Genomic DNA, 72,089 nt, shown 5'->3' with positions numbered 1-72,089 from the left:
TACGAGTTTCATATAAAGTTTCAGATACTTATGACACTTTTAAAGGTAGCATAATGATCAGTTAGGGATTAAAACTAGCATGACTTTTAAACATTTTTTTCATGAACATTGCGTTTGAATGCAGAATACTTTTTTGTTGTCTACAAAAATTATTCAAAAATAAGAATATTAAGAAGAAATATCTCAAAATTTAAAAACATCAATTTTTTTCTTATTTTTTCTATGTTTGGCAATAAATGAAATGATTGTAATTCAAAATCACTGAACAAAGAACTGACTTAGTTACAAGTTTTGGTGACTCAATCCATTTTTTTAAAAACAAAGGAAAAATTTCTGCAGCAAGCTCAGGTTTAATTTTAAAGTTTTTTTTTTTTTCATAAGTGAGATCATGAAAGTTATGTTTAGAGAAAAGATTTCTTAAATGATAATTCAGACAATGTTTGGAATGTTTGCAGCAAACAAATATATCCTAATCTTTTTTTTTTCAGAAAAGCAACATTTTGCCATTCTTAGAAAATCAAGGTGACAAGACAACCATTTCACATTTTAAGGTATAAGCATGCAGACAATTTATAAGGTTTACGTGAATTGTAAATTGAATGAAATAAATTATATTACCGAATTTTCAAGCTGTCAGCATTCATTTTTCTTTTTAAAGTATCGGATAAAATTGGTGTATTTCCTGCCCACGTATGAACGTGAATTTCATTTTCAATATGTTTAAGAGATTTGAAAACTTTTTTGAAATCATAAAAGCAATTAACAAAATTAGTTACAAGTGTGGCTCAACAATTAGCGCACAAAGAATTAACTCCGAAATAAACGAGTGTCACTGTCAATGAACAAAATGACAGCAAATTTATGATCATTAAAACCCACACTACATGCTTTTAAAAGGATTATACTATCATCATTGTGATCAGAAAGGGAAACTAAATTCCAGAAAAGGGTTTATTGAGACTGTCTTAGCTCACGATTTTATTTCATGAATGAATTTGATTTTTGGGCATGCATGGGCGAAATGCCCGGCCCCAGCCAAAGCAGTAACAGAAAGATCAATAACTTTTCCCCCAATTTTAATAAAACGAGACACGCCTTAAAATTATGTACGAAAATAACCGTAAGAGAAAAAACTTTTTTAATATAAGACACTGAAGAGGGCACACAATATAATAATAACACTCAAACATTCACGTGAAAAACGCTTTGCATCTCGATATTTTTTTCACGAATCATTTAACAGTCAGCAATTATAATGAACATCAAGACGTAAAATGTTACCTACCTTATAAAATAAGCATCAGATGGGTTAATTCATATTGCTGTCTAACAAAACTGTCCACTCTACACATCGTCGACTAGTATATAGCGTACATTTAAAACGACTCACTAATCAAATGTATACTAGACAATGCGTTAGATGAAAGAATATCATTTTTAAATTACGAGGAATCTTCATTTTACATTGAAACAGCTTCAAATTTCTTTCTTAACATTATTAATAACGTAAATATCAGTCATGCACCAATAAATGTTCTTCAATTACCAACTCCTAACACTCAGTGATCCACCATTTTGAGTACTCTCAGTACACCTACACATTTCGGCAAGTGTGCTTGGGAATATCGAAAGATTGTACAGAAAATCTTTCCGAAGATTTTTGTCGCAAGAGTACAATTCACTTTTTATTATCTCTGAGAAGTATATTTAAAAAACTAAATATGTTTTCATTGCCTAGAGTTTTATTTTAAAACGAACCAAACAGAGAAAAATTATTATTTTTTTTTCAGTGTATCAGAATCGAAACAAGTCGTGTTGGGGCTTGGCCCGATATTAACTATCACTTTTATCTTAGAGAATAATGTGTAGGAAAAAAGAAATATTTTTGAGAAAATTGATTTTGATGACAAATTAAGTAGAAATACGAGGATATTTGAGTTTTATTTTTGTTATCTCAACATTGCGCATGGAGCGAATGAATCGTGGTCACATGGTTTCCAAATGTGAGAAAGAAAAAGAGTTCGTGTTTTATAGATTCTTCATAAATTTTAGCATTCAATAGAAAATGCATTGGTATATAACTTTTTACTTTAAATTAAATTTATTTTTGCGTATTCCTTTTATCATGTGGTGCTGAAAACTATTTTCCCTTTCTTCTAATAAATCAATTTAACTTTACTGTATTGTGCTACCTGCTAGACTTCGCGCGCCTTGCCTTCCTTTAAATAACCAAAGCAAGAAAGATTTTTTACTTCATAAAGGGAAGGAATACATCCGGAGAGAGAGAGAGCGCCGATAGTGCCTCCGTATTGCACGAAAACAGCTGTCGGAGCAGATGCTGTTGACCTCTGTATTTATTAGCTTATGGATAGCACAATATGATGGTCTCCGTGGATCTGACGTTTTCACATGGGACTCTAGTCTAGGGTGCGGACTGGGTCCTCCGACACGGCGTCAAACTCCCCAAAGGGCAAAAAAAAAAGATGTTCAGGTTTGAAGGTGCAAAAAAAAAAAAAAAAAAAAATTGAGGGCAAAAAAAAAGAAAGAAAAACGAAAGCGCACACGTTAGGGCGCAAATAAGGTAAAATAAAATAAAACAATAATAGACGAAAGCGCATAGGCTCGAGGGCACAAAAAGAAAAGAAGAAGAAGAAGCTCCGGTTCAAAGGCGCAAAAAAAGTACACAGGTTCGATGGCAAACCAAAAAAAAAAGAAAAAGAAACAAAGTGCAAAGTTGTGAGGGCGCAAAAAACGAAGGCGCACAGGTTCAAAGAAGGAAATAAAATAAAAAGAAAAAAAAAAGTTCGAGAGGGGAGGGAGTAAAAAAAGGGGGGAGAGAAAAACAGAAGGCGTACAGGTTCGATGGCAAAAAAAAAAGTGCACAGGTTTGAGGGCGCAATGAAACGAAGGCGCATAGGTTCGAAGCCGAAAAAAAAAGAAGAGAAAAGAAAGCACGCACGTTCGAGGGTGCAAATAAAATGAAAAAAAAAAAAAAAAAGAAACTTCGAGAGGGGAGGTAGCAAAAAAAAGGGGGGGCGGGAGAAGAATAACTGAAGGTGTAAGTTTCGATGGGCAAAAAAAAAGTGCACAAGTTTGAGAGCGCAAAGAAACGAAGTCGCACATGTTCGAAGCCGCAAAAAAAAAAAAAAAAAAAAAAAGAAAATGAAAAGAAAGCACGTATTTTCGAGGGCGCAAATAAAATGAAAAAAAAAATTCGAGATGGGAGAGAGCAAAAAAAAGGAGGGAGAAGAAAAACAGAACGCGCAGAGGTTCGAGGGGACAAAAAAAAAAGACAAAAGTGCCAACGTTTGAGGGCTCAAGGGGAAAAAAAGACGCACAGGTTTGAAGGCGCAAAAAGTATACAAAGAAAAAGAAAAAAAAACCCGACAGTGCACAGGTTCAAGGGCACGAAAAAAAAAACCGAGGGCACACAGTTTTGGGTGTGAAAAAAAAAGACACACGGGTTCGAGGGCGTAAAAAAGGGCATGCAGGCTTAAGGTCGCAAAAAATAAAAATAAATTTAAAAAAAGGAAAAAAAAACGAAAACGCACAGGTTTGAGGATGCAAAAAAGAAAAAGACAAAGGTGCACAGGTTTGAGGGTGCAAAAAAAAGCAAAGGAAGCACGCACATTCGAGGGTACAAATAAAATATAAGAAAAAGTTCGATACGGGAGAAGGGAGCAAAAAAAGGGGGGGTGAGGAGAAAAACAGAAGGCGCAGAGGTTCGAGGGCTCAGAGAAAAAGACGAAAGTGCCAATGTTTGAGGGCGCAACGAAAAAAAATCACACAGGCTTGAAGGCGAAAAAAGAAAAAAAAAGAAGTTGCACAGGTTCAAGGGCACAAAAAAAACGAAGTTGCACAGAGGGCGTTCGAGGGTGCATCGCCCCCTGCTCTATTTTGTGGTAGAAGCTTTGCTTCACATGCCGCAGGTCGTTGGTTCAATTCCCACAGGTGTCCTGAGTATTATTTCCTTCCCTTTGTGTTGTAATTCTTTACTGGACGCTAGACCAGAGGAAAAGACGCTTTGTCCGCTATCCGTATACAAAGCTAGTTTTCTCCTGGAAAAAATAGTAATGAATAACAGCACATCATGTATCCGTACACTCCTATACTCTGGCCATTTAAATATATCTTGCCAGGCCCGCGTCAAGCCTGATCGGCGCCATCGTGCAAATGTCTTTTGAGCGCCTTTATCCAGTGGCGTTCAGGAGAAATACAGTTAACACATTTAGTGAGGTTCTATAGACAAATATAATGTGGGAACAATTGCGTTCGGCATCAAATTTATTAAAAAAACAATGTGTAAATATTTAAATTTGGAATATAATGTACTTTTTTTCTTCATGTCTCGAAGTTATTTCGAGTTCAATTCATCTTCTGATTTGCTAATGTGTTTTGGAAACGAAAACTGAGGAGTTTACTTACTAAACGGATTATATTCACTTATGGAAAAATTTCGTTCTTCTCGAAGAAATTCATATCTACTGCTAAAAAATGCGTAAATATTGGTTTTTCCTCTTAAACGGTGTATATCCATCCCCTTATTTCTCGCCAGATCTTTTACAGCAAAGTGAAACCTATCCCTTATTTGCCGTATCCACTCATTCACCTTCATGTCAAAAAGGCACATATCCAAATTTGAATTTGCCACTTCTATAATTCAAAATTAGTTCACAAATAAAATAGAGGAGCGAGGCACTGACTGAGCATTTCCAATCAAGCATGATACCCGTCCGTATTAAGAGATCGCAGCACCTTGCGCCTTGTAAAAGTCTGTTATCAGTTAGACTAGCACGACTCAAATTGTGATTACTAAATTAATATTAAATAATTGATATTGCTATAAAATTGTGATTAATTAATGATTAAATTGTGATTAATTGAAAAATCGTGATTGTTGAATATTTTGTCTCAATTTTAATGTTCATTTCTTAAGAAAATGCGTATTTTTTTTCAAAAGTGATAATATCCACTCTTTTACATCAAAAAGGAATATAACCAAAATAAAATGGGCAATTTAGGTCTGATAAAATTGTGGAAAAATTCCTAGACTTATGGCAATAGTCACTTGTTGTTCTACCAAAACATGGTAAAAAATTGAAATTCTAACAGTTAGTGTTTGTGCGTAAAACGTTTTTTTGTTTTGCCAAAAAAATATAAAACTGGATATAAACCGTTTTAAAAGAAAACTAGAAAATGCGTGCTTTTTTTTTTTCCCCCTTGAAAAATGGATGATATCTACTGTTTTACACCAAAAAGGAATATATCCAAAATAAAATTGGCAATTTAGGTCTGATAAAATTTCTAGACTTATGGCAATAGTCACTTGTTATTCTACCAAAACATGATGAAAATTTCGAAATTCTAATAGTTAGTGTTTGTGCGTAAAACGTTTTTTTTTTTTTTTTTCGTTTTCCCAAAAAAAATGTAAAACTGAATATAATCCGTTTTGAAAGTAAACTCCTCAAATACTTTTAATATCAAAGTTAAATGACTCACAAAAATATTTCTCTTATGTGTAGCTGAAGGATAATAATAAATCAAACTTTTATGTCCATTAAATCTGTACATCAGAGCGAGACTGACGTAAGTCTAAAAATTGTGGTTTTCATTTAATAAGTGCATTGTATGCAGAAGCCAATTCCGCGACAAGCCACGGAAACGTAATTCCTTTAAAATAATCCTCTTTATTTATTTTTTTTTTACTACGGTAAAAAGAGCGCGCGTCCCATCCTTAGCTTGCGCCGCGGAGAAAAGTTTTTCCTCTCATGTATAATCATCACAAAGTGATTTACGTCCTTCTGACTCTGAGGGTCTGAGGTACAGAAAGTATGACAAAAGAGTACAGATTTTATTTCTACACTGAAGTACAATTATGTAGAGGATATTCCACCATAAAATCTGAAACTAATAACTACAAAATACAGAATCGTTAAAATAGGTCTTTTTTTTTTTTTAATTTCATACACAAATAGAAGCAATTATTGTCATGTCAAATGCCGGATCAGCGTTGATTTACACCAAACTTCGAAATTATTAAAAGATGAAAGATGAAAAGATGGGATTATTTTTTTTATTTTCTCCGATTATGTTCGAAAGAGTTTGGGGGTGCTCCCCCGGAATTTTTTTCGAATTTGAAGTTTTAGAAATGCTATTTTAGGCCATCTAAGGCGATTTTACGGGAAGTAATGGGATTTGGAACTCGATCGGAAATTTTTCGAAACTGAAGTCTTACAATCGCATTTGTAGGTCATCTTTGATGATGTTAAAGGAAAGGATGAGTTCAGGGATTCTCCTCCTTCCCGCGAAATTAAAGTCTTTGAAATGAACTATTTGACGATAGTTAAAAGTGCTGGGGAGGGCGTAAGTCTGGAGCGAATTTTTCAAAATTTGAAGTCCTAAAGCGCAACTTTAAAGCATCATACTTCGCGGAGGGGGGGGGGGGATCGATGACTCTAACGAGGAAAATTTTCGGAATTGAAGATTAAAATACTGTTTCCCTCTCTTGTATTACGCTAGGGAAAATTGATGGATTTTAATAATTCTCCCTCAGAAAATTTTCCAAACTGAACATTCAAATATGCAATTGGAAACTATCTTTCATGACATTGAGAAAAGAGATGGGATTCGGTAACCTTCTTCCGTAAATGTTTCCAAGTTGAAGTCCGAAAAACAAAATTTTGGATGATTTTAATAATGTTTTAGGGCGCTCTCCGGCGAAAATTTCGAAATTGAGTTCCTAGAAACGAAATCTTAGACGATTTTTAATGAGATGCTGGCAGGATTGAAGTGAGGGTCTCCCCGTGAAAGTTTTGAACGCACAGTAGTAAATAATATAGAAATGTGCTTACGGGATTTTTTTATGTATGACATCATGAAGCAGTCGAATTACCGCGAACAATCGTTTAAAATCACAAAAACATATTGCACAAATTCTCTAATACAACATATTCTCCGTAAGCGGGGACCGAAAATGGGAACAGCAAATTCAAGAAATTCGCCTCGTATACTCAACCTTAGGTACTACAGGTACATCGAAATAACATTCTAAACTTCACATTAGGAAGAGAAATGCTAATGCATGCATTAATTAGCATCACGTATTTTCAGTGTAATATATTTTTGTACTTTTGAATACGTTTAGACTCAAAAGGCAATATTTTTTCCTTTTGGATAGACCGCGAGACGGATTGCTTGTTTCAATGAGCAGTATCACCATCGTTAGATAAAATGAAAAGTTCAATTTTATATTTTTGTTTGGAGATTTTTTCTTCCATTTGGAGCATTTTCGATTGGTAGACCTCAGCGCTTTTTTCACTCTGGCGCCGTCGTGCGTCGCACGACCTTGCACATAGGGACGGCGCGGCCCTGTACCTTGCTAAACTCTCTTTTACATTTTTTTTTTTTTGAATGTGGAATTGTAGTAACTTTACTTCTTTCATTTTTATTTTCGAATTAAAAATTTGTCTAATGAGAGAGACAGGAGCGCCTCGAACTAAAATGTTTGGGTGGGTAAAATTTCTCCATTTTTGGAATGGAATTAAAATTTTCCCGAATGATAAAATTGAGTACGCACTCTGAAGTACATCTAACGAAAAGAGATATTTTGGCATTAAAAACTGCAATGTTGCAGTTTTGTCCCGAATTTTGCCAAATAAATCAGACTACAGTACCGAATAAGAAAATTTTTGGGAAGTCACAGTGACCTTCCATCGGGCGACCGGAGGGAAAGAAAGATGGCCCGTTGTTCGGTGTGTTCAACTTTCAAGCGAAGAAAAACAATGTCATCCGACTATTTTAACTTATTGAACGAAAATGAAAAGCTCTCAACTGTTATACTCGCAAAAACTGTAGTTCAACCGCTATTCTTCCTGATAAATATTTAAAAAGTGTTACAAGAAAACTTGGCTTAACAGATTAGGAGAGTACGGTGGCCGCACGGAAGCATCTGTACCCCTTGTAGAGCATGTTGAGAGTTAGAGCAGTGTGTGGTTGGGCGCCATCCGGCTATCCTGCTGAAGAATTGCATTGGGAACCCCCTGAAGGTAATAGGGCCTTGAATACGAACTAGAGGTGACGTGGTATCATACGCAATAGTGCCCCAAACCATGATGCCACGCTGTCGTGCAGTAGGGCGCTCCACAGTTGCTGCCGGATTAGAACTATCTCTACGTCGAAGCCACTATGAGGCGACTATCACGGAAAAAACAGAAGCGGCACTCATCTGAGAACACGACGTTCCGCCATTCCGTCATTTAAGTCGCTCTAGCACGGCACCATTCCAAGCGTTAACGTCTATGCTGTGGGGTCAATGGCAGTCTTCTTAACGGACGTCGTCAGTGAGTGCAGGCCACTTGTAAACAATCGACGGGAAATGGTTCTGGCCGATATGGGCACATCCAGAGTGCCTTGCACATTAGGGTGTGTCTTATAATGCACTTTTTAAAAAAGTTTTGAATTTCTTATGGGGCACCCCTTTAATTGCTTCCTTTTGATGAAAAAATACACACATAAAAGTTTCATAGAATTTGAACATAATTTAGTGGGTGCTACCAGTGATTAATATTACATTCATTGTGAAAAATATGATGTAAAAATCAACACTTGACATATTTTTAATCAACATGAAATTAGGTTGGTTGGGTTTAACATAACACAAATACCTATCTCTTATATATACTAGAAAATAATAAGCATTTCATGGTTGTCATTTTATGTAATAATGTCAGAAGAGCATTTGAAAGTTCGGTAATGCCATTCATATCACAGGTTTACACTTTCGGTCTTTTACATTCAGCAATATTGTAATTTTTCTCTTTGTTACTTCGATGTGACAATACAAACTTTTCACTGATTGCTACTTATTATCCAGATTCCAGACTAAATAAATAAATTTAAAAAAAATAAAAAAAGAGAGAGTTGACAAATTTTGCAGCAGTGGTAGCACCTTCTAAATATTATTCAATTTTTATTTTTCATATATGAGAATTTTTTTTTTCATCCAAAGGAACAAAATGAGAGGGTGCCTCATGAAAAAATAACACCTTTAAAAATAAGACGCACCCTATTGCACATGCATCAAATCCGTGAGGTCTAATTAGCTTTCTTAATTTAACGGCCTCAAAAATGATCATTTCAGTACAAAAGCGCGCTTTTTTACGAGTTTACATGCGTGCTACACAAAATCTAATGAGCTGAAACTCACAAAAATACTAGAACGTGTCAACAGCCAAATGTACTTTATAAGCTCCGGAAATTTCATGCTTCCAGTGTGATAAAATTTTCTGCAACTTTAACCAAAACATGACATTTCGTCTCAGAAAGCTGATCCGCCATTTTGGAGCATTATTTTTTGGATATCCTAGATTCTCAGTATTCGGATCTCGGAAGCTGAAAATTTGCATAGGTTAGTTTCAAAGGTTAGTTTTCTACACCTCTGTAAAATTTCACCTAATTTGGAGATGATTGAGAGGAGACAATTTGAAAAATCAGATCAGTTGACGTGGAATGACTCTAGTCTAACATTATGCAGAATTAACCAGCATCTTTTATTATTTTTGACTTGATAATGGTCGTAAATTATTACTAAATTTTAGAAAGAGGATTACAAGTGAGTAAGAGGTTGAGAAAATAATTACAGCAGAATTTCGCAAATACACTTCTGAGTATTAAAATTTTAAAAATAAAGAAAATGAATTAAGGCTTAAAAATAAATATAACGTCACAAAAAAAAAAAAAAAAAAAAAAGAAAGAAGGAAAGAAAGAAAACATACGCATATTTGTCAGACAATATAAGATATTCTCTCTAAGTACGCAACACACTTATTGTATTAAAACTTAAGTGTAACCTTTATTATTTTTTTTATATATAAAAGGATAGATAACCGGTAAATACGTTTTAAATTTCAAAACGTTTCACCTCAAATAAATTTCATGACGAAACAACTTAAAATAAAATATAAAAATTGCTTTTTAATTCTAAAGACTATTATTATAAGCTAGGTTCGAACTAAAAAGTAAGAAATGAAATAAGTACAAAATTTCTTGAATACAACACTCAAAAATTACATTTAATCTCAGTTTCTCAGTATCGTTACATTTAGGATTGTTCTAAAGCAGCCAATAAAATTTAAATTAAATAATGGAGAGAAGAAGAAATATATATATATGTGGTATAGTAAAAGCTTATCCGTACAAAGTTGTATACCGCCTATTTTTTCTATCAAATTTTTAGTTTAAGCTTTATTGGCTGCGTTAGAATCAACCTAAATATGAAGGAATTGAGATTAACTGCAATTTTTGAGTGTTGTAATGAAGAAATCATACTCTTTTTATTTCATACTTTTTAGTGCGAACCAAGCTTATAGAAATAGTTTTTAGAATTTAAAAAATATTAATAAAAGTTTTTATATTTTATTTGATTTTTGATTTGCGTAGCAGACTACTGAAACTTATGGTTGTTAAACACCATAAAAAAAAAACATATTGCAAGAAACGAAATAAGGAATAGCAATTTTGTTGTGCCCCATATGCTTTAAGCCAGTGGTTCTCAACCTTTTTGAGTCCCTCTAGACTCTAGAGATTGACACACAACTATCCCTCCCCCCCCCCCTCCTTCTTTCTTGAAAAATCCAAAAAGGGGAACATCGATTTTATTGAAAATATAAATGTCTAATCTTAAACTGAAATGAAATGTGTATACTCTAAAGCAATTTTATCTAGTCACTCTTAAATTGAAAATAATAATGATAATAATAATAAATAACAGTACTTTTTTTTGAGTGTTTTTTTTTTTCTTTCTTTCTTTTCCTAAACAAACTGATTGGTATTTGAAGGAAAATACTTACTAAACTCATTGATGCCTTTTTGTGATCATTTTGAATGAAATGATTTTTTTAACGGAATCTATGGTAATAAAAAACACAGAAATTTAAAATTAAAAAAGGAAAAAAAAAGGAAGAGTTTAAAAAACCATAAACTTGTTGATTAATGATGAATTAATTCCTTAAGGTTAAACAGTGGTGTGAGGAGGAAGCTCCTGAACTTTAATTTGTTCTTTATTAAATTTGTGATTCTGTGTCTGAACTCTTGCAATCGGTTTCGAAACTGTTTTCACTTTCGATTATGACTGGCTTTTTATCATTAAGTCTGTTAAATTCTCATCGCCCCCACCTATCGCCCCTCTCGAATTTATCTCCCCCGGGTAAGGAACCACTGCTTTAAGCAAGCTTATGTACTATAGACGTATGCTAAAATAGCATTTCCGCCTCCACTTTTAGAAGAAAAATGTTCATGTATGCATTAGCATCACGTGCTTATAGTGAACAAAACTCCCCTTGGGTAACATATTTTGCCACTCATAAGGCAAGAAGTTTTCTTTTCATATAGGCTGTGTGATGGATGGCTTATAGTCACCATTACATATACTCAAAAGTTCAACATTGCTTATTTACTTTTTTTTTATTAATCGTATTTTATTATTATTATTTTTTCAATGTAGAGGTTATCTTTAATCGGTAGAGCGCGGCGCCTTTTTAACTGTGGCGCCGTCGTGCGCCGCACGACCTTGCACATATGGATGGTGCGGCCGTGCTAATACGTATTTCAGGAATTGAATAATGTGGTTTTAAAAGGTTTTTCATTTCTGCAACTACGGTAAAATTCAACTGTGACATCCATACTCAAATATATGAATTCCAATTTTATTTTGCTCATCAACGATTTCAATATTCTTCGCCATCATTATAACACGTTACAACACCAAAATTTTACATTTTTTACGTAACAAATACATGAATAACTACATGTTTTTTTTCTTGAAATTACATTAATTACTTGCTAATATATTCATTAGATTACATCCAGGAGAGCACCATATTTTTTTATACATACATTTTGTATTAAGGATGCATCGATATGCTGATTGACCAATAATCAATTAATTAGTAAAAGATAATTGACTGATTTATCGACTCAGTCAATAATGATAAAAAATGTTGATGTTACAATTTTTTTATCGCTTGTTTATTTATTTATTTTTCTCTTTTTTTCCCTTTCTCTCTCTCTTTTTTTTTTAAAGTTGCAATGCGATTTTTTAGAATGCGTTAATACGTTTATTTCTGTCAGTAAAGATATACTTTCTCTATTTTGAAACATAGTTTCAGATTTTTAATAACTTTCTTTTTCTTAAAACCTTTTTAAAACTTTATTCTAATTCTGTAAGTCAATTTTCTCATAATTGTAAACAATATTTCATTCTATTAACAAGTAATGAAAATTGAAATATTTTTATTAGTCGCCGTTCAATTTTCGACTTGAAAATTGTAAGAACTTTAAAGCACTGTGCTAAAGGTAGGGTGTAGAAAAAAGTATTGAGGCATGAAGTGTGTGCAACATTGCATGCATGTGAAGATGAATATAGAAGTTAAATTTAAAAATTAATATAGCTTCTGCTGTCAGTTTTTTTTTTAATGTAAAGCGTGCTCATCAAAATTCTAAAATTCAAAATGTTTAATAATTTTGAAATTTTACTGAACGAACAAGTCATTTTGAAAAGATAATTGTAAAATAGGGTAAAATCAATCTTAAAATGATTTTTCTCTTTTTAATGATCATCGTCATTCATTAAAACAGGAATAGAAAATTTGTCTGAAAGCATTACTTCAACTAATAACACTGCGCAGAAAAGTATACCTTCAAAATGCTTCTGATATAGCTCTTGCTGATTCTCATGTAAAATGATCCCCTGAATCCAAATATGACCACCGTTTTCCCTCTATGCGCCCCTCTTTTTGGAAATGCCGCCTCTCATTTTTTTTTTTTTTTCAGTTTTCGACAGTTTCATTGCCAATCTTTTTATTTGAAGTTGAAGGGTGTGTTATATTTGTCATTCACACTCTTCTGAGGGGCTAGAGGGGTGCAAAGTGTAAAAGCATGAACATTTGGAGCAAGTTGGGTGACTCATGGGTGTATCCCCCTTTAAATATTAAAAAAATGACCAATCCTATCTTTTTCCTAGGGTTTTTTTTACAATGTTTTCAGTCAATGAGCCCCATGTAAAACAAATTTTTATGTTGTGAAATAAAAATAAGAATAAATGTTGGAAACATGGCATTTTGCATAGTCAGAGTCGCATCGCAGATCTCCCGTTAAGAACCTTCCGGAAAAGTGTTATTCAACTTACATTGACAGACATAATTATTACTATAAACGAACTTAAATGTGCTTAAAGTAGCATTAATATATACATTTTTATTTCTATGCACCGACTCCATTATTTATCTCTTGATATAGTGAAACATAGTGGGAGCAGTGCATCCTCAGAAATATATAATCTTAATTATGTATGGGAATTAAATTGAATAATACGGGAAGGCGTAATAAATATTGAAAAATATTGGAAAAATCGCATTTTTCATAGTCAGATATCGTTGATCTTCAGTAAAGAAAAGACTTAGTAAACATGTGTTTTAGAAAAACGACATTATTTTCCCTCTCTCCTAATGGAACGAAACCAACAAACTTCGAATCTGTATTTAAATAAAAAAATAAACGTTTCTCAATAAAAAGTATTTGCGAGAAAAGAAAATACATGGACGCAACTTAAAACAGTTAAAAGTCCGACTCGCGGTACCCTTTAAAGAACTAGAATTTTTTCACGGCACCCTAGTCTATCTCTATTATAGTACATATACATATCGAAATTCCCTCCGGGGTTTGGAAGCCTTATTGAAGCAAATATATTATACCGATACAGCAACAACGTTGACTTTCCTGGAGAATGAAACTGGACAAGTTTTGCTTCGATACAAGGCCGCCTATATAGGGGCGCAAGTGGGGGCTCAAGCCCTCCCCCCTTTAGAAATTATAACATCGTTGCTTTTAGTGCTTTTTTCTTTGTAGAAATGTATAAGAATTTCTTTTCCAGCCTTTAATGAATAAGTTATTAAAAATGTCAAATTTTAATGTCTCTAATCTGTACTGAAATCGGTTTCTATGGGGGAAATATTCTGCTAAACACGGAGAAAATTTTTGAGCCCCCATCCCTTAAAATTTTGCATATGGACGCCCTTGTTCGATATAAGTACCTTTCGTATTGCGGCAGGCGGCGGGTATCAAATCTACAGTCTAATTGTTATTTTACTCGCCCTAACATGTCACGATGAATCTTAGAAAATGTGGTTGTGATCTTTTGGCGTAAACCTTGAAAATCACGTTCCCCATGGGGCACGAACTAACAATCTCTGATGTAACACCATAAAAAAAGCGTTTGGAGTTAGATCCGAAGAGTACGGTGGCCACTGAAGAGGATGAATGTCGTCATCAGAGCTTAGTCAAATACTACAATGACAAGGAAGCTCGTTATCATATGGGGGGACTGGGGCTCAACCCTTCTAGAATTTAGAACTTCCTTGCTTTTAGTAGTTTTTTTCTTTGCAAAACTGTAAAAACATTTCTTCTTCAGCCGTTAATAAATAAGTTACACTACTCGACATTGAAAATGCAACACCAAGAAGGAGTGTTCAGAAATTTATGCAAATTTTAGAGTAGACGTATATCACTGAGTTATGTAAATGATGTGAAATGCGCAGCTCTCCAACGCACGTGAAGTAAGATATAAGGGAAGGAACTTGCAGAATAGGCAATATTCCTGTAGGTTTTTCTGACTGGAGAATTATCAAAGAAATTTTGTTTTTGTCTTGGAGGATACGTGTAACACGAGAGAATGCCAGGCCGCCGTCGATTCTGCAGTAGGTGCAAGATATCCTGAATGTTCTCGTGTCAACCAGAACCATTTCCCGTCGTTTGGTCGCACGTGATCTGCAATCACGGCGTCCGCTAAGAAGACTACCATTGACCCCACAACATAGACAGCAATGTTTAGTATGGTGCCGGACTAGAGCGGCGTGGATGACAGAATGGCGAAATGTCGTGTTCTCAGATGAATCCCGCTTCTGTTTATCCAGTGATAGTCGCCGAACGTGTTTGGCGTCGACGTGGAGACAGATCTAATCCGACGGTAACTGTGGAACGTCCCACCGCACGACAACGTGGCATAATGGTTTGGGGCACAATTGCGTACAATTCCATATCACCTCTAGTTCGTATTCAGTGCACTATGACGGCCCAACGATACTTGGATAATGTGATGCGGTCGGTGGCAATCCCTTACCTTCAAGGGCTACCTAATGCAATTTTTAAGCAGGATAACGTCCGACCACACAGTGCTCGCATCTACCAACATGCTCTCCAAGGCACACAGATGCTTACCTGGCCACCATACTCTCCCGACCTGTCACCAATCGAACATGTGTGGGATGTCATTAGACACGTTTGCAGATTCTGTGCCTGCCTCGTTCAGAAGACGAACTGTGGCAAATGGTTGAAAGGGAATGGAAAGCTATCCCTCTTCACACCATCCGCACCCTTATTGACTCTATGCCTAGACGTGTTTCTTCGTGTATCGCAGTCCGCGGTGGTCCTACATCCTACTGAGCCGACGCCGTTCTTGTTCTGTATTCTGCCTATCATTTTGAAATTAAGATTATTTATTATTCCTAGCTGTCTCTGTTTTTTTTTTCCAAATTTCATCACTTTCTGATAACTCCTTCTTGGTGTTGCATTTTCAATGTCGAGCAGTGTATATAAAATGTCAAATTTTAAAAACTCTAATCTGCATTGAAAGTTTCCACGGAGAAAATATCTCCCCCCCCCCCCTTCCCAATTTTGCATATGGGCGCCCTTGCACGTTATTGAAGAATTGGGGAATTGGGGAATGTCTGTCAGATAATGCGAGGTGTCACTTCTTGTTGGAAAATGAACGTTCATTGATTGTGGCATGTTACATCGAGTGACAGAAGAATTCTGTTTAAGTCTTGAATAAGATTCTCATATCGAACATTTGGGAAACAAAACGTGTACAGTTTATTTCTTTAAAAAGTAAAGTCGACGTTGTTGCAGTATTGGTAGTATGTTTCTTTAATAAGACTTCCAAGTCCCAAAACCCGGACCCCCACTTCGCGGCACCCTCCACCAATTATTGCGGCACCCAGTTTGAGAACCCCTGTTGTACGCTGTTTATACCCCCAAAAAGTGTCATGAATGATAAAAGTGGCCACCAACCACAGAATAATTAAAATTTTGTCTCAAATAATCACAAGTCATAATTTTTCATAGTATAATTGTAAAATAAGAATAGACTCATTTGAAACTTTAAATATATAAGAGTGCCACTAACTAACTTTTAAAATCATGCGGAAAAAAAGGGGTAAAATGCCACCACATGAGATAGATAAGATAAATAAGATACATAAATGATAGATATTTTTTGGGGAAGAAGGGAAGAGTTGAAGTAGTCACATAAGGCAATTTTTCCCGCGATGGAAGCTGCTTCTTTGATGTAATTGAGAAACTAGTCGCAAACAAATGAAGGCGGATTGCATTTCAATGAAAAATAAAAATTCGACTTGGGGGAAAAAAACCCCCCTAGAGTTAGAAGATTAATTAAAAATACTCTACCTAACGAGGGGCAGTTACCCCTATGGCTACGCCCATGTGTAAACAACTGCTCTTCGAATAATTGCTTTCGGGACAAGAATAGTTGAAACGAAATTTTAATGACACACTGTTAAAACTACAGGTTGCATTCGGCACCTTTCAGGGGTGAAACGCTTGTTCACCAGCGGCACCCAATACGGACCCAAAATGGCACCTCTGTAAAGGGTGAAAAACAGGCACCTTTTAAAAAATAGGCAGCCGGGGTGAAAAGAATGAACCTTCGGAGAGAGAAATGGCACCCTTACTGTAGATCCTCCTCCCCCCTCCCCCGCATTGTGTGCGTTTTTCAATACAGTTGTGTAATTCTTTTTTTTTAATAGTTTTGTTTTGATTTATTATATTCTACGTTTTGGACATTTTTCACATTGAATGAATTCAGTACTGGAAATGATTAAAACTTGTAATTACAGCATTTGATCATATTTCAGAGTTTTCAACATAGTTAAGAAGTCCTCATTGCTTGAATTCATCTGATCGTGCTCTAATTCAGTGTTTCTCAACCTATTTTGACCCACTGATCGGTAAAAGCAAATGAAAAACATTGCGAACCTGTGAAATTTTTATCCTTTTCTTAAAAATAAATAAAATAAATAATAATAATTATAATAACTCTCGGGCCGTTAAAAACTTGTGAACAAATTTTACGTACTGATGAGTTTTTTTTTTTTTTTTTACAAAGTAATATTAAAAATGAATAAAACAATAAATATCTGCCCACTTTACTTGGTATCAAAGAGTTGTCACAAATATATTTAAAGTTAAAGACGAGTAATTGTTTCAATAATCATAGTTAAGTTAATGATTATTTGTGAGAAATAAACTCACCGAAAGTAAAGTGTAGAGGTACTTATGAATTATTTACATGAAGAGCCAAAAATATTCCGGGATATTACAGTTACGGAAAAACAAAATCGTTTCTCGAACGTTCAAAATTTCAATCAAAAGAGTAACAATAAAATAAAATGCACATATGAAATTTTTCGACAGTTTTAAAAACCTAAAATTCCTAACACGCTATCGAAATATTAACCGCTAACAGGAAATGATTCAAACACTTGAATGAAAAAGAAAAAAAAAGAGCTAGACTGAGAGATTTTTTAGACAGTTAACTATAAACAATAAGTAGTACTCAGTTGACTTTGTTGAAACACAACTCTGAGAACACTAAAAGCCTGTTGGAAAGCCTTAAATGTTATACCATGATTAAATGCCTGTACTTACGCAAGGTTTTGAAGGTTTGTACCAGAAATGTTGAGTTTTAATCCAATTTCGTTGTCTATTCAATGTGAAAATTTATTAATGTACCAACAACTACGTTGCAGAATCGTCGTCCGCCATTAAATTGGCTGAATTGAACTTATGCCGGAGTGCACAGTGCATGTGCGAGCGAGGCACCTTTGCAGAGGAAAAGACTCGCTATTGGCTACTGCGTGGGCTGATGGCCCTTCATTACCTTCTTTCATCCACTGAGGTGCTAAAGGATATCGGAACAGTATTTCCTAGCATCCATGGTACCCTGTGGCTCCGTCTTTGCACCCTACGGCAGAACATTGCACCCAGCTGGCACCTCTGGTTATAACAGTGTAGTTTTGTTTAAAAGTTCATTAAAAAGACGAAATAACGCATGTTATCACCAAGCAAAATTGAACCTTGAATTAGTTTTATACCTCTTACAGCTGTGCAACCCTTAAACTATGGGCAACTGTCTAGTTGCTGAGATATAAGCAAAAACAGGCCTCAAAATTGCTGTGGCAAACATACCAAGTATATTAAAAGTGCTTAAAAATAAACACTGTGATCATTGAACCGAAATTCATTATTTGACACTTCTTGACGATGCGGACAAGGATGAAAGAAACCGTAAAACCCCACCCTTTATGAAATCCTGGACATGGGCCTGACAAAACCTCACCTCTTCTTAACATCACAAAAAAAATCTAAAACTATGGTTTTGGAACTTATTTCCGGAGGAGTGTTTTGAACGTCATTTCTTGCGTTTTTAAGATTTCAATTGCAAAAAAAAACTCCGGGGGAGAGCTCTCGAGCCCAGAGCCAAGTTAAGCTCCACGTCGCCCCTAGACAGATTTAAAATTTTCCACCCCCCCCCTCCTAAAGGAAAAAGCAAAATTTCCTTGATTCAAAAAACGCAAAAATAGTACTTTCAAAATTTAAACTATCAAACTTATGGAGAAATGATGACGTTTTATATTCAGGGGCATCCCAATGGGAGGTCACTGTGATCTCCTAAACTTCTAATTAGGCAGATTTTGTTGACGATTTGGCAAATTTGGTGTTAATAGGGCATCGTTCAGATTAAAAAAAAAAAAAAAAATCTTTTTCATAAGCTCCTATTTTTGCACTCGTCACTCCTTCTCATTTGCCCCCGAGACTTAACATTAAGAGAAAACAATTGTTAAATGTATTAAAAATGTAAAATAGAAAATAAAAGTCAATCACTCAAGAGCAAACTTTAGTATGGCACTGAAAATCTTAGTCAAACTCCAATTTTGCGTGACTTGTGTGGGCAAACGCATTGACACCTCCTTTTCTTCAATCGACCCTCGCTTTTTATCCTTACAGTTATAGTTTTACGTTAATCTATTACCATGCTTGAGAATACATTTATTTTCATAGGATGTGTAGCAGGAAACATTATTAAATTACAAGAGAAAGATGTCGCTATAATAAATGAAAGAATACTAACATTTCACTTTCAAGAATAATAATTAAAAAAAAATAATAATAAAGGTTAAAGCAAAATTTGCCGCCCCTGAAACTTTGCCACCCTAGGCAGCTGCCTACTCTGCCTATGCCTGCTCTACTGTGCCCTGCCCGAGCCCTTCACCTAACATCAATGAAGATTTTCAAACATTGTGTTTTTGAAGGTTCAACATCGAAAATTTGAGGGACAGCTCCAGACTTCATCCCTTCCCTTAACGCTACCAAAGATGGCCAACAATTGCATTTTCAAGGCTCCTATTTCGAGAGGAAAAAGGCAGGACCGCATCTATAAATTTTGGGCCCTTCCCATCCCCTGCAACAAATTCTGTAGGGTCCCTCCACAGAGGCCAGCAGTGTATATTTGCCACGTTGTAAGTCTTGCTGCTAGTTTTTTCAATCAATTTCTTGGGCCGTTGGACCCCATAAGGACGTACCCCGCCTCCCACACACACACACTGCGGGTACGCAGATCCGGGCCTGTATTTCAGGACTTCAAATCCGATAAATTTCCGGAGAGGAGCTGCCACATCCTTTTTTCCTCATCTTTCAAAGATCTTTAAAAACTGCGTTTTCGGAATTTTTGTATCGAAAAGTTCTGAACCTCCATTTCTTCTGCTGCGTCATCAAAGGTGGCCTACAATTGCGCTTTCAGGACTTCAATTTCGAAAGTTTTCCCCACTGATCTAAAACTAAGGGTTGTTAACGGTACAACTTAATTATTTTATATGCTTCAAATTAAAACTTTTATGTACAACAAGAAAAAACTTTATCAACTTTCTTTGCCAACAAAACGCATTCTATCAGAAAACAAATCTGTGCTTTTGCAATAAAGTTTGTCTGAGCAACAACAACAAAACGAAATATTAAATTCAATAAATAGATTTATTCTATTACATATTTTGTTTCGACTACATTTTTTTGGTTATCGTTTGCCAAATTTAGCTTATGTTCATTGTTCAATCTTAATGCTATTTTTATTTTCTTTCAATGCATTGAAAGCAAAAAGTTTTTATCTTTTTGTTTTCAGAACACTGATGAGAAAAATGAAGTATTTTTCGGGAAAACCAAATTTTACGAGCCGAAGATAGACAGTTTTTTGTAAAAGTTCCATAAAAATAAAGTAAACGTTTATTAGAGTTATTATCATACATTTTTAACAGTGCGATAACCAAAAATTAAATTCCTTTTTTTAAAATTCGAGTCATATCAATACTGTGTAGTGTAAAATTCAAGTTTTGTACCGTGTAATATCGAAACCTTGTGGTAGAAGTATCGTGTTATACGAGGGACGCCTGTATACATAAAACTCAAGAAAATATTCAAAAAGACAAAAAGACAAAAAAAAAAAAAAAAAAAAAAAAAACATGTAGGAAGGTTAAAAAACTGTACCTCAACAAATAACAAGTGAGTTTTAGAGAGCTGTTAACCAATCTATAATTTTTTTGTATTAGTACATGAAAGTTATTTCCTTATTTGACCTTATATATAGCAGTGGGGTACCTAGCATAGGTGACACCCGGGGCTGTAATTTGTGGCGTCCCACTCCACAAACGCAAAAAAAAAAAAAAAAAAAACTTTCGTATTCTATGTAAACATGAAATTCATACAATTTTCAGAAACAACTACATGTGTGTTGCAACGAAATTTTAAGAGGGCAAATGCACAAGAGACAAATAAAAACTTTGAACGCTTTTATATAACTTTCCCTAGACGCATATGTACAGGCCGTAGAGAGGTCATAAAAGTAAGGGGGTGCATAAAATTGATGGCCCCTTAATTATTTCAAAAGTATCTCAAACACAAAGAAAGAAAATGGTTTTCAGTTTTTTGGTATAGGAGGAAGTCACTACTAGGTCTAAGTATTGACAGTGAACTTAATCCTGAGTACAGCATTCACTCCATGATGTGGAGTGGAAAAGAGGGGAGGGCCCTGGGTTTTCTCCCCGGAAAATTTTCAAATTTGTGGTCTTAAAAATGCATTTCAGCATTACATTTTTCAAATTCCACTTTGGGTGTCAGCCCCCAGACGGGTAACACCCGGGGCAGAGCGCCCCCCTCGGCCGTAGCGACGCCAATGTATATAGTCATATGTTTATGTATTATACTGAAGAACGTGATTAATAAATCTGAAGATCCAAAACCAGCAACATTAAAACTTTTATTTTCAACTGTTTCATATTTAATTATAAAACAAGGAAATAATAAGGATATTACAACGAAAAAAAATTGATTTTGGGAAATGATGTCATAAGAAAAAGAATTTTAAAATACATGTGAAAAAAAGTATGAAAAAAAATAAATAAAAATAAATATAATAATCCAAATAAATAAGTAAAATTATAATTAAAAAAAACTTAAATAATAAAAATAAATAAATAAATTTAAATAAAAGGTTCACATTTTTTTTTTTTTTTGGAAGTAGATAAGAGTATTTAACAATTTAAATGATTGTCATTATTGCCAAAATTTTAATTAGGGAAAGAGAGGCCTGAATTTAAGAAACTTACAATGTCTGCATATTCATTGCCAGAGCATTAGAATTCCCTGAGTTGTTCCTTCTATCGCCATCTTAAATATCTCCCTAGTCAAAATTACAGATCAATTTTACTTTCTAAACTCTTAAGAAGCCCTAGATAAAGACTAGTAAATAAATATAATTTTTACAGATGCCACTGGATGCAACTGGATTGACATTTTCGAGTGGGTGAGGCGGGAAAAAAAAAAAAACTTACAAGTATTCTCCTACTGAAAATAAAATATAAGGATGGTTGAAAATAATGGGCAATACAAAACTATTGATGTCAGAGTGGTTGAGTCACATACTAAATTAAAATGATCGAGTCTTGCAAAAGCGGATACAATCGAATTTTAAACTGTAAAAAAGTCGGGACTAGCACAAAAAACCGTAAAAAACAGTTGCAAATGCATTAACTGTATGCTAATCTACAGAAACCGGCCAAATATGCTAAAGGAACAACAATATGAAATGCAAAACCGCACTTTTGGGCGCAAGTTCGTTCTATTTAGCACAGAAAAGTACATTTAGCGGTCTTTTGTAGCAGAATCGGCGATTTGCGCAGTTTGGTGGAGCTGGCACATCCCTGGTATTTCCTGATTTTACATGCAGTAAAAGAATATATTTTACAACTGGCATATTGCTTTTTCTTTATTTATTTGTACAGGTTTTAAATTATTTTTACAATTTTTGATGATTGAGTCCATATTAAATATTTAACTTCCTCTTTCTATTTTACAGTAGGGGAAAGTGGGGTAAAACCGGGAAGTCGGGAGCAAACCGGGCACCCTCTTCTAGTCCCTGTAAGCGCTGCAATCACATGGACAAGAGAGGAATTACCTTCCACCTTGTTGAAAAAGCAGTGGCCATTAAATTAAAACACACTAGACTTGCTTCTTTCGTTCTGATGAAGAAAATTCTGTTTGAGTGGTTTTTGCTTAAAATTTTTGAACAAAACTAGACCGATTATACTACAATCCTGTTTCTGCACCAGTAATGGAATATAGCTCTCTTTGTACAACATTTAATTACCTTCATTATCATTCTAAGTAATTGTTTGTAGCATTCTGTGTAGTCATATGACGGCATTTTTTATGAAAGCTGTATGTGCAAGGCAAAACCAGGTACTACTCCCATACACTGAGAGCAAGATGCAGCCGAAAGAGGACAAGAGAAAAGGAAAAACTCATTTTGACGGGCTCCCCATACAAGCCTCATCTTCAGGCAACATTAGAAGAAAAGAAAAAGAAAAATGATGGAAAGAAGACCAAAGATGGACGAAAGAAAAAAAAAACCTGAAAGAAAGATAAACGAATCAAAGAAAAGGCAACATTATAAAGATGCCAAAAAGGAACAGACAGAAAATAAAGCGTCCAAGAAAAGAAAAACCGAAGGAGCAAATGAGGGATGAGTCCAGTGAAGAGAAGGACAATACTGCCTGCATTTACTGCAATGAGCTTTATTCCAACTGCAAGGGTGGTGAGGGATGGATCCAATATGGTCGTTGGGCCCCAGGAAAGCTGCTCTGGGGCCGAAGAGGAAGATAACTATTTTATTTGCGACTGGTGTAATTGGCCTTTTAATACAGCAAAAAATTAAAGGTAAAAAGACAATTAAATTTACTGTCAACTCAACAATGTGCATCTTTTATACTTATTCTGGTATGTTATGACAATAGTTAACATATGTCACTAAATGAAACTAGAATTTTGTGAAAACTTTTAAAAAAGTTTATTTTCCTATAGCTATTACATGTCTACCTGGTTTTACCCCACTAGCGGGGCAAAACCGGGTAAAATGACTTATGGTTTTAAAACTGTGGTTGCATAAAAAGATAAGTAAAGCTTACTTTTACAAAATTTTTCCTTTATGCTAAAAACTGATTTCCAGAAGCCTGCAAACCTTAGGGTCCCGGTTTTACCCCACTTTCCCCTATACAGCGTGTTTCGTTTTAACCTGTAAAACCTCTATTTTCACAACCATTAGTCCTAGATGCATACTTCCAATTGCAGTAATGTTCAAAATCAGATGCAGAATTAAGGTATTGAAAGTTTGAAGTAAAAATAAAAATGAGTCAAAAAATACAAAATTTTACTTTTTATATGGGCCCCAGGTCTCCTAACTCATATTTAGGGAAACAATCTCCATTGAAAAATAATTCTAACACAAAAAGTTTGAAATTAATACCACCAACATTCACTGAGATATGAAATGCAGCGTTTTGTGACTTACACCACTATTCACTCACCGTCAATAACAATTTTTGGGTGAAAATGTAGCGGTTAACAAGTGTTTAAAATTATATGTGTGCGTAGGGTGTCATTTTTCAATTTTTTCGAAGTTTCGTAGTGTGTTTTAGCGTATCACAGCATAACATTTGCATTTATTTTTGAATAGCAATGGAAAATATAAATGCCTTTTTTTTTACTTTGACAACCTGTCATTCTTCTGAAAGGGCGATAAGTTCCAATCTCATCTTTTGTATGGCCCCTTAAAACTTTGAACTGGAATATCTCCTTTAGTTTTGGTGGCACAAATGTCAAATTTTTTTGTGTCAGTAATAGTTTTCAGTGGAGATCATTTCTCTGGATACTCATAATTTACTCATTTTTATTTTTGCTTAAAGGTTGTGAAAATAGAGTTCATGCAGGTTAAAACGGAACACCCAGTATATGTAATATAGCAACAAGTCTCACATGTGATACATTTCTCTATATCATACCATTTACTTTAACGCTTTAAGATTGCCTTATCATTTACATTGAAAAGTATAGTCATTGATAAAGTGGCTACTACTAATAATTTACAGGTGAACTGGGCACTATCTAAAAATTTGAGTTTTCAAGTCTACTGCTTGGATTTAGATGTGCTAGTTTCCAAGATGTAAGTAATATAAGTGAACAAGACAAGTAGAAAAAGTTTGAATCGATTTCAGTGGGAATTTCTCTTATTCTGCACAAATGTGAGGTGAATTAATGAAAATATTAGGACATTTAAGACAAAATATAAGTAATTTAGGACAGTTTTTAAAACATTAAGAATTTTAGGAAACTTAGGACAACTTCGACCCCTGCGAGAGGGTGATCAACATTACAGCATGTAATATACTAAAAATCTATTTTATGCAAAGCAATGACTTTTGGTGTTTTAAGTGCATCATTCACAAAATATCAAACAGAGAAATGCTGTTGGTCATCATATTTTTAAAACTATTATGGGTGGTTTTACTTATGTAAAGTAAAACTTTTGTGCATATGTGCCTCTGAGCATTGTCAGAATGATTACTTTGTTTTTCAGGCCAATTTTAATATCTCCCAGGAATAGGATATTGTTCCTTAAAGATCTAAACAAAATGCATGAGTGCAGATATTTTGTACACATTTACTATCTTCTATCTTCTACATTTTGGCTAGCATATTTTTGCAGTTGATCAATATTTGGAATGAATCATTCATTTCACATGATGATTTATTAAATTACCCAATAAAAACCTGAATATATATTTTAAATATAAGCAAGGAATGGACATTAAAGAAAATAGTTGCTGTATGTGATAAATGAATGAATCAAATGAGACAATATATGAAAAATTTGCTTATTTATTTTATTTGTTTTAAAAGATTTTGAACATGATTTTAACACAATAAATATTGATTTGGAGCAAATAAAAGAATTCAGATTTAGAATTACTCTCAATACATGTAATGAATGGAACATTTAAAAAGAAAAAGAAAACAGTAATGGAATAACAAATGTTAACATGATTTTTTGTTTCTGCTTCCAGAATTACTCAAAATAATTTAAATTGATTACAACATAAAAAATCTCTTTACAGGTAAGACAAAATAATAAAAATGTTACAAAAGATCAATTAATTTTTAATAGTTATCATAAGTAACAATCCGGAACACTATAGATGAGCTGATGAAACATTTGGCAATTCATTCTTAAAATTGATAAAACTCATAATTTAAAATTAGCAAATGATGTTAAGTTAAACTGGATGTAAAATTACGCATATGAATTTAAGTACTTAAAAATTACTGATAAACATCACAAACAGATACTTTATATCAATAGAGATATAATTTGTGCTTAAAGGACATAAATCAAACACACATTTGAACTAATAACAATTACTTTAAGTCGAATTTAAGGCAGTTATAAGATTAACTTGAGATCTATGATTTAAAAAAGCCTCACATAATTCAAAAAATCTACTCTTCATATTCAACACACCCTAAAAATGTGTCTTACGCTCTAATTTGTTTCTGAACAAAACTCATCTATTGACTAGAATTATAATAATTCCAGACACATTGAACTACAGCATCTTGAGGAATTTGGCTTCCAATGACTTTGAAGTTTTTTGGCAATGAATAAAACAAAAATATAAAGTGAAGAATAAAGTCTGAAAAAATATAGACAAAATATTTAAAGATAAGGAAAATAAATTAACACATACACAGGACTAAAAAAAGAGGAACCTTGCTTAAGTGTAATTTTTGGGAAAAATGATGTATAAATGGTATTCAGTAATTTTCAACGAAAGACGTCAAATACAACTTTGTCTAAAACTCTACTCAAATAACAAAAGGGATTTTTATATATCATTAAAAATAGTCACAAAGTTCTGCATTTCTAAGGCAGCACCTCCCATATTGCACAATCGAAAATATTGTCCATTATTTAAACCTTATTGGTTAATTGGTAAGTTTCATCCGCAGAAAATTTCAAAAAAAGTTTCACTGCTGAGCAGTTGTGTACTTGAAAATTTCTGAAACAAATAAAAAAAGTTCATTATAATTACATAATTTATGTATATAGTCATGCTTGTTGACCACAGCTGCTATAACAACATATCTGAGTATCAGGCCTGTCATTAAGGGAGAGGGGGTAATTGACTCCCTTGGCTTTGAGAAATCAATGTACTTTCATATACAAAGTGAGTCTAAACTCTTGGGCAAAACCTTAAGGGGTATTAGAAGGGAGGGTAAGATGCAAGAATCATGTAGAAACATATGATTGCAAATGCAATGCTACATGCGCACACAGTCAGAAACTGATGAATTCAAAACAGGTCACACAATTATATATTACACAAAGACGATTTTACACAACATTTTAGTTTTTTCGAAAGGTTTAAAGCGGTAGTTGAAATTTGGATCCTGCAGCAGTAATATGCACGTTGCAATGACAAAACACTCACTGTCACAATAAACAGCCATTTTGACAAACTTTCATACATTGCTGCACTTTAGTTGTAATGCATGAACATTAGAGCTACTAAAGGCAGTAACTTTTAACAACTGCTCTAAACCTTTATTAAAAACTAAAATTTTGTGACCTGTTTTGCATCCATCAGTTTCTTGCAACGTGTGCATGTATAGTGCGTCAGCATTGCGTTTGTGACCATATGTTCCTACGTGATTCTTACCTCTTATCACCCCCTCAATGACCCCTTAAAGTTTTGACTAAGAGTTTAAACTCACCCTGTATGTGTGCATGAGTTTTGTAGTAATAAGCATTACTAATCCTTTCACCCCATGGTAAAATTTGAAATGACAGGCCTGCTGACTATTACTTCTAATGTTAAAAGCATAATTGTAGAAAAAATGTTTTAAAATTCAACCAAATTGAAGGTTTAAAAAGTATATTGATTAGCTATAATTTTATCTGTACTTACTTTGCACTCTATCATTAAGTTTATGAAGTACAATAACATACAATTAATTTAGCATTGAAACCAGAAAACTTCTTTTACTAAGGGAAATGACACAATTTAAACAATATAAAACCTATTGATTAATAATGTTGCTTGAGCAACTCATGAGAATCAGAGTAGACAACCTTTTTGGGTAACTTGAGGAGCAAAGATTTAAAATACAAGGAGTTTTTAAAATCCTTTGAGTGCAAGAATAAAGATTTTAGGATATTCAGAGAGACTATTGCCGATTAAGAACCATGGTCACTATTCTGCTGGGGATTTTTTGGGACTTCTGTTGCTATTGTAACAAGGATGTATTGATTGGTTCTTTTGCTAACATGGTATTATTTGACTAAATCTTGCTATTATTTAAGAATGGTTGTCCTTATTCAATTGAAATTTTTAGACTGTTGTTTTTGTTTTGACTGGGAGTTTTAGAGTGACATTTTACTTGCTCTTCATCTAAGAGGCGTTGCTCATTATTATTAAGTAATATCATTACTTTGCAACAGACTGCTGTCCTAAAAGTAATGAAGATGTTTAGAGACTTCTCCCTTCTCTGATAGGGATTTTCATTGACTGTTGCATTAATTCTATTGGAGTTTTAAGAGTGTTCAGTATTTTAAGTTTTATTCAACAGGTCAGTAGTATTTATATGAAAAGATATTTTTAGAGAAAGTAGTCCTAATACAAATGAGAATTTTTACCGACTGCTGGCCTTAATCTATTGTTGATGGTTGGGGACTGTATATCAGTGTTATGAGGATTTTTCAGAATTGATGTCCTCATTCTAATGGACAGTTTTAGAGGACCTTGTTTTGACAAAGATTTTCACATGGACTATTTATGTTAAGAACTGTTGTTCATCAAAGAGGTACTGCTGATTATTAGAGACTAGTGATGTAACGTCATTATTAGAGACTGGATTATGTGCAATATAAAAACTTGAAATATGCATGTAAAAGGCTTAAAATATCCCTGGAAATTGTCAAATTATGCAACATTAAATAATGATTACGTTTTATACATTGTATTTAAAAATCAGCATATAATTAGTGCTTTATTTCATTCATAAATTATCAATATAAGAATTGAACAACCTAATCAGCGATAAAATAATGAAACTAAAAAAATATTTATGATTTTACTACTCTTGTAATGCTTTACAATTAGACACTTCTAAATAATTGGTAGAAAGATCGTCTTTGATCCCTCAAAATATTTTTATAAGTGGAGAAAAGATTGCTTCTTCTCTAATTAGATAACTAGGCAGTACTTGCATTTGGGTGTTTGCAATAACTAAGTTTCTAGCAAAAATTTTCCCATACAATTCACAATACTATCAAATTAATACAAAACAGAGCCTGGATTGTTCAAAGTGTTTTTAAACTTTTTAAATTTTCGTGGGAGCACCTCTGGCAATTCAGAGTTGAATGGCAGATTTCATTCATGAACTGAATAAATTCAGTCAACACTAAATTGCAAATTTGAAGCTTTTTAACACTACTAGGTATGTACAAAAAATGAGTGCAAATGACAGATTTTTTTTTTAAATACCAGAAATATAAAATGCTTCCTTGGACTGACAAACTGCTATAGCCTCTGCACAATTCAAGTCATTTATTATATCTCAGACATCATTAAAAATACAACAGCTATCTTTCTCATGGAATCTCTGACTATCCTGCCCAAAAATATTTAAAATATAGCAAAAATATGAATAGCCAGATGTTACATAAAATGTGCAATGATTACTAAGAATGATTAAATATATGAGTATAAATGCATATAATGAGGTCTCTAATCATTATTATTATTCAACACCCTGATATCCTTATTGTAATGAATATATTCAGGGATTGTTTTCTTTTCTCTGATGGGGATTTTTAAGAACAGCAACATTTATTCTAATGAAGATTTTAAAGAAAGTTGTTATTCTACAAAGGATTGTAGTTATCCCTCCTTTATTCCACAAAGGATTTTTTATTTAAAGAATAGTTGTAGAGACATTTTTTCCTCATTCTAATGGTAATTTTTAGGGACTACTGTTTTTGTTTGAAAGGACATTTTTAGGAAATGTTGTCTTTGTTTTAATGATGATTTCTAGGGATTATTGTTCTTATAGAAATGGATATTTTCAGAGACTTTTCTTTCTTCTAATGGGAAAATTAGGGGGATTGCTAACACTATTACAAAACTGTTATCCTCATATAAAGAACGATTTGAGGAAATATTATCCTTGTTTCAATTTGGAGTTTTGGGAATTGCAGTCCCTATTCTAATTAGGATTTTTAGAGCAATTATAGGGTTATGATTATTTTTATAATATTGTCATTATTTTAATGGAAATTTATGAAAACGTTGTATTTACTCTAATAGAGATTTTTTTTAGCAACTATTGCACTTAACTAATGCAGATTTTTAGAAACTATTATTCTTGATAGCTAATGGGGATTTTTAGGAATTGTTATTAATCTAGTGGAGATTCTTATGAACTATATTGTTTTTAATGTAATGGAGAAGTTTAGGCACAAAAATTCTTAATTTAACGGAGATTTTTAGGCAAGTTCTCTTTTTCAAAGGGGGATATTTACGGGGTGGCTCCCTTTTTCCATAAAGGGAACTTTTATGGAATACAGCTCTCATTTGCATGAGAAATTTTAGGGAATGCTATCGTTAACACTAGAACTGCGGAAATTTCCGTATACCTAAAACCGCGGGCTGGGGTCAATTTGACCCGAAGCTTAAAATGGGTTCTTTGATGTTTAGAAAGAGGTAAAAAAATATTTTTGATGAACAAGAGTAATACTAAGATTATACAATATAATAGTAAGATATAAAATTCTCTCCCATTAACTTTAATCATTTATTCATTTCACTTCGTAGTGTAAATTTCCTCCCAGAAGTAGTTTATCTGCTATTACATTGTCCAGAAAAATTAGACACGGTATCTTCATCCAAGGAAATATTTTCGTCATCTGGGGGCACATATTCATCATCGCTGAAAACAACTTCTTCATCATTATCGTTTTCGGATTCATTTTCCGATAATTGTTGCATATATTCGAGGGCCTCGTCATTTGTAACAATAGTTCCAGATTTTATTTCATCTGGATTTGAATTTGACAACTTTTTTCGTTTATGTACATATTGTCTTTTCCTCCCAGAAGTAGTATTTCTGCTAGTACATTGTCCAAAAAAATTAGATCCGGTATCTTCATCCGAGGAAATATTTTCCTCATCTGGGGGCACATATTCATCATCGCTGAAAACAATTTCTTCATCATTATCGTTTTCAGATTCATTTTCCGATAATTGTTGCATATATTCGAGGGCTTCGCTAATTATTAATTTACGCCATTTCTTTCAGCCATTTTCACATCAGATCAATTTTATCTCCGTGTAAACAAGACGCCAAAAAACGAATAGACTGGTACAATCAAGCTATCCAAGGCAATACGAACAACCAGTTGTGAAGTCATAAAGAGCCGGATGTGCGCCAGTTCACCACATTCCCTTCTACGGCAAAACGAAAAAACATCAGAAAAAATTCCTTGAATACACTAACCAGACGCATTTTCCCCACAAGGAATGATAATGTTAGGGGAGGGGGAGCGTCTGCAACACTTGTTACTAATACTGCAGACGCCCCCCCCCCCCACCTGCACTTCTGTTATCAGTAACAATTTACTGATCTTGAAGTATTGTTCTGCCTTCATCTGGGAAATGGAGAGAGGACTGAAAAAGCTTTTCCTATTCTAAGAAACGTTGAACTGCAACTTTAGTGCTTGTGATTATAATGGGGTCAAAATGACACATTCCGCGGTTTTAGGTATAAGTATTAAAAACAAAAAAGTGGTAAATATTTAACGTATCATAATTTCACAGATTATTATTGGTATGAAAATAGGAAAAGTCACGAATTTTTTTTCAATTTCGTTCGTAACTTTTTGAGGAAATTGGAAACAAAATTGCTTTGGGTCAAAATGACCCCATCCACAGTTCTAGTGTTAATCTAGTGAGAATTGCATTAACTCTTTAGGTACATTTAGTTTGTTACAACAGTCGGTAATTCTTAATTAGAACATCATCAACAACCAGATAAGAATAAACAGCAAAAGAACAATCATAAATAAAAAGGATAGCACAAAAAATAATAAAACTAATTCTTACATTTGGATGTCTCAAATAAACTTTAAAGAACAGTTCATTCCTTTTTCTTTGCAGAGTCAGCTTTACCATTTTTAGCTGCATCACTTTTAACAGATGTTTGGTCACCTTTGCTGGCAGGAGTGAGAAGTCTAGCAAGCGTATCCCATATGCCTCCCAGAAAGAGGGCACAGAAAAGATTTTCAAAAGGAACAAATGGATCATGAATTCCAAGTAACATAGATGATAATTTGAAGTATATGAAGAAAATGACAATGCCAAAATAAACAAGAGCGTGAGGTGCGGAAATAATATCAGTCTTTTTATCCAAAACAAATATAATGGAGGCAGCAATACAAGCCTTAGTAGGGCTAGAAAAGAAAAAATAACAAGATTACACAATGATAACAGTAATAACTAATATATTGCTCCTACATCGTTACCTTTCATAAGAAACATTTAGAAATTATGTTTACAGTAATAAATAAACATTTTAGTAATGTAACCAAATCTGCACATGTTTGCATGTTTGACCAGGATTGAAACAACTACCATTACGTTAAGAACATTCAAGGGAAGCTTTCTCTCATAGTCTCATCCTTCCAAAGATTTAAATACTAGATATATTAGTTACTATCCATACCATCAAGAGTTGCTTTGGGGATTTAAAAATTGACCTCCTTAACTAATATATTTTGACATCTTGGTTGACGAGATATTATCAAGTCTAGAGAAATCATCTATCTATACTGTTAAAATCTGTGCATCTGTCTGTCTGTGCAGGATCAATACTGGTGCATTGAGATTTGAAATATATCATTGAATCCCTTTCAGTTGTTGGCATCTTACAAGGCTTTACTTAATAGAGGTATTTTAAAATACAAACTATTAAAATACATTTGCATGTGTGTATCTGTCTGCGTATCTAAACAACCATGATTTTTATGGGGTGACGTCTAAGTGGGCCCTGTCAAGATATTGCAACATTGTCTCTAAATGCTAAGCAGTTGCAAAAGGGGTCCTTAATGGGGTGTAGCCCCCTTTGAGACTTAAGCTTAGCTGCAACCTTCTACCTGCACATGTTGTGGTATTTCTTTTCTAAATCACACAGGATATTTCTCTAGTGAAGAGCTGTTATGGAAGTTATGAGCAGAATATTGGGCAATTGTCTTCTAAATGGACAATTACTGGATACAGATTAATACAAATATAGATGAATATGTTGACAAATTGGAACAAAATGCAATATATGGAATTTATCTTAAAACAATGGCACTTGGTTTTAAAGTTTTTTTTGTTGTTGGAAGGCATAACAGTGGTGCGGTGAAAATTTTGTCAGACCTGTGGTCTTTGGGAATAGCAAGGTGGGACAAATCCCTAATATACTTCTTAATATACTTCAATTTACATGGGGTTGACTACCATTTCAATGTTTACTTACATTTGGAGCTTTCAGTGCATTTAGACTGACATTTTGTTTGCAATTTTACTTTGCTTTGCTTTATTTGGTACTGCTTTTAGTGTAATTAAATTATTTTAGCTGCATCTTCCCTGTGTGATTGCTTATTAATTTTTCAGAGCATAAGTATAAAATTCCATTTGCAGATAGCAACGTTGAGTTGGTTTCAGATTTTCACGCCTGAAGAAATGAGCACAGCTATTTTGATTTATATTTAATTTTTTATTAATTTACTATTAAAGTTCATTAGTCAGTTCATATTCTTGGGTTTTAATTTATCAATACTTTATATTGTCACATCCAATCTATGGTGAAGTTGAAGGAACCAAATAAACATTTTTTTATTGGGGCTGGCTGTAAATTATATCAATTTTTTAGATTCACACTTAAACAACCTATCTCCATAGTCACAAAGTGTCACACTTCAGGAATTGGAAAAAATGGAGAGAACTGGACAAAACGAACAGAAAACATAACAGTTATTAAAAGTCCAAATATATTTAACTAGCATTATATATTTTAAGAATAGTTACATCAACTGTAGAGTAGATGACATTATCAATATTAGAAATTTTATTTTTGAGAAAATAAACAACTACTTTCAATAACAAGTTACGAGTTTGACAGATATATTTACAGGAAATGCTGCTACAATATGAAGGAGCATTGCTACAAATGCTAAAGAAAAATGCTTTTTCAGTTCCTGCCAAGAAAAATACCAAATAAGTGGTTTACACATACATAACTACTAGTCATAATTTAAAACCAAAAATTTCTATTTGGAAAATTATCCTAGACTAATTTTCATGAGTTAGATTATTTTGATACTACTTATCTGCTTAAAGAGTTACCAGACTTTATTTGAGGGCTGTAAATTGTTAAATACAAATGGTAAGAATGCTAAGAAATTGTGCTGTTCCAATAAAAATTGATCATAGTATTAAATAGTTTAATTATTAATGTATCAAGTGTAATTAATGTTTACAGATCTAACTGCATGTACTTAAGGCTCACTTCCAAATACATTTACGTTATCTTAAGAAATTGCAATTTGTATAGATAAATTCTTAACAAATAACATTATGAACATTGCCAACCCTGCTTTTCCCCTTCCCCTTGTCACAGGTGATGTTAAATTATACAAACATATTGTTGCAAAAAAAAAAAAAAAATGTTTTTATTTCAACCAAAATTCGTGACGTTGCACTCTTGCTACTTTCTCCCTTCAGATTGTGACAAACTCACATTTAACTTTTCTCCCTCTAAAGCGGCCACTACTTTTGGACTACCCCCATAGTTGCAATTTTGTTACAAAAAGTTAACACTCAGTAAAATGTGAAGGGGAATGGCTGATATTCTGTTATCTTTATATATTAATTCGTGAAGGGATTCCTTTTGGTACCATTATCCCCTCTGACCAAGATTGCCAACCTTGGAGAAATAATTTGTAGAGCATATGTGATGGTTTTGAGGAGCATTTTGAATCTTTACAAAGCAATATTGGAATTTTGTATAAAAATCCATAAAAAAACTAAAAAAGAACTTTAATTGCTTTGAACTTTGATAATCATTATAAGCACTAGCATAAAAATTTATGCTATTCAATTAATCTAAAAAAAATAAAACAGCTTTAAACACAATGTCATGCTTTGAGTATAAGCATCTTTAATATCCCATACTTACATGTCTATCATAATGAAATTGCAAAAAGCAATTTAATTAATTTCATTTCATTTAAATCTTTATGAGTTACATCTTTGGTAAGCCTAGTAAGTATTAAAACTAAATTATCTCGAAAGATGTTGGCTTAAATTACCTTGTATGAAACTGGATAAAAATTTTTGACTGGTGCGGCAGTCTTCAGCAAAAAATTAAATATAAGAAGGGTTGAAAATAATAGTCTACAAAAGGTATCAATGTCTAAGAGGAAGAATGCAATAGTAGACAAAAATGATATAGCATTACCTAAGCGGAAACAACCAGATTTTAAGATGCGTGAAAACCCAGCACACAACAAGCTATAACTAATGATTGCACAGTTACCCTCAAGCCTTTCCCCCCTCCCCTCCAACAGAAAGAAGTTTTTTTTTTGCCTTCTGCCCAAGAAAGAATGTGTGAATAAGCAAAAACCTGGATGTAAAGATTACAGCAGAAAGGATGTGAGAAAGGAAGTATTTGGTAATCTCTTTAAAACGCTCAACCAAAAAGTGGGCGAAGCAAAACAATGAGCGTAAGTCTTCAGCAAAAAATATAATATATATATAAGATTTAAAAAGGCAGAAAAATGTAGGTATGTAAACGAATAAAAGATCACAAACAAATACAACATTATAAGAACAAACAAGCTGCTTCTTTGTCAGTGAGTGGGAGCAGCATACCATAAGCAGAGCCTCACAAGTTTCGGAACGTGTCGCGAATCAGCAAGTAAACCAGATAATATCAATATAAACCAAAGGTTGCAATAGATACAGAACTAATATTTGTTAAAGTAAAATGCAAAAGTTGTTGCAAATATCAGGGATGAGAGTGGTCAGACAGCAAAAAGGAGGAAATCCAAAAAAATTGCATAAAAGGAATGATATCCAAAACCACATCAAAAAAGAACCCGGAAGCCATGATATTCAAAAATTCAACAAAAAATGGCTAACTTTATCAGTTTTGAAGGTAATATGCATTTAAATAAGTTATAAGTAATAATTTTGCACAATTTGCTGCATTGTACCATTTCTTGCAAGAGCATTTATACTTAAATGAATCTAAATTTTGAAAAAGAGGCAACAATTTCTAACCCCTGATTTCTTGAACAAAGAGTTCGGGGAGCCAGAGGTCAATCTTGGCTGCATCACACAATAGTGTCAACTTTTCATATTTTTTTTAGAGACAAATACATTCTTTTTCATTAAAAACATTTGAGTTTATAGTGAGTTACGAGTGAGAACATAAATTTTAAAATTAGGTCTGTTTGTAGAGTAAAAATTTACAACAGAGAGAAAAAATCCAAATTTTTTTTATGTGGAAGAAATTACTTTTCATTGTAAGAATTGAAAATAAATAAATATATATGTATATAAATAATTAGTTATCTTTTTCCTTGCATTGGAACCCAAAATTTGTTTTTAAAAACTTCCTAATACGATTCAGAATCAAAAGAACAACTTGCAGCTGCCTCATTTAATCATGAAATCTCAAAAATTTTAACAGGCTGTAAAGAATAAACCATTTGAGATTCACCATAGATATTTTTTACACTTTCTTAAATGCACAAAAAAAGTAACCATGCCAAGTTTCAATAAAATTCGAGACTGTGGGAGCTAAGTCACATTTTTTGATTGACTTTTGCATTTTTTCTAAAATAAATTAAAGAAATAAAAATATTATTGAAATGATGAATAAACAAAGCAGATAGTAAAAAAGCACTCAACACTAAAAATAATTGAAATACATGCAGGATGCAAAAAGATTGAAATCTCAAACAAGGCAAGCAACTTCGGTGCGGCACGTGTTTGACGTCGTTGGCATGATTCTAAAACATATGCTTTTGGCAGATATCATGGAGGATGAAGATTCCAAGGAAAAAATGGAAAAAATAAGAAATCAAGGACCGAAAATTAGAAAAAATCATATTTTTTTCCGATTTTTGAGATAAATAAAGTCTGAAACAGACAAAAAAAAAAAAAAAAAAAAAAAAGGGTGGAAAGTTTTTAAAAGCCATCAGAAAAAACCGGGATTCCCGCAAAAGCCGGAAAAATCTCATCCTTCAAATTTGGAAGAAATGTTCTTTAAAACAATTCTTAATACAATTTATAAAATGACAAGATGATATCTTGCTTTTTCATATATACAGACTGATATATATCATGAACCCTGTGTGTAATCAAAATATTGCTAATTAATTAAAAAATAAATTTTTGTAAAGTAATTGTACCACAATTTTTAGTTAGCAATGCTAAAAAGACTCAAAATATTTTAATTTAATTAAATACTTAGGCTTAAAATCAGTGTTAAAATACATTATCATAATCTGTAGGAAACTTACCAGCAGTATTGTAATAAGAATGACTTTGATGCAATAAAATATTTTTTATATTGTATAGCCTTTTACATTTTTACATTGCCTATCGAGTGATATTTATCTATGTTGAATTTTTAGTGAATCATTTCACATCTAACTTAAATGCTATAATTTGTCCAATGGCAAATAGTACTGGCTTAAGTGAACCTTAAAGATCCAAGCTGACAGGATTCAAAAGTTCTAATCTGTGTGCTCGGCACAGACAAATAAATAAGACACAATACACTAGAAGTAAGCTTATTAAGTAATGCAAAAATACTCACAAACTCATCTGCATCAGTTCCATTGCTGATGGAGTCCACACTCCTCTTAATAATCGTTCAATGATTTTCAAAAATGCAGTGCCATTGCCTAAAATAAAAGCAAACATAATGGAAATAATTTTCGGAACATTACAAACTTACACAGCAAGGAATTACTTAACATACTTTAAATTGAGTAAATGTCAAGAAATAAACAATTTTGAAGGATTTTAATGATTAAAAATATTTGCTGCTTACAGAGGCATAGTGTGACTAAACATTTGGGGGGAGGGGGACACCAGGGCTGTCACCAAGAAGGGTTTTGCCATCTCCCCCCCCCCCCCCAGTTTTTCAGAAATACGGCCACCAATTTCATTTTGGCGATGGAAAAAAAAAACAGAAAGGAAACCTTTGCGATCTTAGGAACATTGAATAGAAATAAAGGTGAATAGAATTAAGGTGTCAAAAAGGATTCTTTTCGGCGAAATTTCGAAAGCAAATGCAATCTTTGAATATTATTTAGGAAAGTTGTGTTTGCCTATTTTTTATGGAAATTTTTAGTTCCAGTTCTCCTTTAAGAGGTTTCAAAATGCAGAATTTTACATTTAGTTTTCAAACTCCCCTTTGGTGGAGACCTCAGGACTCCCTGAAATTGGGGAGCCCTGCATCATTCTCTTGATACTGTTCCCCCTCTTAATCGCACGCAACCCAAAAAGGACAGCAGGCAAACATATCACTGAAAAAAAGCATTACCAAAGTCGGCCCATGAACATCTCCTCTAACTGACATAACCTACTCACAGTGGCTGATTTACACGTTTAGAGGCACATCACAATGAAGTTTTGGGGGCATCTTTGACTATCATTCATAAAATAAGAATTTATGAAATAGGTCTAAAGGTGTTAAAAAAAAAAAACTTTGTGTTAGTTGGTTCTAAACACGTATGAAAAGAATAGAAAAATGTTTAAAAATTTACCCTAAGTTTTCTTTTTGAGAAAATTAGTGTCTCCTGAGGGGACAACCCTAAAATAATAGTGTTCTAAATCCAGAAAAAGGAAGATTTGACAGGAAACTAATAAGTTCATGTGAAAAGCACAATATTTAAAGAATTCAGCAGCATGTGTAATGATTCTCAAAATTAATCAAAAACAGGGGCACCTGCAATTTTTTCAAAGGGCCTCGAGGGGGAATTTAAAAATACATATGATAAATGTTTTACGTAGTTCAGTGATTGACAAAGGGGATGCGAAAATGTTTTGAGACAGGTCTTTGAACCAGTATATCTGCCTATATGAGAGAGAGATCTAGAGAACTAATAAAAATACAAATGTGATGACCAGCAACAGGCTCTGGGCCTAGTCAGTTTATTAGTCCCCAATGAAGATCCATGGCCCTCTTAAAGCTCCCCCCCCCCCCCCGTGCTCATTACCACCTCTTTGGTAAGCTGCTCCAAGTACCCACAACCCTACTAAAGTAGTAATTTTTCCTAACTTCCGAGTTAGCCTGAGATTTGAACAACTTAAAACAATGACCCCTCATCCTGCTTTTTGCGCAAAAAGTTAACTCATTCACATATTTCATTTTGATAAATTTAAACAACTAAATCATGTTCCCACTGACTCTCCTTTGCTAAACGCTATACATATTAAACCATTTAGGTTAAGTATCATAATCTAAATCTGAAAGTCCCCTTACTAGTCTAGTAGCCATTCTTTGAACTCTTTCCAATAAAGAAATATCTTTCCTGAGATAAGGAAATCAAAACTGAACAGCATACTCCAAATGAGGTCCTACCAAGCTCCTATATAAAGGCAGAAAAACCTTCTTAGATTTGTTTGAAATAGATCTATTAAATACTCCTTCCCCTTACATCATTGAAGCTTCAATTTTGAAAATTTGTCAGTCTAGGCCCTGAATAATGCTTTCCCTTATCATTGCCAAAGATTGTCTAAACTGCATTTTGAAAGTTTTCTTGGGGAGAGCTCCAGAACCCTCCTCTTTCTAACATAATAAGAAATGATTTACAATTGGGTTTTTAAAGTTTCAATTTCAAAAAGTGGTCGGGGGAGTTCCCTGAACATTTTCTTCCCCTAATATAACCAAAGATCATCTTTAAAGTATTTTAAGGATCAGGGGCCAATCCAGGATTTTTTTCTTGCTACCACCTATTTTTGTGAAAGTATTGCATCATTCTATTTTTGTGAAAGTTTTTTTTTTAATCAGCATTGTTTTTGTGAATTTTTAGAGGCATCCTTAGTTTTGTAAAAAAGAAGTAGAATAAGTGAAATTTTAGTTCCAGAAGTGTATATGTCATTTAGTATTATTTTTAACAGGTTTCGTTTTTTGGGGAGGGGGGGAGCTAAAAACTTAAGAAGTACGAAAAATACCATCGTAATTTTCGCTTAATGGGCTATGGTACTGTACAATATAGGAAATTATGAGAAAAACGGTTCCCCAAAACAGATGTTAAAAGATTGCGACAATATTGCATAAATACACTTTGGCAAGAAACAGTTAAAAATTATTTAAAATACTACAAAAAGGTTGCTATTTAAGCGATTGTTCATATAAACCTGCTTAGAATTTTATTTTATGAGTAAATTTTGTTTTAAACAGAGAAACATATTTTATATTTTAAAATGTGAATTTTTGTGAAATTTTCAATGTTTTTTGTGAAGCTACAGATTTTATTACTTGATTTTTGTGAAAGTACCGATTTTAAAACAAGATTTTTGTGAAGGTACCGAAAAACGGTAGCAAAATCAGCCTGTATTGGGCCCTGAGGATACACATTTGAAAACTTCTATGGCTGTGCACTCGGATTTCTCTTTCCCTCAACATCACCAAAGCTTGTTTAAAACTGTTTTTAGAGTTACAACAATGAAAATTTTATGATTTGACACCACTGAATGCCCTCTCCCTTACATAATTGAAGATAACACACAATAGCCTTTTTAAACAATCAATTTCAAAATGTGATTGAGGAGCACCCCCCCCTCCCCCCCCGGGACCACGTCTTCTCTTAACATGAAAGATTATCTAAAATGCATTTTCAAGACAACAATTTTGGGGGAGGGACCACACTATTTCTGAGTGAGCACTATACTTAGGGTTAGATTCATGTTTCTAATATTTACATCTCGTAATTACTCCCTCATAAAACAAAAGCTGAAATCCATTCACTTTGTAAGGTGTGTTTGAAAAATTAAGGGACTGCCAATTTCATACACCCCCTAGGCTTTTTTGACCTTGAGATAGTCCTGTTGTTAGGTTAATGGTACAGTCATAGAAAAAAAAAACGAAACACTCGATCATATTCAAAGACTATTGACACTAGAGACACGTGTAAGGTGTTATTGTTTCAGGAATAAAAAGTTCTACATAATTATGTTAAAAAATTGTTGTTAAGGGGTTGTCTTCATATTAAAAGGAGCATCAACTTCAAATTTTTCAATGAAAACCCCCCTTTTTTATCACATATTTGTGATCAGCATCCCTTTTTAACTTTGTATACAAAATTTTGTTGAATTCGATCCAGCCGTTTCTTCAGAATTGAGTTTTGAAAAATTCCTCTCGTAATGTTAAAACGTATTTTGATATGTTTGCTCATAACGAAAAAACTAGATTAGGCACAGCAAATATTGATTTTTTATATCAAAATATGAATCGACCCAAACATAAAAACATCATTTACAACACCAAAAATGTAAATTTAATTTTTTTATGAATTATTGTAATATTTTTTGAAAAAAATATGATCTGAAACGATATTATATTTTAACAGAGAAACAATCTAGAAGAGCTCTTATGAGGGAATCCAAAATTTGAGCTAAAATTATTCAGTAGTTTTTGCGCTATACTTATGCAACCGTCAGTTTTTTCTAGATATCGTTCAAACGTCAATGTGTAAACAATGCAAAACACTATTTCATTGTCTAATAAAAGAATATTTAATAGAACTTTTAAAATTAAAAGCTACACTTAAAAACTGTTTTTTTTTTTCTTTCTTTCTGCGTTGAGCCATTGCCTTTTTTAAAACAATAACTCAGAAAATAAAATAAACATGCACAACTTTTTCATAGAAACATACAATAAAACCTCATTGTCTTGCTAATCATGTTGCAATAGGCAGTGTAGAATTAATGGCTCTTCCCGGTGATAATTTGCTAAAAGGAAAAACTATTGCCTTGTCCAAATCAGGATAAACACTCGAAAAATAGCTGGCAACGTGAAATTTCCTCTTTAACAGTACAGATGGGTCAATAGGTAATATTTGCTTTTAGATAAGTTTGCTGGTTTTTAGGAATTATTATCATTATTATTTTGGTAAAGTGTTTGAATAATTTTCAATGTGTTAAGATCTAGGAGAGGAAATGTCAGTCGCAGTAGTAAGCCGCGTGCTTTGAGCCCGTATTCTGCACAAAAGTAATAGTTGTGGCTAATTGTTAACTTTTTTTTTTTGACTTTGTCAAAGATTTAACAAAACATTAATTTTGGGTGTTAGATTAAGTTGAGTTTTTGTCTATTCTTAATTTATAATTTAAATATTATTTTTCTACTTACTTTCTGTGTCATTGTCCGTGCATTTGACATTAAAATCAATCTCGCAAGACAAAGATAAAATTTCAAATTATTTTCTTCTTTTTCGAATAAATGGAAAAGTATCGAAAAGGAGAGTTATAATAAATTATTGTTATCAACTACTGAATGCGTATCTTATTAAATGATCATTTTTCAGAATCCAATATCTGATCCAACTTTATGCCACTGGAACTCTAATTCTGCTTTCTGATCTTGCACTTCAAGCAAGCAACGTGCCATTTAGACCAGCTTCGAATGTGGCCAGGGGTCTTTACTGCAATAAAATTGCGGTTTGGTTAACCCATTCGAAGGTGGCTCTTGGTCCAAATAATGAGTATAACAGCCCTGAACTAGGTTTAACCGAACAATGAAGCAGATGTCATGTCATTGAAGCTGAGAGTGCTTATAAACTGGTGGATGAAGAAAATGTATCTCACCAGTAGGACGCCGTAAATATACAGCAGATAAATTTACTTTACCTACCAGTTTGTTCACGCTCTCAGCTTCAATGACATGACTTCTGCATCCAATACGAGTTGGTTCCGATTCCAGTCAGCCAAATCCACAGCAAGGACGGAATCGTAGCCTAAGGATCGTCAAAATCGCCTGAGGGGAAGCTGTACTATAGAAACTGTTCGTTTGCAAGTATGTGGTTCGCGATACATAAATAATGCTAGGCTTTGTTTGCAAGAGCAAAGTTACAAAATCAGAGAAATGACAAGACGTAAGATTTCGGTTCACCTTGGTTTAAGCTAAAATAACTTTGTCTCTTTAAATTACTGGTTGGACCATCTCGAATCTCGTCGCTAGAAACAGCATTGGGAAATTATTTTCCTAAATTGCTTTTAAGAGCCATTACATGTTCAACTAAAATCGCCAATTGTGTTATGTTTCTTTAATAATATCACGCATTATGATCTTTCGCATCAAATTTGGATTTGAAACAAATTCTCGTTTTTGATTACAAAAAAGCCGCTAAAACAATTACTGTGTTTCTCCAGTTTTAATTCAAATAACCAAATTTTTCCCAAATGAAGTTCGAGTATGAACGGTTTGCTCATTAACGGGTATTTATATTCTCCTGTTTCTGTTTTATTTTTTAGATTATTACTTCGTTCATTTTATGTATTTAGAGCACATTTTCACGGAATAAATGAACCTTGCTTCGCTCGAGTCTCCAATCATTTAATTCTGCGTCTTCCCACGTTGTGCGGTATATTTTTGTATGCGATGGCTCAAACTTCTTTCAATGTTCTGCGAAATTAAAAACGCACGATTCCATTTTACATCAAAGACTTTATATTCATTCGAAAATAAACCTGTAACATAGGTGCAATACATTTATTAAACATATTCACATCATGATTCTAGGTATAAGTTGGATATTTTCATTTCTATGAGGCTCATTTGCTCAATGATTATATAAGCAATCCAGTAGGTTCATATTACAAAAAGCAAAAAGCTCCATTACTTTCAATTTGTCATTACTCGTTTTATTAAGCAACAATATATACGATGGACCAGCCAAACCCCATCCGTCTTTCTTAGGTTAATACAGATAGACCATCAGTAAATATTTTAACCTTTTTTTCAAAAAAAAAAAGTTTGCAACTGTCAATCGCTTTGTGGCGCAACATTATTGGCCAAAAAGTATCGAATTACGGAAAAAAGAGAACTTAAAAAAAATCATGAATTGTACTGGATAATCTTGTTCTTTTTTTTTTTGAGCAATCACTATTGCTTATTGTCCTAACTTGACCGTTCTTGGCGTCTGGTTCCTTTTTCAGCTTGGACCCGCAGCACCACCGCCCGCCGTCCTCCAGGCGCGGCTGTTCCCCGGTCCTGAGCTATCCCCTTCTCCTGATCAGAGGGGTCCATGTCCTACACACACGCACGCTTCCACACACACACACGACTACACACACATACACTCACACACGCCTACGTGCATACACACAGGTCTACGTACACACACACACAACTACGCACACGTAACCGCCTAAGAGGAGGGGCTGGCTTGGGGGGACAGTAGCCGTTTCTAGAAACAATAACTCCAATGCGTAGGGTCCTGAGGCAGTTCATGACTGCGAAAAACATAATTTGAATTCAAAATTTCAAAATTCAAATTAATTTTTTTTTTCTTTTTTGTTTACATTCTGTTACTTGATAAGCCGTGACCTTGAAAGAAGCGTTTTCAATGTGGTGACGGTCCCTAAAACACTTTTTGTTAATAACTCCTGTTCTACTGCACGCAATGCAGTGAAATTTCATACCCTGGCTGAATTTTGCTGTCTAAACATAATTATGTAGCAAAAAATGGGGGTTCCTATTTGATAAATCAAGAGTTGGTGCTCATTTTGCTTCGTATATGGTCCCTTATCAAAGTTTAACCTACGTAGTTTTGAAGAAGACTTTAAACCAAGTTGGATGACATCTTTCTTTTCTTTCTAGCATGTGTAATGGCTGAATAATTAAAAGTGTTTCGGTTTTTTTCTATGACTGTACAACTAATTTTTAGCCTTGTCTCTCATAAAGTGTTCATGTCCAGAGAATGTAATGTGCTGCACCCTGCCAGTTGCCTGAGACTTAATGAGCTATCAGCACATGGCGGATTGTGGAACTGTGTGTATGGTGCTAGTTATGTTAAGTTTCTGTTGTCCTTGTTTTTACTGTTTGTCGGAAATTGACCTAATCACAGAGCAATAAATCAATCAATGTTTGAGAGATTGCTTGTGTTGTGTGACCAAATTTGACTCAAGGCGATGGATGGATCTTCCACCATGACAATGCACCTGCACATTCAGCATTGATTGTTCGCTAGTTTCTGACACAAAAATTCAATCACCATCCTTGATCATCCTCTTTATTTGCCAAATCTTGCCCCCTGTGAATCTTTCCTACTCCCAAATGCAAACATGAGATGAGGGGACATCACTGGGAAGATTTGGACACAATAAAGCAAGAAATGAGGAGAAAACTAAAAAGCCTCAGCCGAGGACTTCTAAGGGTGCTTTGAACAGTGGAAAAGAAGGTAGAATAAGTGAACAGCAGCATATGGAGAGTACTTTGAAGGGGACAAAATCAATGTAGAGTAAATATTACAAAATAAAGTTTTTATGGTTTCAGTTCGTGTATTTATTTGACATTTACAGCAATAAGAAATTTATCTCACAGAAAAAGTTAGGACAGAAACACATATTGTCTCAAACCTTGACAGCTACTGTTTTTGCATGTGTATATTGCAAATCAATATCATATGTAGAATGAACGATGAGAAAATTAATATTTCCAAGAATATCATTACTTGGAAAAGTTTGGGATGCCTTAGTTGCATTTGATGTTTCAGACAAGTGGCTGAAAACCGAAAAAAGCATGGATAATTAAGATTCTCATACATGCAGGCAGTGTAAACAGTAATGAACTGCAACTAATTTTCTGTCAATCTATGAAAGTCAAGTAAGTGTTTATTTTCAAGTGCATGATTTTCCTTTCATACGAAGGAAAAGGAAAATAACCCGAACTACTGAGGCATTAAGAGACATTTTAAAGCAGATCTGCAGAATTACAAATAAATACAAATACAAGTGTGCCAATCAGCAACAGGCTCTGGGCCCAGCAAGGCTGGGCCTAGTCAGTTTATAAGTCCCCAATGAAGATCGATGGCCCTCTTAAACGTATCCACCCCCTTGCTTGTTACTGCCCCTTCCGGTAAACTGTTCCAAGTGCCAACGACTGTACTAAAGAAATAATTTTTCCTAATTTAAAGGTTAGCCCGAGATTCGAATAGCTTAAAATAATGACCCCTCGTCCTGTTTTCTGTGCAAAAACTTAACCTGTAAACATCTTTCATTTTAATAAATTTAAACAACTGAATCATGTCCCCTCTGACTCTCCTTTGCTCCAGGCTATACATAATAAGCCTATTAAGTCTGTTATCATAGGCTAAGTCAGAAAGTCCCCTTACGAGTCTAGTAACCCTTTCTTGAACCCTTTTTAATAGTGAAATATCTTTCCTGAGATAGGGAGACCAAAACTGAACAGCATACTCCAAATGAGATCTTATTAAACTCCTATATAAAGGCAGGAGAACCTTTTTAGATTGATTTGAAATAGATCTATTGATAAACCCAGGCATTTTGTTGGCTTTGTTGCTTGCAATGCTGCACTGTTGACTAAACTTGAAATCCTAATTTATTAAGATACCCAGATCAATAATGTTTTTTGCCTGACTAATAACCGAACCCAGTAAATAATAACTCATACGCTTATTTCCATGACCTAAGTGTAGCACTGGACATTTCCCTACATTAACTGCCATACCCACTTATCCACCTACTTTAGTAATATGAGGCAGTGAGAAGCAAAGGGATGTAAGTGGCAAAATTAAAAATTTGGAGATAACAAGTACACATGGTAGGTGAATCTCTCCTCTGTCTTGGGGCAAGAGATGATACTTATAGCCCTGTTAGTTGCTGCTATACAGCATGATTTAGAAAAAAGATTCAATGACAGCCTACCTAGGAAGTTATATTTAAATGCGTTTTACTCGAAACTTGAAAATGTCCATTTACATCCCTTTGCTTCTCATTGTGCTCACTGCTTCATATAATCTGAATCCATTTGAAGCTGTTTTACTTGAATTAACTTAAAATGGTGAATAAAATTTGGAAACCTAATAACTTGATGAAATAAAACTAAAATTTCATAATTATCATTTTTAATGAATTTATGGAGAAATAAAATGACTAAAATGTAATAACACAATTATCACAAAAAATAACAAGGTGAATCAAACTTATATTGAAAAGATTTTTTAAAAAGATTATTTCAACTACAAAAACAAGATTACTAATACGCAAAAATGTTGCCTAGGTTCAAAACTTTTGATATTTCATTTTTCTTATAATAGAAAATCCTTTTGACCTCAAAATCAGCAAGCTTGACTTTTATTATGATTCTTTTTGTTTTTTCATCTCATTAAGGATTTGAATTAGAGGAATATGCATATTTGCACACCTATTATTTTCATTTTATAACAATAATCACAGCTGGTATGACTAACGGAGAAAGCATAATACTAAATAGGCGAAGTGTCAGTCATTGTCATGTGGTAATCACCATTTCATTTATTAGGACTATAATCATTTCGTGCATAGACTATATTAACTACAACAAAAACTGCAAGAAATCTAACAATTTAGGATAAAGCATCAGCAATAGACAAGCTAAAATTTTTATACTTAGCAGAAAATACCAGCAAACATTTTTGTCGAGTATATAAGTTAAAGTTAGATACAGGTCATCAAAAATATGTATGAAACATTATCTTAATACATTTTACTTTGGAGTTATTATTAAAAAAGTAACAAAGCTTCTATTAAATAATGATTCTGGTACTGAAATTTAAACTTTTGTTTACCTTTCAAAGTGCCAATGATAATCATAATCAAATAACCATTAGGATAGACTTTGGCTGCATGATTAACTCCATCGTAAACCTTTTTACATCTAATAACTTCTTTCATCATAGCAAGCACGAGTTTAACTGGCAGAAATTTGAACAACTTGTAAGCAAAATCAAATGGCGTGTAAAACGTCAAGTACCTAAAAAGAAATAAAAGGAGAATTAATGATTTTATACAGTTTAAGTAGAAATTTTAGTTTTGATGAATGAAATTAAAACTTAACAAGATTTCAAATAAAGGTTTCAAATAAAAAAATGTAATAATTAGTTTAATTTCAAAATATGAGTAATAGAGTCATGAAATTGCAACAGATTGGTGTTAGGAAGCAGATAGCCAGATGAAGAGCTTCATGTAAAACTTCATGTCTTTATTATTTTAATTTCAACCAATTTGCTAATTCCTGCCCCTCTAGTTTAAAGCTTTTATAACAAATGAAACCAACATTTTTTCGAATACGATAACATTTGTTTAAATATGGGTTTTAAGGCAAACTTTTTAAATGTTGTAAATAATTTAAAAAAAAAAAAAAGGTTTTTTGGAGCAGAAAGCATAAAATTATATAGCCACGTATGACCTCCCCTCCTTTACTTTAAAGAGAAAAAATTTGTTAATTCATGATTTTGAAAAACTAACATTTTGAGAAAAATTGGAAACATTTTGTCTTTTTTTTTTTTTTTTTGGAAAAAATAACTTTAAAAATATATAGTAAATAATCTATATATATATATAAAAATGGGCAGATTTGGCTGAAACTTTCACCGTTTGTTATTTTTGGTACTGGGAATGTTTATAGACCAGTTCGAAAAAAATCCGATCGATAGTTCCTTTTTTATTCCAATTTAAGTCACAAACCATTGGATAAATACGAATAAAATTATCGGCTGCAGAAATTAATTCGCGTGAAAGATCATATTGATAAGAAGTTAGTTGTTGCCATTTTTCTTGAGTTTGAACAAATAAATTCTTTCTTTATTGTTTTATGGCTTTTCATGCAACGGGGGGATTTAAAACTTTTTCTATTTGATATTTTTAGCGATTGATTGATCTTGCAAACTGCGTGAGTACAAAATTTGAGTATAGTCACGGCTTCACTTGATACCTGGACCGATTATTATGAAAATTGCTACATATATATGTATTTTTCCACGGAGAAGGTGCATAATATGCTCATTGAAGCCACTCGCCACCAGGAGGCACTGCAGAGTAGCAACTTCTGCCCCGTTCAACCGATTGTCATGAAAATCAGTATAATGATGTATTTTTTTGTTGGCATAGCAATGCGCGTCGGGTACAGCTAGTAACATTATAAATATGATTAAGATCAAACTCATGCAATTTTCATTCTTGTATTTAAATTTTTATCTTTCAAGGTACATTAATTACTATTGTTACTTAAGCAAATATTTATTTGTATTACATTTTTACTATAAAATAAATGAATAAAAAATATAACAAATTTTTAAATCTAATAAATGTTTTTAAAGAAGATTTCAAATGCTGTTGTTAAAAGCAAATGTATTTAAATGTATTATTTGTGCATTTAAATTGTTCTCTTTGTAAATTTTGTGCTGTCATCTCTAGGGTACATATGAATATAACATATGAAGCAGTGAGAAGCAAAGGGATGTAAGTGTACATTTTGAAGTTTTGAGTTTAACGTGTTTAAAGATTATGTCCTCGGTAGGCTTTCATTGAATTTTTTTCTAAATCATACTGTAAAGCAGCACCTACCAGGGCTACTAGTACCATCTTTTGCCCCAAGACAGAGGAGAGGTTCCCCTACTATTTGTACTAATTATCTCCAAATTTTTAATTTTGCCATTTACACCCTTTTGCTTTTCACTATCTCGAATAGTCCTGCATCTTGCAAAATGCTAATCAACTTACTGAGAACAAAGCACCTTAAATATTTATTTTCATAAAAATTAACAATACAAGACATACAACAGGTATGTTGATGGTCTTTCAGTATGTATGATATGGTATCCCCTAACAGAGAGCAGCAGAATGTTACTAGAATCATTGCAGGACTTCAGCACAATTGTCCAAATGACATTGTGCTCTTTTAGAGCAATCTGCCTTCTCTTTCATTGGGAACTTATTTCTAACAAAATGCTACATCAAACTTTACAGCTGCAATGATCAACATAGAATGGCTGCCTACCTTTGAGCTTGGAGTAATAATCAATATCTGAAAAAGCATAGTCTTTAGTAAAACGCTTAGTCTTCTTTATGCTTTTGTGGAACCCTACTCTATAAATCACTAGGGCGTAAGGTTAAAATATAATGGAATTATTTTCAAGATGAACTCTTGACTAGTGCGATAAAGACTTTAAAAAATCTGACCCTTATTAGACTACTGCTTCCTTGAAATCTCTCAGTCAGCTATGAAGATATATAACAATATTAGCTGGGGGTCAGGGGGCTTATTTCAGGTAGTATACATACCTACTTCTACCTGCACTTTGGAGTTCAAGACTAAAACATCAATTTTTTTTTTACATCAGAACTTATTGGTAACAGAAGGGACTTGCAAGATGCCTTACAAGTTGAGGATCAATTAAAGGACAACTGGATCTTAACAGATATCTGTGTCATTTGCGGCCGTATCAGAGTCCCACTTTTCAGCAGTGTCATATAACCTAAACAAAACTCTGAGACACAAAATAGGATACAGGATAACTTGTATAGTGAGATAAATAAAAGCAAGACCAACAGGACTAAAAGCTAACAACAAACAGGACTTTTATCAGGAAAATCATAATTATGACTTTTGACTTTGAATTCTTTGCTGCCTTTTTTATTGATATATAATCCATATTTATTGTATGTAAATATATATATATACAAATACAAATACAAAAGTGACGACCAGCAACAGGCTCTGGGCCCAGCTAGACTGGTCCTAGTCAATTTACAATCCCCAGTGAAGATCAATGGCCCTCTTAAAACTGTCTACTCCTTTACTCATTACCACCTCTTCCGGTAAGCTGTTCCAAGGTTCCACTACCCTGCTAAAATAATAATTTTTCCTAATATCCATGTTAGTCTGAGATTTAAATAGCTTTAAAAAATTACCCCTTGTCCTGTTTTCAGTGCTAAACTTTAGCCCCGTAACATCTTTCGTTTTAATAAATTTAAACAGCTGAATCATGTCCCCTCGGTTTCTTCTTTGCTCAAGACTGTACATTTTTAGCCTTCTAAGCCTGGAATCATAATCTAAGTGGGAAAGTCCACTTATTAGCCTTGTAGCCCACCTTTGAACCATTTCCAATACATTAATGTCTTTCTTAAGATAAGGAGACCAAAACTGAACAGCATACTCCAAATGGGGTCTTACCAAACTTCTATATAAGGGCAGAAGAACTTCTTTAGATTTATTTGAAATAGATCTATTGATAAACCCAAGCATCTTATTGGCTTTGTTGCTAGCAATGCTGCACTGTTGGCTAAACTTTAAAGCCTGACTTATTAAGACCCCCAGATCAGTAACTTTGTCTGCCTGACTAATGACTGAACCTTGCAAATAATAGCTTGTACACTTATTTCCATGCCCTAAATGTAGCACTTGACATTTCCCAACATTAACAGCCATACCCCATTTATCAGCTCACTCCGTAATATGATCTAGATCCTCTTGCAGCTGATTTGCTTGTTCTTCATTTTCTACAGTCCCCATAACTTTGACATCATCAGCAAAACAATTCATGTTCCCAGAAATATTTTTGTGAATATCGTTCATAAAGACAATAAACAAAACAGGCCCTAACACTGATCCTTGAGGAACCCCGCTTAAGACCTCACTCCAATTAGAATAATTTCCCCTTACAACTACTCTTTGTTTCCTTCCGGTCAGCCAGTTTTTTACCCAAATGAAAGTTTTCCCTCCTATTCCTATATCAGCTAATTTGCTAAGTAGAGCAACATGCGGTACCTTATCAAAAGCTTTTTGAAAATCAATGTAAACAACATCTACAGGCTTCTTATTGTCCAAAGCCATGGTAACTTTGTCATAGAAATGTAATAAATTAGTTGCACAAGATTTACCTTTCCTGAAACCATACTGAAAACTAGTCAATAGATTATTAGTCTCTAGAAAATTTACTATCTTAATTTTCATCAATGTTTCAAAAATTTTGCAAACCACCGAAGTTAGACTCACAGGTCTATAATTTCCCGCACTCCCTTTAGACACTTTCTTGAAGAGCGGTGTAATGTTAGCCAGCTTCCAGTCCTCTGGCACTGTCCCCGAATTATAAGAAGCATTAAAAATGTTTGCGACTACATCTGCTAATTCCTCTGCACATTCAACTAAAATTTTCGGATAGATATTATCTGGCCCCGGAGCCTTAGTCTCTTTAATTTTTTTCAAATGAAGTAAAACGTCATCCCTGGAAAATACAAATTCCTCAAGTTGTACTATAGCTTGTGTCTTGTTGGTGTCAACTGTTGAGATACAGTTATCGTTAAAAACACTCGAAAAAAAGTTATTAAGATCATTAGCAATATTACTATCGTCCTGAATCAAAATTCCGTGCTCATCAACCAGTGGCCCAATATGACTATTTCGAACTTTCCCCGAATTAGCGTATGCAAAAAACCTCTTGGGATTCCTGTTTATGTTATCTGCCAGTCTTTGCTCCAACTCTCTTTTCTGAATCCATACCAAATACTTAAATTTATGCCTTGCCTTACAACATTGGAGCCTATCTGCACTGTGACCTGTTTCTCTAAACCTATGAAAAGCAGCTTGCTTGTAATTTAGAGCGTCGTTAGTTTCCCTGGAGAACCACATTGGCCAAATTTTAGTGTTGACACCCTTTCTCCTAAAAGGAACATGATCCCTAACCGTATTTGCTAGATTTTCCTTAAACTCTGCCCACTTAAGATTCACATCGCTATTGTCCAACCCAGAAGAAAAACTGCTTTCAAACTCTGCCGAAGTGCCACAAAGTCAGTATTTCTGAAATTGGGCACAAACCTAAAATTCTCTACTTTGTGCATATCAAATTTAATCCCAAACCTAATACTGTTGTGGTCACTATCTCCAATGTGTTCCCCTACACATAACCCCTGAACAGAGCCTTCCATGTCGCAGAAAACTAGATCCAAAATCGCGTCCTGTCGAGTACCCTGAGTTACAATTAGATCTAAGAAACAGTCACCAATTACTTTCAAAAATTCCTCTTCTCTGCTATTACTATGGTAAAAATTATTCCAATCAATTCCTGGAAAATTAAAATCTCCCATTATGATGACTGACCCCTTGCTAGAAATGTCACGAATAATACTAAACATCTGTTCATCTTGACCCTGGCTTAAGTTGGGTGGCCTATAAATATTCCCTAAACGTATTTTTTTGCCCTTATTACTAATCAACTCCAGCCAAATCATATCAATCTCATTAGGTTTATCATTAATTACCAATTCATTGCAAATTAAAGTGTCTCTGACATAAAATAAAACCCCACCACCTTTTTTACCTACTCTATCTTGTCTAAACAAATTATACCCAGCAATAGATAATAAATCATCATCACTTTCGGTAGCCCATGTCTCGGTAACTCCAATAATATCCAACCTCTCTTCTATAATTATGCTTTTCAATTCTTCCATCTTGTTCCTAATACTACGAGCATTTGTATAAAAAACCTTAAGTAAGCCCATCTTACTTTTATTTAATGCTGCACGATTGTTTGAATCCCAACTGTTAAAATCTTTTCTCTTATTAGCAACCCTATTTCCGTTTGGACTCAAATCCCAATAGTTAGTACCCTTTCGAATTCTGCTCCTTAAACCATACCCCCCATTCCAACTTAGTTTTTTAATTCTGAAGCCTCTAAAATCAAACCACTAACTATTTTGACCCCTGTAGAGCTCAGATGCAGGCCATCCCTAGCAATCCAATCTCGTTTACATTTACTCCACACATCAATAAACCTGATACTACGCTTAACGCAAATTTCCTTGAGTACCAGGTTCATACACCTAGCCCGTTGGTTTAACCAACTCCTATGCACTCCATACCTGGGAAGCAAACCAACCACTTGGACATTTGCCAAACAGTTGGTTGCTTTGTCCAACAGGGAATCCCATTCCTTTGTAAACTCATCATTTTTACTATGGCCTACATCGTTAGTTCCCACCCACAAAGTAACTACATCCTCTTTATTAAATACCCCCTTCTTTTCAGCAACCCTATTTACATCTCTCACCCGAGCCCCTGGCAAACAACATCTAGCCACCTTACGTCTAACTCTGCCTATTGAGTTTCCCACCTCACGCACCATTGAATCTCCCAAAATTATACCCTTTGTTTCCCAGTCAGTCGCCTCAGCAATAACTTTCCCCTTTACCTCTGGAATTTTCCCACTATCTAACACACCAGAGTTTCCGCTACGGTCGCATTTTTAGCATAATGCGAAAACACTATCTGACTTGCTAAAATAAAGCAATGCATTTTCGCTTTTTTGCTCAAATAAAAAATAAATTAATTTTTTAAAAAAAGAAGAAATCTATGTTCCTAGAGAGGAAGCATGTATGGCGATAATCAACTTAATCTTTTTTAAATCTTAGCTAAGATGTTTAAACTACAATTAAGTTCAATAACTATTAGTCTTATCTAGCATTATGTCCCCCCAATAACTGCTTTATTAGGAAGAGGAGACTGCAACGTTCTAAACACCAATCGTGTTTTCTTTTTTTATTTTATGTTTTAAAAAAATAGCTGTTGTACTTATTTCTTCAAAGATGTCACAGATGAAATATGAATTTTATTTTCAACTGGAGATGAAACACACTGAGGCATATATAAATATGAGAATCCCACATCCTTTTTACTAACTTCCTCCTTTAATTCTGGAATATTCCCACTATCTAACACACAGCTAATACCAACTTCCTTTTTGCTAACTTCCCCCTTTCCCTCTGGAGTGTTTACCCCATCTACATGCCTACAGCCTAATGCTAACTCACCCTCCAAAGTAAGCATCCTAACTCTGATTTCTGAGAGTTCAACACAATTTGTGCAAATAAAATCCTTCTCAGACTCATCCTTCCCCTTAAACAAGCAGAACATCTGACATAGGTCACAAGAAATCCACTTGTCCCCTTTACCACTTTTAACCTCCTTCATTATGCATATAACTCCCATTCTAGCTCAAAATGGTACACTTAAAAGGTCAGTACAAAAATAAAAAATTGGAGAAATAATGCTAATTATTAGAATTAGAAAGCATTGGAAGTAAAAGATACAAATATTACTAAATCCTAAGACAAGCAGTAAAATAAAATAAACAAGTTACACCCTAAACAGAGCACTCAGGCTTAACAAGAAATCAGAACAATTTAGGCTTAGCTACACAGAATAGAAAAACACTTTAAGAAAGCAAGTAAATCAAAAATAAGACTTAAAAAGCACAAGAATACTTAATTATATGATGAAATACAATAAAAATACTGAAACTAAAGTAGTAAAATAAACAATTACAGTAAAAAATCACTTATCTCAGGAGCAGCAAAAACATTCCCCAGCAACTCTAGCGCCCTCTATATATATATTGACATACAATCCTTTTTACTTCCTTTTACACAGTAAAGGAAGTATTGTATTCACGGAAAAATTTTCACTCAAAAATCGGCCATAATTTCCATTTTGCTCACCCCTGAATGAATATTGATTTTTTTTTTCAACCTGGCGTGGATATATGCCTAAAAACATATAGACACCCAAAATATCCATTTTGACGATCCCCAAGTTAATTACGAGTTTCCTCGTGATGTCAGCATGTATGTATGTGCACATGTATCTCGCATAACTCAAGAACGGTATGTCCTTGAACGTTGAAATTTGTACGTAGACCCCCTAGTGGGGTCTAGTTGTGTACTTCTCTTAACAGTGCTACAATACAGCTCAACACCACTGATGTCCAAAGCTATGTTCATGCCCTACGATTTTTAGTTGCACTATTCACTGCCATTTTTTAAGTGTAAAGTGTGGTAATTAAGTGTTGTGAGTAATTAAACAAGTATGTGCTGTAATAAGTGTCATCTTCCTTTTAACATAACATCACAATAGGTGCATAAAGCAAGTTTAAATCCTAAAATTAAAATATCAAAAATTCAATACATGAAGGAGAAAAATGACGAAAATAATAAAATGTACTGCAGAAGTGTAAATTTGTTTAGAAAGCAGATGGATTTCATGCAATATTCATCATTAATCACTTCATACCTTCTGTGTTTCAAATGCATTTCAAATTTATCCATTTTGATGTGAATGTTTAAATTCTTTAATCCTATTAAGTTACTTTTACTACACTACTTTTGTAACATAGCAGATGTTAACAACTTTCAGTGTCATAAGTCCAACAATGCACTTAGTTTCTTTAATGAAAAGCAAATTATGCAAAATGATATGCAGATAAAATATGTAAATACCTACCATGCCGCTGTTGCAAGTAAAAGGGAGTTTGAGTTTTTAAAAGATGCTAGGATAGGTTCTCCTAATAGGAAGCTTGCAAACATAGCACCTCCATAAATGGATAACATACAGGTTACCCAACATGCCAGTGGGTGCTTGCGGGAAAAGAGGTGAGCACCTATTGAAGCAAATGGTTCTATATTAGTTATACAATAAACATCGAGTTCATATAGTAGTTAAATGGTATGAGTTAAACATAATATGGTTGAGTATATGTCACGAAAATTCTATATACAAATCACTTGAATTGCATTTTAAGATGGCAAGACAACTATATTTTCTATTATAGAGGGAGAAAATTTGAAAATTTAATTCTAGAGCAGAACCATACAGCAAAAAATTAAAATGTTTAATTCCTGTAGTAGAAGGCATACTTCTGTAATGTTTGTGAAAAGAAGACATGTATTTTTGATGTACATTATTATTAAACTAATTTATTATTATTATTATTATTTTAAAGTAATATGCATATGTTGTCCAAATCAATACTGCTGAAATTTAATGTTTAATTCTTAAATAAAACAAGCTATTCAACACAACTAAAAGTTGCATTAAAATAAATCCATCAAATAATTAAATTAAGCTATTAAAATTAAAATGCAAAAACACAAGTCATTAACTAGAATAAAAAGTTCTATTAAAATATAAAATTAAAATATGAGAGGTCAAAATGGCAAACAGCTTTTTAAGCAATGGGATTTTTTTTTTGTTGCCTATTTTGCATTTTTCTTATCATGATAACTCTCTCAGGAATATGGCTTAAAACTAAGAGTTCTGGGGAGTTGATACCTCAATTCTCGCTCACCTGTGCCCAGGGCTTTATCAGGCCAAAGCGATATCCAGGCCCTGGTAAATTCGGTGCCCCTCACACAACAAAATCAGCAGATTTTCAAAGTAATTATTACAAAAAGGGGGAAAAAATGTCAATGTATGGCCTTTAAATATATCAGCTATAGAATACAACTCTTTTATTGAAATGGCACTTGATCCATGAGATTACATCAGAAATTTGAAATGATACCATTCCATGAAATTCTGGTGCAAATTAAAAGATGAATGTTCTCAATTGTCATGAAATTCCTTGTTGGAACTTTTACAATTTGCAACTACAGGGTGACCAGTAGATAACGCATCGAAAATAAATGTCAATTTCTCGCAATGTGTTCTTCGTTTCACATTAAGTTGGCACTGAAGGGAAAGCTAGGCGAGCCGAATTGCAGCCGTTGTCAAGGAAACGAGGTTACTCTGCGTAGGGCGCGTGCCAGTCAGCGGCGCGACTTGCCGAATTTGGCGAGGGAAAAAAAATAATTTAAACTACCAAGAACGAAACAACAAAAATTTTCATATTTTTATCACAAATGCAAGGTTGTGAATGGGATTTCATTTTACAGCGGCGGAGAGTTATCGGTCACAAAGTAATTAACAAATAATTCATGCCAACCATTACTTCGGAATTGGGAAAAGGTTCCATTCTGTCTTTTTATACATATGTATATGAATCAAAGAAGTACCTTTGTGCAGAAAAGTAAAAGAAAATGTAACAGCGTTAAATCGTTAAAAAGAGAACTACAAACACCTGTTTTGAGGTTTCAAGGAGCCCCTTTTTCATCGAAAAAAAAAGATTGTGCTCACTTTTCTGCATTAAAACTGGGTGTTCCTTGAAACCCCGAAACACGTGTCTGTAATTCTCGGCAAATTTGTTGTTTTATTCAACGTTGTTTTATTGTCTAAAATAATATACTTCAACCCTGTATAAGCGTTTTCCTTTTATACACTCTAGTAAAAACGGTAAAGATCAAAGATTAAATCTCCAGTTTTGATTAAAAAAAATAAAAAAAGTCGCCCTTTTAAAAAAATTCTATTCAAATAAAAAACTTAGAAACTTCATGGAAACAATTAGCTATTACTGCATTCCGGAGCTTAGAAAAGATATTAATTTTGAATTTTTCAAAAAAAAAAAAGATCGATTTTAAGCTTAACTTATTTATGAAAAAAGTTAAAAATAATAAACGAAAATGCATCGAGGTTTGTGCAAATAGAAAAGTTATGGCACTCAATTTTGCGTGACTGTGAAAGTATATGACTAACCCCGAAACTCAATATATTAAAAATTATTTTACTTACCTTAGCGTAGTTAATGTATCCTACTTTATAAGCATCCTACTTTATAAGTATACTTTGGGAGTGAGTAAATTTACTTCCTATAAAAAATTAATTTAAGGAGGGGTTCTAAACCTCGAGGGGGTGGGGCGAATTAATTTCGTATTTCGAGAGAGATGTGTATGTTTCAAATTTAAAATGAAAAGTAAAACTTCTTCATGCAGCAATTCATCGGTGTAAATTTAATAGTGTATCTGTACATACGTGAGAGCATTTTATTTTTTTTTCCTCCATAAACTTTTCAAACGAACCAAAAAAAAAAAAAAAAGAATTTTGCCGTAGCAAGGATTTGTACACAACAAGTATTCATTACATTCAAACAAAATTCGGCTTTCTTCCATTTTTTCACAATAATTTTCTTGAAGTTTGGGCTCATTATGTAAGAAGCGAAAGCTATTTAAAACTACCAAGTAAATAAATCTCAAATTCAAAGAAAAAAAAAATCCCGGTGTATTTGTAATTTCAGCATGTAAATAATTGAAAACTAATATTTTCATTTCATTTTTTATTTCTTACTCACGAAAACGGTTTTTAAAAATGTATTCAATTGCTTGGAAATAACGATGAAAAGCATAAATGAGAAAACAGACCAGGCGGAAATAGCGAAAACGCTTTGAACACAATGTGGAGAGTTCATTCAAGAGTCATAATGACAATCAGATGTTTTTCCTTGGGCGATGCGAAGTGGGGAGAAACGAGTTCTGGGGGGTTTGCCAGTCCACAGGAAGCCCGCCAAGGTTAACCTTGAAAACACAAGTCTTCGCCAAGACAGAAGTCGAGTTACGGCGCTTTGATTTTCCTTTCGAAATCAAATTCTTACAAATTAAGCATATTTAACACACAACAACTTCAACTATATGTCTCAACCACATACAGTCTCTATTTTTTTCACAACATTTATGAATTTACACCCGTTTAAACCTCCAAATTTACTAGAACTACTTCTCGTCGCGGAGTAGCACATCTCGTACCTTTCCCTTCAGTGCCAACTTAGATTGAAACATACTATAGTTTATCAAATCCAAACTTGAGTTACATTCAGTTCAGTGCATTGACGGATTTTTTTTACATTGAGCTTGCATTTGTTGTTTATTTTTCAGCATGAATCTCAATAGATATGTGAATAGGCAGAATTGGCACATTTGGAGCACAGAGAATCCCCACTTTGCAATTGAAAAGTCTCTACAACCCCAACGAGTGACTGTTTGGTATGTGCTTTCAAGTCGAGGCACAGTTGGAGTGAATGTTTTCCAACAGACTGTCACTTCTGAACAATACGAGGAAATCATGAGAAATCAGTTCATTCCAGCAATTCAAAGTGAGCCGGATTTCGAAAGCATGTGGCTCATGCAAGATGGGGCACTACCTCATCGTACCAATGAAGTGTTTGATCTACTTAAAGAGCACTATAATGAACAATTTTTGGCTTTAGGGTACACAAAATTCAAAAATAAGAGCATGGATTGGGCACCCTTTTTCTACTGACCTTATCCCCTGCAATTCATTTTTGTGGGATTATATTAAAAACAAAGTTTACACTGGAAACACCAAGAGCATTGAGAACTTGAAAACTGATTCAGATGGTTATTGAAAGCATTGACATTTTGACTCTTCAGCGAGTGATGCAGAATTTTGCTCTTCGTTTACGCCATATCATAGTTAGAGATGGAAGACACATCGAAGATGTATTAAACTAAATCCCATGTATTGTACTTCATTTTAGAATTTAAATAGAATTTTTTCAATCAGTAGTTTTTGAGAAATTATTTTTTAACTTCAGAGCATTAATTACTGGTCATTCTGTAAATTTATGTTCTCAACTTATCTGTTGACAAAAATTATATATCACCACAGACTATTACATTTTTTTTTGAGTCGAAAAAAAAGTTATTTTGACAAAAAAGCTCTTTTTTTGAAAATAAATCAATTCTAGAATGCTGTACACATTCTATACTATTGAGGAAAAAATAGGGGATCCAAGAAAATAGTCGATATTCAAAAGGGTTCCATTTATCAAACAAGTTAAGAAACTCTGTACTAAACAATATTATAAACTACTGTAGAACCTTAATAATTTCTTCTCAAATCAATGTCAAACATTTATATAGGGTTGTTTAAATAAAATTTATTATCAAAAACATATTTCTTTTATTCTCTTGAATTTTTAACAGCTTTTTTTTTAAAAAATCAAAAGATAAGGAATTCGGATAAAAATTAAAAATTCTACTATAAGGCTTATTATTTAACTGCAGGAGCTCATGGACCCTCTCAATAACCGCAAATTACAACAGTTATGGTACATATGATGAGGGGCGGATACAGACAAGCATTTTTTCGGGGGGGGGGGGGAGGTCATGCTGAAAAATATAGAGTTTTACGTATGAAAACTTTCTGGAACTCTTTGGGTTTTAATCAATCAAAATCATCAAATCAGACAGGAATAAGGCGCCTAGTAGGGTATAAACTTTATTAATTAATTTCAGAAGTAATGAAAGAAAGTATTATTTAAAGTTTTACAAAATCAAACAATTAATAATTTTAAGGTAATGGAAAGCACTTACATTTTATTCATTAAGTATTTGAACACAATGTGTAATAATATATTTGCTTGATGTTCCAACATTCATCCATTATCTTGCATGCAATTATTAAATTATGATCACATACAATTATGATGCATGGATCAAATTGTCAACAGTTAGGGGGGGGATCAAGACCCCCATGACTCACCCCTTCTATCTGCCCCATGCATATGATGTATAAAAGTTAATATAACCCAAGATATAATAGCAATTTAGATTAACAAATTAGTAAAATTAGTAATACAGTATGTAAACAAAAACACACACAGAAATATATTAACAATAACACTCAACAAATGTATTCAATACATGTTAAACTACTCAAAAATGCTTCAATTACGGAACTTAAAAAAAAATATTGATTATGGGAATGTGTGTGTGTGTTGGGGGGGGGGGACGTAATGAAAATTTATATGCCCATGTGGTAATCAGGTCCAGATTACAAGTTCAGGTGAAGTTAAGCCTCCTTGCAATGTTAAAAATGATATATATTATGGATATTACAAAGATTCATTACAAAGATCCTCAATGGTGGGTCTTTAAAATGTAAGAATCAGGAAAAAAAATCATTCGATAAAACTACATTTATGAAATTTAGCACCCAGGTTTGGAAATGTAGGGGGTGGAAATTGGACCAAAATACACCAAAGGTAAGCTTATTTCTGACACTGCCTCATAGAACCCATAATTAAAAAGGACCTTTTTAAAAGAAGTTTTGTAGCAGAAAAGGTGCTTTTTTTACTGTTTTTGTATACTACGTGCATACAAAACACCAAGAATTTTTCAATAATATGTTTATTTTCTCAGTAAAAAGCTTTTTGGTTATTAGTTTTTTTTTTAAACCTAAAAATTAAGAAAATTTAGATTTTCAATTGAAATCAAACTCTAGTGGATAAGGAAAACGAAGAAGTTACGTTTCAAAGTCAGGTTTTGTTTATATTTGAGATGAAGTTTTGTTAAAATGTAAAGAGGCAAGGAGGGAACATTGAGAAACGCAAAAAAAAAAAAAAAAAAAAAAAAAAAAAAAAAAAAATAAATAAAGGGCAGGGCACATCAAACCTTAATTTAGAAGGCTAGGGTGCAGCACTCTCCTGAAAAAATGCCTAGAAGAAACACTATTTCTTGTCATTGAATGTTTTATGGGAAACTAAATACAAGTGCTTTGCAGGCAGGGAGCATTGCAATTAATAATGACAGCAATAATAAAAGTACCCCATCTAAATCAAAAAAAAAAAGAAAAAATAAGAAAGTTTAAAACTAACCTATAAACTCAACACATCTTTTAACCTCGCGAATTTAGATTGAAAGACATTTCAGAAGAATTGTAAAACTAATGTGGGGAAGGAAAAAAGAAAAAACAATTTTTTAGGTTAAATTGTGAGCGTATAATTTGATGATGAATAACATTTTAGAGAATAAATTAAGACCATGACTCACTTACCAAAGATCTGCAAACCGTCAAAATTTGTACTGATAGTATTTAGGGCAAAACAGTTACACAAAAGATAAAAAATATGTACAGCTGTTCAATCTTTTATGTCAATAAATAATTTTTGTAGATTCCAATCTATTAATTTTATGACAATCATCTCATAACTTGGCTAGTGGTATTTATTTATTTATAAGGATCATATCTACAAAATAAAAATTAGATAAATAGATTAGTCACTGAACAGCTTGAAAATGTAAATAAAATAATAAACTCAAATAAAATAAAAAGGAAAAACATAAGAAAACAATTTAGTGTGTTAAAACTTTAAATAGGAAATGACAAGCATTAAATATTTTAGATTAATAGATTAGTCACTGAACGGTTTGAAAATATAAATAAAAATAATAAGTAAGAATATAAGAAAACAATGGTTATAAATAGGAAACAACAGCATCGAATAGTGGAGCTAAATAGATACGGCACTGAACACTTTCAAAATATAAATAAACTAATATGTAAAAATATCAGAAAACAATTTAGTATGTTATAACTTTAAATAGGAAATAACAGCATTAAATATTTTAGATACATAGATAAGGAAATGAACAGCTTTAAAATGTACATAAAATAGTAAACTCAAATAAAATAAGAAGTAAATATATAAGAAAACAATCTAGTGCGTTACAACTTTAAATAGGACATGATAGAATTAAATATTTTTAGAACCACAGGCTTAAATTGAAATAAAATTGAGTTACAATGAAAAAGTTTGCATTAATTCATTTTATTAAACTATGTAAATATTTTATTATTTATTTTTCTATTTAATTTCTTATCTAATTGTTTTCTGCTTTACAATTTCAAGATAAACAATAATAGCAATAAATGAACTTATTAAATGGTATTTTGCTACATAGATTTAGGTCATAATTCATGTCTAGATATGTAAAAAAAAAAAAAAACAATAATATAGATTTACTAAAAGGATAGCTTCTTAGACATTAGGATGCTTGGTAGAAGAATTTTGTTCAAAATCATTCTCTATTCTTTTACGAATAAAAACTTTTAAAATGACAGTCAAATTTTTAAGAAAAGGAAGAACGAAATTGTGTGTTAAATATATATTGTGATGCAATACAATAATATTATTACTTCATATAAATATTATAATTAAAACAGATTCATAAAATTAATAACTTAGCATTTGATGTTGATCTATAAATTTAAATGGAGCAATCATTCTAGTTAAATATAGATTTTTCACTTCTTATATCATTCACAATTTCTCCATACACATTATAGGTATTTTATTTCTTTACAATGGAGATCGCCCAAGGATTCAACAGTCAAGATAAATTCAATACAATAATCATAAAGCAGCAATTAGTGGCATAAAATCAAAGAACCAATTACCGTAAAAATTAATGATTTTGACAATAAACAAACGTATATCAAGGAATCGCAAATTTTTTACAAACCTGCCGATAGGTCCTCCTTAACGTAAAGACATGTAATTACACAGTGACAAAATTCAAAATAAGGAAACATCTGAAGTTTTGACACTTGGTTTGCAATTTCCAAAAAAGCTTCGGGATCCATTTTAAATCCGGTATTTTGTTACACAAATAAAATTGAACCAGGACGTGGATTTTCACAATTCACAGGCTAAACTAGATAGGAGAGGAAGAAAAAAGAACCCAGAGATCGGATCCGATCAGAATACCCTTAACAGAAGAACAACACAAAACTGCTTCTGCGGCTGCGCAGGGATGCTGGAAGATGCGGTTAACTATTGTTAAAAGATAGATAAGAAGAACAAGACCGCTGATGTACAGAAACAAGGGAAGGAGATGACGAATGATTTAATTTGTAGTTTTGCAAGCATTTAACTGACTATAAAAATGACTAAAAGTTGGTATCAACAAAAGTGGTAACGACGGAAAAAGTTTCGATGTCATCTCATTTCACTGATACAATATGCAAATATTTTTTTCATGTTAAAGATTTTAAATACTGAAGATGATTTTAAAGACAGAAGAAAAAATGTGTTGCAGCTAAAAATCGACTAGGTCAGAGACAAAAGAAAAACAAACACTAAATTAAATGGATCGCATCTCTAAACTTCAATTTGGGGACATGTCCATAAAGACTTAGATGAGTTGTGGACATTTAGATAGAGTCCCTATGTGAAAACGTCAAGTTTTCATCAAAGGGACAAAACAAACCTATATGTATACCCACCCAGGTAGCACACTTTGTTTCATAAACGTTTTTAATTAGTTGTGAACGTTGTGAGAACCATTTTTAAACGTTTATAAAACGTTTCAATGTTACGCGTGCGTCCTGGGCATATTATCATTGACGAACTAGGAAGCAAATACGTCCCTGGCAAATGATATACAGTCGGACCTCCATATATCGAAGTAGCAAATTGTCGGAAACAAATTCGACATATAGAAATTTCGATATATAGAAACGATCCTATTTTATCCTAAAAGTCTCCTAAAAAATTAAAATTAAGGCTAATTTTCTTGTATGAAACCCAATTTCTAATTTATACGAGCATCGGATTAAACGAAAGTTAAGAATTAAAAAATTAGCAGAAGTTACACTTTTGCGCCTTCATACATCTTCATTCTTCGGCAATTCAAGATTCGCAACATTAGGGTATTTTCGTTTTGACAATGTAATCGAGAAAAATGTAAGAAACCAATCTACTTAACCTGAATGATTTTTACTGAAGCTAAAAAGACGAAAAATGATAATCAACAGACAAAAGGGATAACTTGAAACTGATTTTACAGTGTTGCTGGTTACAACTAAGATTTGAAATGAACTTGACGGAATTTAAGAACTCCAGAACGGAACAATGACCTATCTTCACATCCCTCAACCCCAGATTCCTTGTGAGTTTCCTAGCAACCTTTAGTGAACATAATTTTCTCCCCTAACCTTCATTTTTCATGAGACAAACAGTCTAAAGTAGAAAAAAAAAATCTACGAGTGTCTCGAGAAAAATTTCGATACATAGAGATTTTTTCGATACATAGAAATAAGTTTTCTATGTAATGAACATGGAAATGTACTGGGATTTCGATATATAGAAAATTTCGATATGTGGAAGTTCTATATATGGAAGTCCGACTGTATATGTATATATACAGTGGCTCCCAAAAGTGTGCGTACACCTACGACTCTCAGCGAAATTGGCCCCTATCCAGTGGATAGAATTAATATTTAGGAATAGATATTTAATTATAAGATCTATGATCATTTTTTAACAAAACTACATGAAAAGTTTTTAAAAAATATTAAAACTTAATTTTTTAAAAATAAAAAACCAAAAAGTGCCGGAAATTTTATCTCACAAAAGTCTTCGTACACGTTAAAAAATATCTATATATTATTAAATAATCTAACTTTTTATTAAGTTATTATTTAGTAGAGTCTCATGCAGTATCAACAACACCTTTTAAACGCCTGGGAATAAATTTCATTCTTTTTTCTTTCTTTTTTTGCGTAATTTCTGAGTAAGTGCTCAACAACACTTTAAGTTTTACTGTTTCTTGTTCTATTTTCATTTCAAAACCGTAATCTCGTAATCTAGACCAGATATCTCTAAATATGTTTTATTAAGTTCAAATCCGGAGATTAAGGGGGGTATTTTCTAATCTTTAGGACAATTTTCGAGGCACTAGATGCAAACGTTGAAAACCGTGTGCTTCTTATCGTTATCGTGATAAAAAACTAAGTTGTTCCCAATAACCAAATTTTTTTCTAAGAGTTCAAAATTGGGTTTTAAAATATTTAAAGGAATGGCATGATTCATTATTTCATCAAAAAATTCCAAACTACCAAGTCTTGATGCTGATATGCACCCTCACACTATAACATCTCCATCGTCCTGATTAACTGATCCGACTAAGTTCTTAAGATTAAGTTCCAATTTTTTTTCTTCTACTTACAGTTATACAACAATTTAACGAAAAATGTTGAATTCATTTTTATCTGTAAGTAAGACGTAATTGTAAAACGTTTTGAGCTTATTTATCACTGATTTTGTGGCGAAAAGCGTAAGCTTTTTGTTTTTAGCACGGCCAAGAAAATTTCTGCGGGAAGAGGTCCCATCTAACCCAGCTAATCAGAAAATTGCCGAACAATTTTAGATGAAAGTTAAATATAGAAATTTTCGTTTAACTCTGCAGAAGCTTTTACAGCACTCAAATGTATATTTTTCATGAATATTTTAACTGTATATCTCCGATCACGCTTTGTCAACTTTGCAGGTTGACCTTTTCTTACTTTGCTTTCGGTCCGATTCTTTTCTTTAAAGCATTTTATCAAACACTTTACTATAGAATGGAATAAATTAAGTAATTTAGAGACATTTCAAACGAATTTACCGCTACTGTGAGAAAAAAATTCAATTTTCGAGTGATGTTCGTGGTCTTTTACGAATACCAGCCATTTTAAAGTAATAAGCTTAATATTAAGGAATAAAAAAACAAAAAAATAAAGCCAAATGACTTTTAAGGGTTAACACAATGCAAAAATAATAAAAAAACGGCATATGATAATTTTAATCATGAATTTATTCGAAAATATTTGAGTGTACGATGGCGTGTGATTTCTCTGTCTCTTCGTTTTTTGACTCATTTCAAAAAGAAGATCCGTCGGTATTTTCAAAAAACTATTGGGTTGTACTTAGAATGACATAGGAATGATGTGAAAAAATATTGGACTTTATATTCGAATTCAGTTTCGCGTTATTTTGGTTTTACTAAAAAATTTCAAAGGGTACGAACAGTTTTGGGAGCCACTGTATATTATAATCGGCTTCTGGGCTCTCTAAGGTAAATGCTCAAAAATTGAAGTAATCTGAACAAAACTAAGGCTATCTTAAGTATGCTGGGTTAGGGTAGGTGCTCAGTTCAAGCAGGGGTGCCCACAGGGGGGAGGGAAAGGATTATGGCGCAAGTTGCGCCATCAAAATTTTTGGAGGGGATTTTTTAATTTTATTTATTTAAGTTTATTTATTGATTTATTTTCAATTAAAATTATTTATTTTATTTTATTCTGTTTATATTTATTTGATTTATTTAATTAGTATGTGTGCGTGTGTGCGTGTCATCGGCGTAGCACAGAACTTCTCTAATAAAATGATAATAATAATAATTAAAAATAAATAAATAAATAAAAAAACATTAAAAAAAATGAATAAAATAAAAAAGTGAGCTAAAAATAAATAAAAGAGGGTTGAGGATTTTTTTTTTGGGGGGGGAAGGGAGGAGAGTTTGCGCCATCGAACTTGCGGGGAGTGGGGTACCCTTGTGTTCAAGGGTGCTCGACCAGAAAATTTTCCTAATTGATGTCCTAAAAACGAAATTGTAGACTATCTTTGGCCACATTTGGAGAAGTGCAGTTCACGGACATTCCCTGGTGACGTTTTGAAATTTCAACGCCAAATACGCAAATTTAGAACATCTGTAAATGATGTTAGACGATTGAATTTCAAAGGTAGAAGGGGCTTCCGTGTAAGTTTTGCGAAATTAAAATCTTAATCATTCAATTGTAGGTCATCATTGATGACGTTCAGGGAAGAGATAGGACTCGGTGACTCTCCTCCGAAAAAGTTTCGAAATTGAAGTTTTTTAAACACATTTTTAGACGATTATTAAATGTCGGAAGAAGGTAGGGATTCAAGAGTGCTCTCCAGAATTTTCTCGATATTGTTTTAAAATTAGAGCCTAAAAACAAAACGATCGGTCATGTTTGATGGCGTTAGGTGAAGAGATCGGATTCGGGACTACCCCGGGAATTTTTTCGAAAATGCAGTTTAAAATGGCAACTTTAGACGAGCCTTGGGGGTGTTTTAGGCCGAGGAGAGGCATAGGCGGATTTAGGCTGAATTATTTGGGGGTGCAACAATAACAGGGATCTGGGGGGGGGGGATTCCCGGAATAACAAGACAGTGGCGAAATCAGAAAATAATTTTAGGGCGGGACACACTTTTAAGTCTAAAAAACGCTATGTAAACCATATTTAGTAAGATTAGGGGATGGGCAATTCTTAACATTTCAAACTGCAGAAAAAGTTTTAAACGAAAGCCGATATTAGAAGCAATGGGTGAATCCAGCTACTGGTTTGGAATAGGATTCACGCCCCAGAAAAAAATTGAAATAGTAGTTTTGAAAACGCAGTTTTACAGTTCTTGCTGATATTTTAGGGGCAAAAAAGGTACGTGTGGCTCCAAGGCTATTTTTAGAAATTTTACTCTTATAAATGTGATTATAGTCATATTTATAGTTTGGGTTAGGAATGAGACTCATAGACTGTCTCCAATCGATTTTTTGATAAGCAGATAGAAATACGTACCCTCTCCCCTCCCTCACGCTACCTCTTTAATTTCTCATAATTGAAGTTTCAAAAATACTACAGAGGACAATTTTTGATGCTGTTACCGGACGGGGTGTTCTAGAGCTCTCCCCTGGAAAATTTTTGAAATTGAAGTCCTAAAAATGAAGTTCTTCTGCAATACTCCATGGCATAAAAAAAAATTATTCTCCCACTTAAATATTTCGAAATAGTAGTTTTCAAAACTAAAATATTAACTCTCTTTGATGATATTAGAGAAAGGAAGTTGGAAGCCCTTGTTCGAATATTTTCCGAAATTAAAGTCTTAAACACATGAGTGTAAGACCATATTTGGTAACGTTAGGGACACAGCAGTTTTTCAAAACTGATGCTCCAAAAACGCAAATTTAAACGATTTTCGATGTATTTAGGTGATTATAGAAGATCTTCCTTGGAAATTTTGCGAAAGTGAAGCATAAGAAAAGAAATTTGAGGTACTCTGTAATAACTTTGGCTGGAGAAAGGGCTTTGGAGAAGAAAAATTTTGAGGACTAATAAAAAAAAAATGAAAACGAAATGGAAAAAATGAAAAAAAAAAAAAAAAAGTGAGTTGGGAGATATGAAAGAATGAGGATTGTGCGAGAAGGGGGGAGGAGGCACACAATTCGCCGCCAATAATCTGAAGCTGTTGAAAAATTTAAATGTCAATATTTCTTTTGAAAGAAATCAAGATTTTTTCCCAACATTCTTTTTTTTTTTCCTTAAAATAACTGCGTTTCCCCAAATTGAGATATTTCCTTCTCTTCAATAATAAAGAACATTTTTTAAAAAACATCTACTCAGCATTTTGTGGGGAGGGTTACCAGTCTTGTGCCCCCTTCCCCCTGTATGCACCACTGCAGTAAAATGTAAGGGAGTCCTCCTTCAAAATATTTTTTAAATTCACCTTAAAAATGTTGGTTTTCGGTTGATTTCGGTGTAGATTTTATCGATAAAGTTTATTGCAATAGCCATGTTTTTTTTTTTTTTGAGCAACCACGATTGCTTATTGCGTTCATTTGACTGTTTTGATGTGCTATCATTTTTTCCCCACCAGCACCCTCTGCAGCACCTCCGTCGACCGGCCGCCTCACGATGCTGCTCCTCTAGCGAGCGAAGTCTCCAGGTTGCGTCAATATCCTACACTTACACGCATACATACACACACACGTACACACATACATAAACCTACACACATACACACACTCAAACACATACACACACATACAATCGCCTAAACATACACACACAACTACCCACACACTCATGCCTGCACACAGACACAAACACATATGCCTGCGCACAGACACATACCCCTACACACAAACACACATATCCCCCCCCCCCACACACTCCTACACACACACACACTCGTGATTGCGAAAAACATAATTTGAATTCCAAATGTCAAAATTCAAATTAATTTTCTTTTTTTTTTTTTTTCTTTTCTTTACTTTATTAGCCATTGTCGTTTCAAAATAGAAGAATGGGGTGGTTTCCTTCTGTCAAAAGTACTACTTTCAGTCACTGAAATTGATAGAATGAGTAAAAAAAATAACATGGACCCAGAAAATACTTTCATTTTCCCAACAGTTATTTTTTAATTCATTTTTTAAAATGTCCGATTTTGCAAACAAGGCGTGGTCTATATGATGTCACAAATGATGCATTCTGGCGCATCTTTCTACCACGGTTCCACGTTATGATAATCAACAAGCTAATCAAAATTGCGCTCAATGCTTGCTATCAACCCTATCGTTGCCAATACACGTGAGTAAAGATGTGAATTAAATATTTTGCTCTGTGATATTGGCAACACAGAATGGCATTTCATCATTCGTAATGTCACACGAAAGAAGCGTAAACAATGAAAGCGCAGAGCTTTCAGTAATTTTTTAAGAATATTAAACTTAAACAAATTTAAAAAATGGTCAGATCTCATGTATTTAAGCATGCTCTTTCAGAAAAAATACTTTAAAAATTTTTGAAACGACCCCATTGGAATTAATATACGAATAAATACCTAATTACAGAACATGCATTTATTCTAAACAATAACACAACACTGAACAAAAATTTTTTTGAGAAGTTTCTTTATTTGCAAGAAATTATTTATTAGGTTTTTTTTAAACAGATAAAATTACTTTAATTCTTAATATGAGCACAGTTATGTTTTTCGTGCACTAGCGACGTGTGATGATACACTGTATTCAAGTAAATTTACTAGTATAGCAGCTATGAATTTTTTTCCCCCAACTGCGTTTCTGAGTGAAATATACTAAACTAATTTTTTTTCAAAACCCAACCAAAAATTTTGGGGGTGCGGCGCACCCCCTGGCACCCCCGTAAATCCGCCTATGAGGAGAGGTTCCGGGCGACTTTTCTTTTTTTTTCTTTTTTGCATCTGAAAGTAAACCAGCACTTGTATGCAGGCCAAATCGGAAAAAAAAAAAAAAACTTTTTTTTTAGAAACTTGAAATTTCTGTTGATAAAATGTTGCCTCTACACCCCACACCCCACATGTACCACCGCTAATTACCTACTTTGCTGTTTATATTTTTCAGCTTGATAATTTCGTAAAATTTACCTTACATTTTTAACAAATATTTATCGAAAAAAAAACAGTTTTTTGAAGAAAATTATAAATTTTGGCCAAGTGTGGGGTACCTAAATGTTTTTTAATTTGAATAAATGTTTTTGTCATACATGTGGGGTATAGGGGCAACGTTTTATCAACAGAAATTTCGAGTTTCTAAATAAAGTTTTTTTAAAAATTATTATTATTTGTTCTAGCATTACAAGTGCTGGTTCACACTTTCAGACGGCACTGGTTGCCGTTGTTCAAATTATATGAAACTTTTTTTATAATTGTTTTGACGTAAAAGAAAAAATATAAGAGGGTGTGCGAATTGAATAATCAACTTTCGATTTTTTTGAGACACCCTAATACACACACACACACCGTAATGAGGATTGAACGAAAAAAGGTTTAGATTGATGAATGAGCTCATCTGAACATGGAATATTACTAAGTATTATCTATTATTTCTTTTTCAAAAATGTTCGTTATCATACTCTTATACAACACTAATGCGCGTATTTATTGCAAGCCGGCCATATGGCAGTTTCAATATTATCCTCTTCTATAACATTTACAGTAGCTTCTTTATTGTATTTAGTGAATACTATAAAAGCACTTATTTTCGCGATTTTTGCGTGCCCGTCGTAATCACGAAAATTTAAGCCTTGCGAAATATTTTTGTTTTTCAACTTTCGATTTGTTCATATAAAATTCATGAAATTTTCAACTCGCGAAATCACCGATATCTTCATTTTCGCGGAAATAAGTTCTTTTACAGTATTGGAACAATAATCTCTTTGAAATCTTAAACGCTCAAGCTCATCCACGGGACATTCTCAGCAGCCAGAAAAAACAAAGGAGTTACTAAATCGGCGGTTATCGCTAATTCATATACAGTGGTGGTAAAAAAAAATTGCATCACCCGCGCCGCAAAGGAGAGGAATATCATCCCTACTGCATTCAATACACAGTCAAGTATCCCGTATCCCAG

General features: G+C 33.4%; 2 protein-coding genes across 2 annotated transcripts in view; both read right to left on the bottom strand.

Moving 5' to 3' along the window:
- The window catches only part of LOC129219368 (rho GTPase-activating protein 190-like), a 205,203-nt gene extending 203,659 nt beyond the window's left edge, over positions 1-1,544 (bottom strand). The window contains 1 exon segment of the mRNA XM_054853744.1: positions 1,286-1,544. The gene's annotated coding sequence lies outside the window, so the exon portion shown is untranslated.
- A 23,839-nt stretch (positions 1,545-25,383) lies between these two features.
- On the bottom strand, positions 25,384-63,866 carry LOC129218500 (trimeric intracellular cation channel type 1B.1-like). The gene is made up of 6 exons (XM_054852785.1): positions 63,603-63,866; positions 55,912-56,068; positions 47,423-47,607; positions 37,444-37,531; positions 31,674-32,020; positions 25,384-26,570 (listed from the first exon to the last, which is right to left on the bottom strand). Exons 1-5 carry the CDS (start codon positions 63,721-63,723, stop codon positions 31,708-31,710), a joined length of 864 nt encoding a protein of 287 aa, XP_054708760.1. The 5' UTR covers positions 63,724-63,866; the 3' UTR covers positions 25,384-26,570; positions 31,674-31,707.
- Between the last annotated feature and the right edge of the window lie 8,223 nt (positions 63,867-72,089).

The sequence above is a fragment of the Uloborus diversus genome, chromosome 3, assembly GCF_026930045.1.
Source record: "Uloborus diversus isolate 005 chromosome 3, Udiv.v.3.1, whole genome shotgun sequence".
NCBI classification, from domain to species: Eukaryota; Metazoa; Arthropoda; class Arachnida; order Araneae; family Uloboridae; genus Uloborus; species Uloborus diversus.
This window is presented reverse-complemented; position numbering and strand designations above follow the sequence as displayed.

What these genes read in the sequence shown, in the direction of transcription:
- LOC129218500 (XM_054852785.1), bottom strand. Translation starts at nt 63,723, where the DNA reads ATGGATCCCGAAGCTTTTTTGGAAATTGCAAACCAAGTGTCAAAACTT. An exon ending in TTACTTGCAACAGCGGCATG is followed by an intron (nt 47,608 to 55,911) that starts GTAGGTATTTAC and finishes ATTTCTTTTTAG; the next exon opens with GTACTTGACGTTTTACACGC. An exon ending in GAACTGATGCAGATGAGTTT is followed by an intron (nt 32,021 to 37,443) that starts GTGAGTATTTTT and finishes TTTCTTTTCTAG; the next exon opens with CCCTACTAAGGCTTGTATTG.